Source organism: Eubalaena glacialis, chromosome 14 (genome assembly GCF_028564815.1).
Source record: "Eubalaena glacialis isolate mEubGla1 chromosome 14, mEubGla1.1.hap2.+ XY, whole genome shotgun sequence".
NCBI classification, from domain to species: Eukaryota; Metazoa; Chordata; class Mammalia; order Artiodactyla; family Balaenidae; genus Eubalaena; species Eubalaena glacialis.
In genome coordinates, this window is record NC_083729.1 from 8,296,484 (window position 1) to 8,362,503 (window position 66,020).

At 43.8% G+C, this 66,020-nt stretch overlaps 1 protein-coding gene across 1 annotated transcript; it reads right to left on the bottom strand.

Annotated features, from left to right (window-relative positions):
- Positions 1–3,401: 3,401 nt before the first annotated feature.
- On the bottom strand, positions 3,402–24,225 carry E2F6 (E2F transcription factor 6). Its single transcript, XM_061211341.1, has 7 exons — positions 24,034–24,225; positions 14,452–14,506; positions 11,402–11,615; positions 9,693–9,848; positions 8,501–8,615; positions 5,999–6,152; positions 3,402–5,537 (listed from the first exon to the last, which is right to left on the bottom strand). The coding sequence occupies exons 1-7, from the start codon at positions 24,139–24,141 to the stop codon at positions 5,488–5,490; spliced, it is 852 nt and encodes a 283-aa protein (XP_061067324.1). The 5' UTR covers positions 24,142–24,225; the 3' UTR covers positions 3,402–5,487.
- Between the last annotated feature and the right edge of the window lie 41,795 nt (positions 24,226–66,020).

Consider the following 66,020-nt stretch of genomic DNA (forward strand, 5'->3'; position numbering starts at 1 on the left):
CTCCCAGGTTTTAAAAAGACTAAGGTTTTACCTCCTCTCACCAGAGTTTCAGGCTATACATAGAGAACTAGGTACCTGCTTTCCCCACAGCTCGTGCACTGGCAAAAGGCCAAAGAGAATGTACGGTAACCTTGGAATAAGAGCCTTGAATTACTGCAGCAAATCCTCGTCCTCATCACAGTAAAGGAGAGTGGAGATGAAGGAGGAAGGGAGATGACAGCTCCCAATGAGGTTGGTTTGCATTTATGCAGTTCAAACTGTATTACAACACGTACCATCAGAAGGCAAATCTCCAAGAAATAACCCATATCACAGCCATCCACTTGGACTGAAGGTCATCTTGGACCCAGGAATCAACTTAGAATCAGAGACGATAGAACTACAGTTACCCCTTGAACAACGTGGGACTTAGGGGTGCCCACCTGGCGCAGCTGAAAATCCACATTTAATTTTACAGTCCGTCCTCCTATTCGCGGTTCCTCTGTACCCGCGGGTTCCGCATCTGCGGGTTCCACCAACCTGGGATTGTGTGATCCTACAGCATTTTTTGAAAAAAAAGTCCACATATAACTGGACTTGTGCAGTTCGAACCCGTGTTATTCAAGGGTCAACCGTACAATGGAATTTTACAATTAGCCTACAGGTGGGAAAACAGGGTGATTTCTCTAATGTCATACTTAGCGAAGGGCAGAGTTGGGCTGCCTACACCATGCCGCCGTTATGGGTAGGAAAGACATGCTGGGTGTTTCCTTTCTCTCAGATCCATCCCACCCTTCTATGCTCTGTTCTGTCACGCTGGGACCGGGCCCTGCAAACCCCGTGGCCTATCCTCCCCTGCTGGCCAGTTGGGTGCTGACAAGCAGGCAGTGGTGGGAGAATGGAATGCAGGAAGAGGACAGAAGTGACTTTCTTCCTTTTTCTAGCTCCTGTCAGTGTCCTGGCAGCCACAGAGGACTGCGTGGCTCCACTTTCCAGACCCCTTTGGTAGCCCCAGCACCGGCCATGGTGTCCCCTCAGAAGTGCCAGCACTAGCGGCTGTAACCCCCTTAGTGGTGTGCACGCCTGTGTCCCACCCCAATCAGAGGTTTGAGTACTAACCATTAGGTGGGTGTCTCCTTCCCCAGCAGAGCACTGGTGTGGCATCTCCTCCAGAGATGTGAGGACCTCGCCTCTCGGCTCCCGGGTTATGGGAACGCTACTTTATCCTAGGGGTGGTAGCTGCTTCCTGAATTATTAATATCTGCTACCTCAAGGTCCTTTTTTGCTACTTCAGCCTTCTTGTATTAACTCACCTCTGATGTGATACCCACCATGGTTTTCTTACCGGACCCTGCCTGATACAGTACTTGGTATTAAGAGTGTTTGTCATACTGTCTTTGGAACACGTGTGTCTTACTGAAAACATCTAAGGTATTTACTACTTCCTGCTCAACAGATCCAATGTCATGGGCCAATGTAATGTTCTGAGGGGAGTGAAGACACTCAAGATCTCTGCAGACTAGATCATGGCAAGAACAGGAAAATGGACTCAGCTAGAATATAATGCTGATCTCTGAACAGTTGTGACTTCTTTCCTCCCCAGTTATTCCGTTTAGATTTTAATATGTGAGAATTAGTGTGAATTCACTTTATCACCAAGAACGGGATCTGGAAATTTAAAGTCAATGCTATTCTCTAGCAGCATCTGCTTCATTGGATGTAAGTGAAGAAATCTGGAAACTCTGAACTCTCCACTAGATGGCAATCATTACACAAATTTGTGTTAGACTCCCATGACGCTAGTGGCCAACAAATGTATTAACAGTCAGATTTTATTGATCATAAGCAACTGACAAGTTGGGAGTGTGCCGAAGGTACGACACTGGTTCGGCGTGAGGCTGTTTCTGAGTCTTTCACTCACCGACTTGTGGCAGAGATTGCTACTTGTCCCCAAACATACTAGTTAGCACAGGCTGGGTTATGTTGCAGTAACAAATTAGTTCCAAACAAATCCCAATGATTTGACACATTTCACATTGCATGCAGACAGGCAGGGCAATTCCACACAGTCTCTCGGGGATCCAGGCGGATGGAGGCTCCAGGATCTTACAGCTGCATCACCTGCAACGTGCGGCTTTCTTGGTTATTGGGGCAGGAAGAGCTACTGCAGAACTGCACGTAGTCTTTTCACGTGTCACTTCCTTTCATAGCCAACTGGCTAGAACTAGTCATGTGGTCTCACTAGAGGTCATCTTCCTGCCCAGAGGGGAGGAGAATAGGATCTAGTAATGTCTGACACCACCCTGTATCTACTCTTCTTCAACAGCACTAGAGCTCCAGGTGTTAGCTGGGCACGTGGCTGTCCCCCTACCCAAGATTACATTTCTAAAGCTAAGTGGCTAAATTGTGGCCAATGGATGTAAAGTGAAGTGAACTGCAGGAAGTGTCCTCAAGGGGAAGTGTACCTTTCTTCTCTTTCTTCATCCTGCCTGCTGGCTAGTATGTAGACACAACGGCTAGGGCTCCAGCAGCTCTCCTGGACTTTGAAGTGAACTCGGAAATGCAAGCCAAGCCTGAAGGAAGAACTACCTGGAAGGAAACTTGGTCCCTGACCCCTTGGAGAGCCATACCAACTCTGGACTATCTGCAGATTTCCTGTATGTGACAGATGAACCTGTATCTTTTTTAAGCTTCTGTTATTTTGGGGTTTTTCTGCTACTTGCAGCTGAATTTAATTCTTGCTAATATGGGTGCCCCAGTGCAAAGTCTGTTATAGTTTCTTTTCCCAGTAAGTAACATCCCTCTTCCCCTTCCACGTTCAGAATTAACTGATAGACACAGAGGTATGAGAGACGGACATCAGATATTAATAAAGTATCTCTACCATTATGAATAAAGCTGACTGGAGACACGGCTTTAGATTAGCAGACAAAGGCTGTGGCAATTTCCTAAAATCAGACAACAATGAAGTAGACTGCTCCTTTCACGGATGTTTCTTCTGTAGCCTGCAACGCTGTTTGCTAGCATTTTACCCACAGCAGAACGTCTTTCAAAATTGGCATCAAGCCTCTGAAACCCTGCTGCTGCTTTATCAACTACGTCTGTCATATTCTCAATCCTTTGTTGCCATTTCAACAATCTTCACAGCATCTTCACTGGGATTAGATTCCAACTCAAGACACCACTTTCTTGGTTCATCAATAAGAAGCAACTCCTCATCTGTTCAAGTTTTATATTTATAACAAACATAATAACGAAAACATTTGAAATATTACAAGAATTACCAAAATGCGACACAGAGACATGAAATGAGCAAACGCTACTGGGAAAATAGCGCCTACAGACTTGCTGGACACAGGGTGGCCACAAACCTTCAATTTTTAAAAATCACAGCATCTGCGAAGCACAATAAAATGAGGTACGCCTGTACGCACAGAGAGATGGGTAGTGATGTTCAGGGCAGAGTGGGGGAGGAAGGACCCTGGACGCTAGTTCTGGGGATGCGCACCTTAGCAGCTGTAAAAAGAAGAAACCAACACCAGAAGTTGGAGTGACAGGAGAGAGATTCATTTATGTAACACGTCTACAGTTACAAAGGACTTTCGTTTACATGATCTCATTTTACTCTCAGAGCAATTTGCAAAGTAGAACGTTTATCACATTTCACAAGTAAGGAACTGCTGCTTAGAAACGATGCTATCACCTGTGGCCATGCTTTCTTTGTTGATTTTGGGGGCACTGCCTTCTTTAGTTGTTTATTTTCCCTTCCTCTCATGATTCCTTCTCAGGAAAAGCCTTTTCTTCCGTATTTCCCCTTAAAATAAATGTTAATGGGCCTCTCCCTCTTCTGCTGTACCCTCTCATTAGGTGACCTCATCCACTCTCATGTTTAGCCATCACATATGACCGACAGCTGCCAAATCTACAAGGCAGAGCCTGGAACTCTCCACGGAGCACCTGATCTCTACACACACCTTCTGCCTGGACTCTCAGGTTCACCACACGTGCCCAAGAGGAGGAGCACGGCAAGCAGTCCCGGGCCGACAGAGGCAGCCGGCGCGGACTGAGGAGGGAAGAGGCTGGTGCTCGGCAGCGGGACAGGACTGGCAAAAGCCGCTGGAGCCCAGAGGTGTGCCAATCCTACATACTCAGCATTATTTTTCAGTATTTTGATTTTTGATTCCTATGCTAACTCTATATACATGGTCTTAATTTCACGTTGCTTCAATTCTTTCTTTGAAAGCAAGAGAAGTTTAAAATATGAATTTGAATGACACAAGAACCTTGAATGTTATATAAGCCAAGTATTATTAGTCTAATTTTACCATTCACTCACTCACTCACTCACTCACTGATTTGTTCAAACATTTACTGAGCACTTTTTATGTGCTAGGCGTGGTGCAAGTCGTTGGGTTTAACAATGATTAAGACAAAGTCCCTCAAGGAGCTCACAGTCTAATGGTAAACTACTGAGTAAACTGAGGCACAGAGTGGTAAATGACTTACCCAATGAGGTAGAAATAGCTAGGTACTTGGAAACGTGGGACTAGAGCTGGAGAGAGGGCAGGGTACCACTAACTCATCATAAGTAAACCCCTTTGATTGAAGAGCAAGGCTGCATACAGAAACATATTACAAAACCTGATTGCAAAAAAGGTTAAAATAGTTTCCAATTTTCATCATGATTGAATTCATGTCTTGCAAGGAATTAGGCCATGACCTGATGGCATTTGTACACTTGCCCCTAAGGCTTGGGGCATGCCACCAGTCTGCTCAGACACAATGACTCTGTGGGGAGCTTGAAGTCCAAGTTTAGCGCTGGGAACCGTACTGAAACACCTTCATTAAATCTACGAACTTTAAATGTATAGCATATTTATGATACTTCTACATGTAGAAGTTTGGAAAAAACTCTCCTCTAACCCTCATTCAGAGGATTCTAATAAGTTATAGATACCACAGAAATTAGAGAATATGTCTGTTACTTTCCATATATACATTATTTTGGCTGTACAAAGGTGAAAAGTTTCACTTAGACTTATTTCATAAGTGATCTAAACATTATACAAATATATACAAAGACATCACGTCCAGATGCGTGCGTACACCCATCCATTGCAGACATGAACCCGTGTAAGGCAATTTCTTTTGTGATAATGACACATGATCCATGCAGCAAAGGGCAGGGTCCACTAAGAACTGTCCATCCAGCCTGCCTGTCTGTTTCAGTGATACTCTGGGTGATTTAGTAATTTCAGTAGGCAAGATGTCTATTTCACTGACAAAAAGCAGTGAATAATTATAAAAAGAGTTGTTTTCAAACGCAGAAAGCATAATTATCCAGTAATCTAAGTAGTGAACTACTCGAAGGTACTCCTGGCCTTACTGCTGCTACTGAGAATGAGAAAATGTCTGGGATGATTTATTGCTCTGAGAATCACATCTAATGCATAATTCATCCACACAGGATGTCCCCAAGAGACTCAATGCACGAATCCTCAAATGCCATCAATTGCTCACTTCAAGCAGTTCTTCACTTTGCTGTGGAGGATTTTCTTCTGAAAAGTAACAAGCACAAGAGAAACCCTCCTAAGTGAAGGTATGAAAGGCAGACAGGTAATAGAACATACAATTCAAGTGCTTAAAAAAAAATAGGAAGACCTCGGTCAAGAACCATATTCTTACGTTAATGGCATAAGGCTAATGTTTTGAGTCTCACAAGAATAAACTACAACTCAAGCATGTGCCTGAGAGGCCAGGTCAGAGGATGCAAACAGCCTTCTCTACAGAGACCACACTCTAGGACCAGCTACAATTCTAAGTTTTCACGGCTATCAAAACTACACAGAAACAGTCTAAACTACAGTTAAGAATTACCTTGTAATTTTTTAACTCATGTTTTTGTAGCTAGGAAGAGTAAAAATACCTATAAGGCCATGATATTCATTTATAAAACTACATATATTTTAAAAATCATTAAAGTCTTACATTTTCCTAACCACAGAACTGGCGCACTTACCTTTCTCAGCGGGAGGGCGCTCTGGATGTCTGCTTTCAGACGAAGAGGCCCCTACACCGTCCGACACTTTATGACCTGAGTGATCCTGCTCCACCTCACATAGATAAACATCAATAGGCCCTTTAGTGCTCCTGATATGTACTGTGATAGAATCCTAGCAAGAGACACGGAAAACATCAAGATGAATGAGAGGATTCATTAATTATATTTTTTCACTTACTAGAACTGTAAAAGTTTCAAGGGACACTTTTCAAAATTCTCATTCAGGTAGTTTCCTTTCTATCATATATTTGAGAAAATCACGTATTTATTAGTTAGCTTGAGTCACAGGAAACCACTGGCCAATTCACACAGTTAACACAGCTACTTGATGGTGCAGCAATGGTTTCAGAGCCAGGAGGGGACCACCTCAGTACTCAGGAGCCCATCTTTCTCTACTCAAGACTTGACCCCTTTAAGGAGTCTGTACTTGAGACTCAAAGATCAGTATTTTGACGACAAAGAAATCTAAAACACCCCGCAGACTCAAATGATAAGGCTGTGTTAAGATTTCAGACCACTGAAGAGGTAACTGAGCTAAAGGAAAGGACCATTCTTCCATCCACTTGAAAAAGAGGATGAGATCAAGACAAAATACACCTCTTGTAATTTAAAACATTAAAACCCAAAAGATATCAGGAAATTGGGTACTCCTACTGAGAATTATGCTACATTCGTAAGGAACAGTTCCGGTTACAGATGATTCTTTGTTGTTTTGATGCGAGTGGGTTCAACTGTAAAGTCAAGGCTATTTTCTCCCCTCTCCTGCGGTTAGGCCTGGGCTTGGTACCAGATGCCTCTGCTCTACACCACCCTGCGATCTCACAGCAGAGGGGCTCCCAACCTCAAGCGCCACCTTCCACAGCTTCCCGGTAGCAGGCAGGCAAGGCAGGTACGCTGAAGAACATCTGCTCAGCTCCTAGACGGGCAGGCCGGGTCTGGCTTGAACGGTACACGCTGTGCAATTCGATAGATACTTCTGAGCAATAAAGGAAACCACTGAGCTGCCCAGAAGCGGCAGCTGGGGACCTCGCAGTCCACTCAGTCAGGGCCCACCCGCGTCTCGTGCAGGGCAAGGTGACACTGTGGACTTTGTGGGCCATGCCATCCTTCTCACAACCACACAACTGCCATTCTAGAGTGAAAGCAGTCAGAGACACAATCTAAACGAATGGGCACGTGGCTGTGTCCCAAAACAATTATTTACAAAAACCCAGCAGGCTGGATGTGACCCAAAGGCCAGTCCATCTCCACCGGGACAAGATCCCCAGATCTCCCTGGAATCGGACTCTGTATCGGTCCCACTGTCTTTCCTTATTGCTGAGAATGGCTGCCAAGAGGGCCCACGTTCCTCAGCTTTTAAATGGGATCCAAGAGACATCTTGGGCATGATCGAAGGCTCGGCAAGATTTGGCAATTACAGCCTGAAGCAGCTCACAGCACAGGGAAACAACCAAAAACGCGTCAGCCACTGCAGAATGGATTATCATGCCCCAAAGGAAGGATGTATTGAAAGATTAGTGATTATGTGTGAATGTGAATATGTGAAATGATTCACATTAAATATAAATGTTACTTAGGAGACTCGGAATATATCTAAATCTAAATAAAACAACTAGGAAGCATCACCAAGAAGTCACAATTTGAGTGTGACTGGAATACACGAAAGCTGTTCCTTAATCCATCTGTAATACACTGTCAAGTGGCAACTGGGGTCTCACACGGACAGTGGTCTTCTGGGGACAAAAGGAAAGGTGGGTGGTGAGAATTTCTTCACGAGGAGGGAGGCAAGTCCCTATCGCAATGAAGTGATGACTTCAGCACTGACAGTTCTATCAGGCTGTCAGCACGTCGTGATCTGTCCTAAGAACGGTCACGCCCCTTCGTTCTGATTCCACCCTTACCACGCAACCTTCTGATGACACGTATCTTTCAATACAAACTTGCCTGCAAGCAGCTGACAGCTGACAGTCTTTTCATTTACAAAGCAATTTTACTTTTCATTTTAAATGTATAATTTAGTGTTCTCTTTTATTCATAGTCTTTTATGAATTTGGTTAGTGAGTTAATTCCCTAGAGCCCTCGCTGACACTGGATCTTAACACTGAGGCAGTCCTCGGTGATTCCTCTAAGAGGCATGAGAGTACAACGGTTAAGAACAAACTCTGAACCCAAACTATCTGGGTTTGAATTGTGGTTCTGTCACTTTACTGTGCGATGGTGAGGAAGTTAGCTAAACTTTCTGTGCTTCAGATTCCTCATCTTTAAAAGGATAATAATCATGACGACCGCGTTTGTTGTGTTATGCGAAACAACTCAGAATGTGTAAAGTGCCTCAAGCTGTATCAGGTATGCAGCTGCCACGCACACACTGGTGATAAGGCGCTGGGGCTGCAATAAAGCGCAGCCTAAGCAGCTGACCCGCCTCCCTTTAAGCCTTCTTAAAAATGCAGGGCTACCTACTTCTCTGGGCGCTGGGACATCCAATCTGGTTTCTGCCGGAGCCTTAACTGCAATTACAATCTGTTCATGGAAGGCTTGAATGCTATGAATATCTTGATACGTCACATATGCTAGTGTGAAAATCAGTCAAGGGTCTCTAAGCAGAGTGGGGAGACAATTTATCTCTTATAATACATGAATCCAAGTGTCATCTTAGAATATCTTTAGTTTTTATGGGATACAAACTCACAATTAAGGAAAGCAGTCAGGAAAAAATTATTTCATATATAATTCTTATTATTTCATAAACAATTCTTAAGATTTTATAAAGTGTTTTACAATATTTATAACTTGAAGAATCCCTTTAAACTATACTATTGTGATGACGACACTCTCTGGAGAAAAATATTAATGAAGTCTGGACCTCTAAAACAAATACAACCCATGAAGCTATCAAACCTCCCCCGGCCCTTCCCTATGCATTGCGAGATATTACTATGAGAACCTTTGGGAAAAAATATTCAGAGTTTTGATGAGAATCTCCTAAAATGTAAGGTGGAAAGAATCTTAAGAAGTAGACACAACTTAGAGAACCAGTTTTTCAGGACTATCATGTACTCATGGGATTTCCCTCATCCAAAATTATTTTCTATCTCCCTACCTGAATTTTTCTTATCTTCTTTTATTGTGTTGCCTGAAATTTTTACCAGTTACATGATTTACTGGGTTTCCCCAGCATTCTTTTTTTTTTTTCTCACTCCACACATCTTTCGATTGAGTGTAGTAACAGCATTTACCTTCTTTCTAATCACTGTATTGTGGAAACGGAAGTTTTGACTGGGGAAGAGTCTAAGTAAACTTGAAGCACGGAACAGCTCAGAATCAGCGACACCTCAGAAATGTGTTCACCCATTCCGCGTGGGGAACAGGGCAGCAAAAAAGTCTAGGAGACCCGGGAGGAGATCAGTACCAAAGACAAATCTCCCCCTCTGGTCCCAGAGACACTGAACTTAGGAACAATACGACATTCAGCTGCGTGTTATGCTTTGTGGACTAGAATGGCAGTTTAAGTACCATTTCTACGGCAATTCACTCACTTCTAAAGGTCTTATTTTGTATCTTAAATATATTAATTAATCCCCAAGCTGACCCTACCATCTAAAGTAATCTGCTTTGGAAGGAGAATTTTTTTAAAGGCAGAGTTAAAGGATATCTTTCATTTTCTTTGTCGTCTGTTAACTTGAACAACTGCTGAGCACAATCCTTAATTAACTCATCCAGAGCATCTTCCATCGCCGATAAATCAGAAAGTTCCTCCTGCAGCTTCTTCTGTTGGGGCACTGCTCCAAAATTGCTAAGATCAGATCCTCTTTAAAAGAAAAAGATCACCATCAATAACATCTAGGAGATTACAAAAAAATACAAGTTAGGTTACTGGAACTTCTCCAAACGTTTACACCAGGTGTTTCCCACAATGACAGAAACCAGGTACTGAACTCCAGTCCTTCCCGCCCATTATTCTAGACAACCATTATTTCTCCTGGTTTTTGTCCCCATTTCTATTCCCTTACAGAGACTTTAAAAACAAAACCAACATCATAATCCTGTGGAAATTAGTAGTAGTAGGAAAAGCTTAATGAAGTTTAATGAGCAGTGAACTGAGTCAGTAACACCCAGTTTCAGCCCAGCTCTACTTCTCACGTGACTTTTGACAAGTTATGATCTTTTAATCCTTTAGTTCTTACATATGAAAAACAAGATGTATTGGCCAAATGATAGTTCCCCTGCTAAAATTCTGTAAGTCTTTATTTTTTCCCCACTGTGCATATCCAGTTCTATCTGAACATAATGATCATTTTTTAAAGATATATTTTCTTTATTATTGTTTACCCCAATATGACATGACCTGAGCAACAACCAATATTCATTCTTTTGTTCAATTTTTATAGAAAATAAAAAGTGAAAAAAGGCTGTTACCACTTTACCTTTCTTTCACTTGCTAGTTCTCAAATCTAATTCTAATGAGTGGTTCGGAACACAATCTGATATTAACCCCTAAAATGTTAATGTCATTTAGCAAACATGTTCAAATTAGAATCCAATTTGCATTTCCGTAATATTGAAAAAATAACGTCCTTTATGAATCCCTTTCCTCTAATAGCTAAGTTAATTACTTAGAATCATTTAATGAGCTTTGTTGGTAGATTTTTCATTTGCCTGAAAGGTCTTTATGTACTTATATGCTGGAACTGTTTCTTACTGATCCAAAATACTTGCCTATTGTGAGTATTAACAGCCTTCTTCCTGTGTGGGTTCCCCGCACATGTGCATGTGTGGACACACACACACACACACACACACCTACATTTATACCATAAAGTCTTCTTTCCATGAGATCCCTCCTAATCATATGTTAAGTCTTTAGCTATTGACTTTTAGATATTAAGTCTCCTGATTTTTTTTTTTACATTCAGGGCATTGTGTTTCGAAGTATGATATACACCATAATCACTTGGGGTAGTTGTTAAGAAGGTAGGTATCCATCTTCTCCCAGAACTGAATTACAACCCCTGGGGAGGGAGGCATCTAAGTGTTTGTTACACTACAGTGCAAGAACCACTGTTTTACAGCCTTAACTGATTTCCCCCTGATGTTAATAATCAATTAGAACTGAAGAAATATTTTTTAAAAATTCCTAGACAAATCAGATGTCCCCTTATCTTGAAAAGTGAAATTCTTAAAACTAATCATGACTCCATTTAACTTTTCCATAATATTGGAATGATATTCTATGTCTATGGCTTTTAACTGGTACCAAGTAGTAAAAAAACATTGCTAGTAACTAGTTTGTTTTAAGCACAGTATTGTCACTTAATAAGAAGGGGGGGGAAAAAAAAGAAGAAAAGCTTGAAAACAACTCACATCCATCGAATATGGTTCTTAGACTTTTTTTCAACAAGATCAATTCCATCCAAAACATTGGTGATGTCATACACTCTTCGTTTTCGTACTCCTAGTTTTGTTGCAACCTTGTTTAAGTCAAGAATACCCCCAGGAGCAGATCTGACAAGATCCATAAATTTTCGAGTTAAATAAACCAGTGATACATCAAAACGAGGTCTCTTCACTTTCAGAGCTTCTGGGAAACAAAACAAACACAATTCATAAAATTTAAAACCGCATTTCTTTCTCAACTCATTAAAAAAACCATTTATTTATTCTTGATCAGTAAGCAGAGACACCTACAGATATTCTACACACTGACCAAATCACAGCTAATTTTTACGAAATCGATTTCTCAAACTGGATAAAAATTTATTAGCCTATTGCAGGTAAACAAAGGCTTTAGACTTAAAGGAGTGTTTGAAATATGCAACCAGTTTCCACTGAGTATGTGAATTTAAAAGGCATCATGGCACCATATCAGACACGAAATGGTGAGTCTGCACTTGTATCCACACCACTATCTGGAATACGATTAGAAATGATTTTTAAAATTAAGTTTCTCATTTGGTCTTCAAGTTAAGAAATTCTTTATAAAGCAAAGTTAGAGACTTGGCTTTAAAATAAAAAATGTTTAAAATGTTCCTATACACGTCATAGTGTTACCCTGTCTGATGAAGTTCAGAAAGAGCTCAAATTAGTCTTCTAATTAGGATGATTATGATATTATACCTTGAGGAAAAGTGGCATAACTATTTTTTAAAATATTCACTACCCTGTATGAACTTAACATAAGTAAATGAAGGGGGAAAACTGAATATTATCATTCTTTTCATCTTTCCCAATCTGATACTAGGAAAAAAAGTTCTTATGGTTTAGTGTGCAGAGGAAATACTTTTATGAATAATTTAGTTGTCCTTCTGGTGTGGAGTATATGATTACTCTTTATTTCTACTTCATGGCACACCACAGTATGCTTCAAAAGAAACAGTCATCCTATCTTCAATCAAAAATGCCCTTATCCAGAACCTCTACAATGTCATATTCAGTTTAGAGACCACTGGTCGTTACTGCAAGAAACAAAAGTACATATTTTATAATGTAAATGTCTTCCATGTGGAGACTACTCCTGTACTTAAGATTAAACAGGATTAAAGAGGAATTAAACTTTTTTTAAAAATGGAAGCAGAAGATAGTCACAATTCTACAACATATCTTGGAAGATTACAAATGAGAAACTCTGACTTTAAAAACATTTACATTTGACCCTTGAACAACGCAGGAGTTAACCTGCGTATAATTTATTGTGGCCCTCCGTATCTACGGATTCAATCAACCAGACCATTCAGTACTGCAGCCTTTACTTCTGAAAAATATCCTCATCTAAGTGGACCTGCACAGTTCAAACCCTGTTATTCAACGGTCAACTGTAATGATACTAAATTACTAACAAGACATGGTCTTATAAGTTCAGGGTAAGTATATTCCTATCATGTTATTCATTTTATAAAGAACAGATATTAATTGAACACCTATAACGTGACAGTTGCTGAAGGGATATAAACATGATTAAAATGGTCTCCAAAACAAAGGCGTTCCATGTTCCACAGTCTAGCAGGAACTCTACCCAAAACCCTGAGATGAGTGTGCCAGAGGGATTCAAAGTTACATAAGATGAAATAAAACCTTAACTGGAGTGGGAAACAGGGGAGGCCTCCTCACGGGCTGGGAACAGAGCACAGAAAGATGGACAGGAAGGTGGAGGGCGGGGGGCGAGTGAGGCAGAGGAAACAGCAGAGCCCCGCGTGAGAACATGGCGTCTGCAGGGAATCCACAGCTGTACAGCACTCGCGATGGGGGGAGGGTGCAGAGTACTGGGAGGTGAGGCTGCAAAGTGGAGCAGGGAATGGCCATCAAGGGCCTTGTCCATCTGTCTGTCCGTTCTCTGCCTTGTTTCTTAGTAGAATTTAATAGAAATAAATAAATGAGGAGTCAGGGTTTTCTCCATGTGTAACAGAGCATCACTGAAGAATTTTAGGTTGAGTGATACCATCATCTAATTTCTGTATTAGAAAGATCACACGGGCAGTAGAATGGAAGAGGTGAGGGGGTGGAAGAGGCTGGAGCCGATGACCGACTTAGATGGTTAGACCACTGCTTCCTGCACGAGAAAGAGCAGCCTGACCCGCGGGTAAGACTGTGGGCTCAAGTCTGAGCATGGGGTTGAATCCTGACTGAGCAAGTTACTTAATCTCTGGGCATCAGTTTACTCATCTATCAAATGGGAATAATCATCCAAACCTGAATTTTGAAAGGTTGCTGTGATAATCCATGCAAAGAGCTTAATACAGGCCAGGCACTGTACGAGCTCAGTAAATTGAGACATGAGTGTAAGTTGGTGGTATGCGGCAGACGAAGGAAACGCTTCCAGAGTAAAACTGGCCAAACCCGGGGGCCAGATACGGGTGGGACTGTGGCAGGGCCGGGGAGAAATGAAGGCTGAGGTTATGGTTCCTCGTGGGCACCTATGCACCACCTACCCACCGAGATTAGCACCAAACTAAGAAGAAACGGGGGTGGGGCCATTTGTCGTAACAATTTTCAGAAAGACAGGGAACTACCTGACTGACTCTGAACACTGATCCACGGCAGAAGTAGATGGGAAGGGCACAGGGAATCAAAGGAAACCAGGAGGGCCAAAGACTGTCCGCACGCTTGCTGCCAAACTGCCTTCAGTTCTGCTTGCGGTGACAACTGCTCTCACAGAACTCTGGGAAAATACCCCAACAGAGACCATTCTGTTTTAAAAATGACATTTCCAAAGCAATGGAGAATAAACTGGCATTTGTGCACATTAACAGCCCACAACCTCAGGAGTTTTTGCTGAAATTCCAAGCTTTACAGTTCAGTGTACAAATAATGCATTTTAAGTTACTCATCAACTCGTGTACATTTAAAATAAATCACTTAAATCATATGAAGTTCAAACTACAAAACCTAAAACTGATTCAGGAATCGAATCAACTTACTTCTCATGGACACATATTGTACATTATCTTCTAAATTAATCCTTATTTTTGATGGCTGGAAAAAAGAAGATACAGAAATTTAAACTTAGTAATTTAAATACAAGCAAATGAATAGCAAAAAATAAAAGCAGAATTGTTAATAATTATTGCCCATCTCTTACTTATAGCGGCACAGTGGTTAATCTTCTTTATATGAACTAACGTGCGTGCATAAGGGGCCTTTTTTACAGATTAAAGGGGCCAAAAAGGGTAGAAAAAAAAAAAAGCAGAAACAATGCAAATGAACAACATTTTTCTGGATAATATAAAAGTTTGTCTTTTTTTTCACCCTGGGGTAATAATTTTGGTGTGAGAAAACCAGTCTTCCTTCTAAACTATATCTACTCTAACTGTAATCACATCTGACAATGTTCATCGATTTGAATTTCTGAAACTGCATAGGCCTCCATAAGTATGGAAATAGTAGTTAAAGAGATGGCGGCGGGGGGGGGGGGGGAGGAATGGTGCAGAGGGGAGGGGGGGAATATGAGACTTTATTACTAAATAGACATTCACCTATCAACTGTATCAGGTACTGAGGATAAAAAGCAATACAGAGATGATCAGGACACTGTCCCTGACTCTGGAAAGCGCAGCAGAGATCTAAGAGACGTCCAAACTGACAAATGCTCACTCCTTGCTAATTAAGTGAGAGTGGCTCCAAGAAATGTGCTCACAAACTTTCACAGGCAGCCACGCATTCCCATAATTAATGTAAAAACAGCATTTCTAATCATGGAAAATAATGCATGCTACATAACTAGAGACTATGGTATTAAGATTCATAAAAAAATTCTTTTAAATTCCTGAGATGACCAGGAAATTAGCAGTAGCTCCCCTATCAATGCTCACCATTTTACCAGTTATTTGGAGGCTATGAAAGTCTATATAAACTTGTAGTAATGTTTGCAATATATTTAAAAATTGTTTTTGCAAAAAAATAAATAAAACCTAAGCTAAGGCTAATAAACAGAAATCCATATTGGCCTCTTGCTTAGAACAAAGTACGTATAATGATGCCATGTGTCTCCAGACAAGCTGTGAGCAGGTTTAGCTCCTGTGTAAGTGAAGAAAACTGGCCCCCAAATGGGCCGTAGCAAAACTGGGATAAGTGAATTTCATAAGGTGCTCTAAGAAGGGAAACAACAGTGCTCTGGATGCACACAGCGAGGGAAATCACAAGGATTCACAGGCAAGGGGACCCCTAGTTGAGCCTTGGAAGACAAGCCAGAATTTGCCGCAACCTGTGGGAGGTTGAGGAGGGAGGAAAAAGACAGAATTCCTGGGGCAGGAAGTGAAATAAACAAAGGTATGGAAATATAAATCACCTGGCACCTTTTGAGAAGCCACCTGGGTGGCCAGTGCAAAGCCAGCTTGATACTAAGGCTGGACGGGAATGCTAGCACCACGCTCGACACGGAGGACCGTGAAAGTCATGCTACAGAGTTTGGACTTGCTGCTGTAACCAGTGCTGAATCACCACAGATTTCCGAACAAGATACGACGTCGTCCAGCTCATGGTTTAGAAATCTAAGTGTGGTGGCAATGCGGCAAAAAGACTGAGGTGAGCAGCTAAGAAGCTCTTTGCTGGCAGTGTTACGATCCTCGGCACAATGATTCCCTTACCACCTATGACAAGGTGACAGCACCTGTCAGCAAGCTAACTTGATATGGAATAATTCCCCTGAAACAGGATTCCACTGTAACATTAACTTAGCTGTTACACGTAAGCCTGCTGGGTGCAAAACCAGTCGGGAGGGCCCGTCTTGGGCAGGGACTCTGCCCCGCTAGCTCTCAGCACAGTGCTAAGACTTGTGAAGACAGCGTCCAACAGTGCCACGCTGAAGGGCAGTCCTATTCAAGGCAAACATCAGACCAACAGGACCAACTGTCACTGCTATTTTTACTTTCAACCCTTCTGCTAACAGTATGAGATGGAGTTGAACTACTGATGCAAGATTCTTAAGTGAAAAAAAATCCATCCTCATCACACTAATTTGAAACACACATCAACAAATATCCTAAGTTGTTGTAAATATTATGGTCTATGCGGCTGTTTGCATATACCCTATACACACGTATATATGCCTATGTATATAAACAAGGCAGTGAACTCTGTGTAAACAGACCATTGAGAAAATAGGATCTTTTTGAAAGATGGGCTTCTGAATACAAGTAGTCTTCTAGATCATGAACTAACAGATATGCAGAGACTACTGACTTATATAAAGCTTTTGGACTCTCATTAAGCTTTAAGATTAAAAAAATATTCAATGTTGAAATTTCTATGGGGCTCTATTTTTGCTTTGATTGTATCATGTGAGAACAAGGGAAAGCATACTGTCCTCCACTGCAGTTTTGGATTTTAAGAGACTTAAGATAACATACAGAGTAGAGATTTTAATCATCCAGCAGAAAATGAGACTCTATAAGATTCTGTTTAGCCCTGTTTTTCAAAATAGAAAAGAAACAGAAAAGGTAAAACAACCGTTTCTTCTGGAAAGAGCAAGTACTGTTCACCCAGGAAGGATTTTTGTGACTGAATCAGCAGTGCCTGCTCTAGTCATAGATGGGCTTCAAAAATCTTAGCATGATTGGCGCTGCAGGGGAACAGGATGCAGAACAAATACTGTCTGTGAAATAGTATCTGTTGCTCGAACTGTTGTGTAATAATTAAACTTTGATATTGAGAAGTTACAACTTTATTACACACCTCAGATTCATGATTCTAAAATGAGATTTGAATTTCTGTGGAGTGCCTTTAAAAAGTAACATCAAAATCATAAAATTAAGATTGATGTGTGTTGTCAGTCATATCTAAAACTAGGTATAAATACAAATTTTGTTTCCTGTTTTAATTTCAGGGGAACTACTGTTTGGGAAAGCTGTTCGGTAACTGTTTTATAAATCACTGTCTCTCTTTTTCAGTCATACCCTAATGATCCCAGCAGGCTAATGCCCTGTGTTCTAAGGTACTCATGGTACATACTAAAAATCCTGTAAGGTCCTGGAGAGTTTTCATTTAATTATTCATTAAAGAAGCATTTATTTTCATATTGTAAGTGTGAAGCTTTTTGATTATTAATAAAAGAATCTGTTAACCATCAAAAAAAAAAATATTATGGTCTATGAGTTTTCTATTCAGTCCACGATCTGTTACTTATGTATCTGCAGCATACTACTTCAATTACTATAATGTCTGAATAAATCCTGAGAATGCACACAGACAGGGTTAACAGAGCAGCATTCATAGGTGCCTTGCTGCAAACAGGCTTCTGTTCTTAGCTTAAAGCAGCAGGGCGAGTCCTGCACACAGTACTTAACGGTTTCCAAACAGGCTGGCTCCCTATCTGCTCTCTACACATTCTACAAGGGCACCTTTCCTGCTCTATACCCCCTCCCTCTGGTCTCCTTATCTAGACTGCTGCTATTCACAGCTTGGCACAGGGATAATACCTCAGTTAGTAACACGAGAAAGTATGACTTCCTTTCCCCTACAGTCTTTGCTCTAAACCACATATTGGCTCTACTGAGATCTGTGGGAAAACAGACACTAACAGCACCCATTCGTTTTTTTCCCTTTCAATATAAGAGCACTATCTCTTTATTTTGGAGGAATCACAATAGCATCATGGCCCCTCAGGGGCAGACATCCCAAATAAAGATCGTATAAATCCTACAGACCTACAATTCTGGAGATTTCCAAAGTGCCCATAGTGATGACAGATTCATCTCATTTATACTCAAAATAGTTCTTGGCTTAAGATCGGTTTCAGGACTACCAGAACTTCCTAGATGCTGGGAGATCCCACCCTTATCTGTAACACAGTGTAGGGATGTAACTCTACCGCCCACTTTCCAAGCTATTGTTAAGATTAAATGACAAATTTTGTAAACTGTAAAAATCCTATGAAAGCATAAGAGACTATTGTTATTGTTTTCCTTTTTGAACCAGAACAGTGCCTGGCACATTCAGGCACTTGGTAAATATTTGTTAAACTAATGAGCGGAAGAGTGAAATAGGACCTTGTCTGGATGACTTCAACTGACAAACAACGAGTATTTACAGACACAGGGACACAGGGTGAAGACTCCCTCTTTGGTACACCATCAATAAGGACCACTGCGAGACTATGAAGCCTCAGTTTCTGTTTTCTAATACAAATTTATCATCTGGAGAGACTCAATCTGACAATCCTGGCAAGCCTTCCCAACTACTCTTAACTTTAGGGAACCACACCCAACAGGTAAGCTAGGAGCTTTTCTGGGAGGAAAGGGGACTAGATAGGAGTTCTTCTTTTTAAATGGCTTTAAAATCAGAATACAGGTTTTCTCACACAAAAGTTAGTGAGCTATCAAAAAAAAAAAAAAAAAAAAAAGTAAATGAAATGCCACCGCTGCACTTGGTCCCTCAGAGCAGAGCAGGGCACCCTGCCCTGGAGGAGAATGCTGAGGCTCGACATCCCCGCGGGGACGAGGACACCCCGCGGGGACGAGGACACCCCCGCGGGGACGAGGACACTGGAGAGAAGGCGGGCAGAGGGCTCCCGGTCAAGGTGAGGAACGACCGAGGCCCTTCCCAACAGGAGACGGATCGTGTGAGCACCTTTCAGGGATACCCATTTTCCTTTTATTTTGAAATAATCTCAGCCTTCAGAAAAGGTACAGAAATAGTACCAAGAATTGCCATATACCCTTCACCCAAATCCTTCAAATGCTAACGTTTTACTACATTCGCTTTATCTTTTTTTTTCTATACGCACACATAATTTATTTTTTCTGAATCATCTGAGGGTAAATTGCAGACCCCTAAATAATTCAGTGTGTATCTCAAGGACATTCTCTTAGACAACCAGAGTATAACTACCAAGAAGTCTGTTCAAGACTAAGCAGTCTTGAAGAAGTTTGTCAGTAGAAATCTGGACTTTGCCAGTAAGGGTTCAAAAGGAAGGGGGACTTGTTAGAAACTTCAAGAAGGGGGATCCCCGTTATGCTAAGATAGAGCACTTAGCAACTCTGTCAACTGCAGATCCATGGAAAGCAGATGGTAATGAACCGGGCAACCTCACCGAGATTTCCACACAGTGTTAACGGGGATTGGGTAGGGGGGGAGGGAGAGAGGGAGGGAGGGAGAGAGAGACAGACGGAGACGGAGACAGAGACAGAGAGAGACAGAGAGAGGAAAGGACTGTTAAAAGAAAAAGAAGCTACGACTTGGTAGCTTTAAAAAATTCTCAGCCTCTCAAGAAGCTAAACATTAAGCGAAGACTTCTGAGAAAGACCAAATCAAAGGCACCGCCAGAAAAACCGAATCTAAAGGGGAAGGTGAGACTGAACAATTCTTGGTGAAGTCCTCAGAGATCAAAGATGGTATTTCAGAGTGCCATTCGGTCACACAAAAGGCCCCTGAAGGAGACTAAGGATGAGCCTCACAGATCCTCGCAGCCTAAGGACAGGGCCTCTGGGAGCTGCAGGGCACTGTCCTCGGCCACCCCAGCAGGAGCCCAAGGCACAGAAGAGTTTATTTCGAAGAAATCTGTGGGGGGGACGCCTGTCTACTGAGTGAACCACAAGATTCACAGGACATCCACATAGATTTCGAGAGAATTACATTGGCAAGATCACTGCCAGCTTGGTCTAAAAGGGATAAAGACAGTTCAAAGTGAAAAGAGGCCACTGGACACCCCCAAATTATGCTGACAGGAAGCAGGCTGAAAAAAGGACTCAGCTACAAATACTGAAGAGATATGACCTTTCATGAAAAAGACAGACAGGCTCAGATGGTGGAACCAAGAGCCCAGAGGGAGAGGTGGGAACATGAAGAATTGTTCCCAGACCTTGAGACCTAATCAAAAAACTTCCCACATTTACCAGGTGGCATTTCAGAACTGCTCCAGACCAGATACTCCTCTGTGACCCCCCTTTTTCTCCTTTATGGACAGGACTGTCTACAGCAGTTATCCCCTGTCTGTCCCACTAGTGTACGATGTATGCTGGGGGTGTGGGGGGGGGCAGGGGTCAGATAACTTGTCTTTTCAGTTTCACAGGCCTAAAGATCTGGAGGAACTGTACTTGAGGAACTGTACTTAAAGAACTACACCCAAGGAGCCTGAATTCTTACCTCATTCTGTGAGTACAAAATCTGTTACTTTGAGGCTCACACTGTCCCAGGTCAGGCCAATGGGAGACTTTCCAAAGTGGTTCCTGCACAGGACACTTATTTTTGACCTTCTCAGCATCTTTAGGACGGCAGTCCTCAGAGGAATGCTCCCTCAAACTTCTACGGCACTAACCGCCCAGGCGCCAGCAGAGATGCTGCTGCTTTTAGTTCTGAGAACCCACCCCTGTGGAGGCATGCCAACACTTCTGGTCCTTTAAGGAAGTCACACTGAGGGGCTACGCTCAGGTATTTCCCCAAGACATGCCAAGGGACAGCCCAGTAACAGCCAAGCCTCAAGGCTGGACGTCCTAGGAAACCTTCCCGTTCAATCCGCAAACTGCTTCTCTCTCTCTCACTTGCTCAAGTCTCTTGGCCTGCCTGCACCTTAGCCGGGAAGAGGCAGAGGCCGCAAACTGAAACCACTAAGGCTGCTCTCAGCGCACACAGCTGTCTAGGCACCAGCAGCTCCTGATGGGCAAGGCGGCACGTTCCAAGTTATTTCACTAGCGCTCCAAGTCCCACATCTAAAAACCCACACTTTTCAACTTGTGATCTCAAAGGAGAAAGAATAGAACAAAAGGTGAGTTTTAGGGACTAAAATCTTAAACACTGCCTCTAAATTGGTTAAAAATTTCTCTACACAGATGCTTCTTTGTACCAATTGCCTGTTTGGGGGAGTAATATCCCTTTAAGAGCTCTCTGGACATATACCTTTTCCCATGGTGACTGCATTCTTGTCACACACTCAAATTTTCCTGTTTTTCAATGTGCACACTAAGTTCCATCTTTAATCAGTACCATGTTCTGCCTTCACAGAACTCCAGTTTTCAAGCCATTTGCCCAGGGAACATCAAACACTCAGCCGTACACATAACTATTTTTTGCACAGTGTTTAATAATCCACAGTTTCCTAAATACTGCCAGTCATTAGCCAATTAAAAAATGCTGAGATAGGTGTTTAAATCAGCATTTTACAGCCAGGAAAATAAACACTCATACATTCAAACATTTACAGAGTATCTATTTCATTCATCCAAAAACTATCCACCAAATATTTCTGCAAGAAGCACCAAACGTGCTGGGGATGTAACAATGAAATGAACAGAGTCGCTGCACTCGGACCGAAGAGCCACACGGTGCGAAGAGAGGAGTAGGCACAGGGCGCTCCGGGAGCGCAAAAGGGGCGCTTGACCGAGTCCTGGGAAGTCAGGAAGGCTTCCGACAAGTGACCTATAAATCTAGGCCTGAAGAACCACGCGACGTGACAAGGAAAAGTGTGCTTTAAAGGTTTTTTTAAAAGGGGAGTGCAGATATACAGGGGTCCAAGAGAATATGGAGATATGGAAAATTTAGCAACTATAAGCAGTTCAGGAAAGATAAATCCAGGGGTCTGATTACATAAAGAAGTTTCTCCTCTCTCCTGAGAGCACTAGGGAACCATGACAGATTCTCTAAGTCAAATGACATGATCGGAAATATGTTTTAAAAGGACCATTATGGTTACTTACTATGTGGAGAATATATAGAAAAATCAAGGGCAAGACGAGAAGCAGGAAAACTGGTTAAAAAGATTACAATCCAAAAGGTAGATGATGGCTAGAAGTGGCAAGTATTGGTGATTAATTTTAATTAGATAGAATGGAGGGGATCCGTTTGGAAAAGGCAAGGATGAGTGATGCCTAGGATACTAGCTTGGGCAATATGGTGGGTGTGGTACCATTTACTGCAATAGGAGACAGCGAGTTGCTGCTTGCTTAGGCAAGAAGATAATGAATTCCACTTTAGATACGTGAGTTTGAAATCTAAGTAGAAATGTCTAGTAGACAGTCGCAAAGCTCTGAGCCAGATTTATAGATTTGGCAGTCACGACATGGTAACTGAAACTACCAGAGTGAATAAGACTATCTACAACTTCAAGGGATATGTGCATCTTCTGACATTTAAATGCAAAATAAAGTGGTTTTTCCATAGTAAGAGTTTGGAGCTTTTATCAAATTCTCAAAGATTAAGACCGCCAATACCAATAGTAACAGAAGTCACGAGAGTGGTGAATGACACCCCGCATGAAGAAACCGTGAAGAAAGTAGAAGATCTGAATAAGACCGACATGGTAGGAATGGGAAAAGGAAGAGGAGTTTACAAAAGCGCACAGGAGAGGCCAGATAAGCAGATGGAGCGCTGAGAGTACGCGTCCAGGGGGCCGTTCAAGGGCGAGTGTCCAACAAGAGTGAGCGGTCGATCGTGTGGAAACTACAGAAGGTACGGAGTGAGACATCTGCTGGACGTGACTGGCGACCTGGGTTAGAACGTCTCAGAGCTGTGCTTAGGGCAGAGGTCCCCCAGCAGGTGGTAATGACAGGTGAGCAAGCAGACCCAGGAGTGCTGACAACTTTTTCAGAAAGCGTGGCTGTGAAGGGGAAGAGATACAGTAGGTGGAAGGGCATACGGAATTTAAGGGAGGGATCTTTCACAATGGAAATGGATTTAGGATGCGTTTTAAGTAGTCGAGAATTTACCATCTGGAGTCAGACACTGCGAGGCTAAACCCAGGCCTGTCTACTCACTAACGACAGGCAAACCGCTTAACAGCTCCATGTCTATTCTGGCAACTGCAAAACAAGAAAAATAATCCCTGAGGACTGCTAGGCGGAATTAAATGAGATGATGCTCATCAACTATTTTTGAGCACTGAGTCCTCCTGGCGTCTGGGCAAACGGACCTCAGGAAATGTTTATTTACTAGGAATGGGAAGAAACCAGCAGAAAAGTCGAAAATATGGGGAGAAATGGAAAACGATGGGTTCATCGAGGGTCCTGAGACTCGAGAATATATCGCATCTAGTCCAGAACAACAGAGGAAACTGACCTCCGGCAGGGAGGCCAATCTCCCACTTGCTCTGTCAAAGAGGACCGAAGATAACTTGCTGAACGGGAGGCTGTGGAGTGGGAAGTGTGGGGTGTGGACACGGTTTTAAGTGGCTGCCCTGAAGGAGGAGAATGGGAGAAGAGGCTGCAGAGAAGAACACACGAGAGAGAGCTTGCAGAGATCCACTGAGTCCAGTGGAGACGGAAAAGCATGACTGTCTCTGGCAAAGCTGGCAATTTTCTCCAACACTACTCTGGAGCCGACGTAAAAGCCCAGGAGGCTGACAACACATTTGCGAGCAGACGCAAACAAGAAGGCGAGAGCTTAAGCGAACGACCTGTCTGCTTCACTGGACGCGATGGGCAGTGCGAGAGCCGGGGAGACCGAGGAGCAGCCCCGGGCCACCTCGAGGAGCGCACGACCGAGACGACGGCCAGTCCGGCCTCCCCGCGGGCCTGGGAACCCCCACCCCGCGCCCCGGCCCCGCCGCTGGGACACAGGCCGTCCCCGGGGCTTACCAGCAGGCCCTCCACGTTGATGGGGTCTCGGCAGCGGCGGCGCACCGTCTCCTCCGCCGGGTCCACGAGCAGGCTGGGCAGCTTCCGCGCCGGCCGCTGCTGACTCATGCTGCCCAGCCGGCCGCCCCTCGCCTCGCACCCCGCGAGCTCTCCCGCCTTCTCCCGCTCGGGTCGGGCGCCGCCCCCGACCCGCCGGCTCCCGGGGGCCAAGCACGAACTGGACTCCTGGCCTGCCCGGAGGCGCCGCCTGGCTAGGCTGGCCCGCGGACGGGGGCGCCGCTGCCCCACGACCCCGGGAGCTGGAAAGCGGGCGGGAGGAGAGCAGGGCGACCCACGGCTCTCAGGACGCCAGGCCCGCCATCTTCCCGCATGCGCAGTGCGCCGCCCCAGTGCGCATGCCCGGCGCGGCCGGAGCGCTCTCAAACACAGACCCGCTCCCGAAGGCCGGAGCCCGGGAAATCCCGGAGAGCGGAGTCCACGGAAAGGATGGCGAAGGAAAAGGAAGACGTGGAGCAGGAATTACAGACGAAGGGAGCGGGGCGAGAGGAAGGAGGCAGCCGGGACAACGCAGTGGTCGCCTCGGAATTCTAGACACTAAAGGTACTAATAACTGAAAGTTCTGAGCTCGCAGGGATGTTAATTTACGCTTGAGGCCCTCCGCATGTCTCAGGCACTTGCCCAGTGTTGATGCTTAGTAAATGTTGGTAACCAAACCGTCGTGGAATTGTTTACTTACATGCATCTTTCCTCCTTTCCCTTTTCTTCCTTCTTTTCATTTGAGGAATAAACTATTGATTCCCTAGGTGTCAGAAATCGTGGTGCGCACAGGAGATATTCGTTTGAATTTGGCACAATCTCAGATTCCGGTGGAGGGGACAGGTAAGTAAAGGAACATTTAAAGCTGGAGCCACTTTGCTGTACAGCAGTAATTAACACAACATCGTAAATCAACTAAAGTTAGAAAAAGAAAAGAAAGGAGAGTGTTTCAATAACAAAGGTTACGTGTGCCAAAAATCCACTAAGCAGGTAATAAAAGGGGGAGTTTAAATGCCAAATAAATAAAATAAAATAAGATAAAATAAAATAAAATAAAAAATAAAGCTGGAGCCAGACGGTCTGTTTTCAGATCCTGGCTACCCCTACTTAGAAGTTTACAAGACCTGAAGCAAGCTGCTTAATCGCTCCGTGCCTCAGTTTTCTCATCTGTTAAATGGGACTAATGACTACTTACCTCATAAGATTGTTGTGAGGATTAAATGAATTAATGAATGTAGCCTACTTAGAACTGGGAATAGCACGTGTTTGATATAAAAAGGTAATACCATGTGATAAGTGCAGGGTGGAGGGCAGCTACTGAGCTGTAGACCAAGAGCTTCTACCCAGCATAAGGTGGAAGGTGGGTTCCCACTAGACTAGAAATTTCTTGAGGTCAGAGGCATTCTTTAATCTGTGATCTCCAGCATCTAGCACAGTTCCTGACAAATAGTAAGTGCCCCAGAAGTGTTTGCTAAACAAATAACTTGAAATAAAGGATAATCTAGGAGAAGTCTCTAAAAGATTGGATTATGTTGCAGAATGGAGAATTTCCCAGAGTGGTTAAGTGACACCTTTACCAACCAGAGTCCCCTGAGAAGGCAAGCTCTGGAGACCAGAAATGGCTGGGTTTTTTTTTTTAAAAAAAGACATAACTCAGCATTTGAGGTCTGTTTAACATTCTGCTAAATGTTCTGTACACATTTTCTTACGTAAATCTTATATCAAAACTGAAAGATAGGTATTTTTCTGCCCAATTTACAGATCAGGAAAATAAATATTAGCAAGATTTACAAAAATTACCCGAGGTCCTGGCTAGGCACTGGCAGAGGCAGGATTTGACCTCATAGCTGATTGATTTCGTATGTGGATCCTTGGGAAGATTCTTGAAGGGTGACTAGATTTTCTAGAGCCAGAGGTGGGGTTGGGGGAGTGAAGGTGGGTGAGTCCGGGGGCAGGGGTGGTGTTGGCGGGCGCTGCAGGCTGAAGACCCAGCATGAGCACAGCTGTAGAGAGTCAGGCCCGTGACCCTGCCCTCCAGACACTTACAATACCTGTGACTTGGCTTTACCCTGAGACTTAATCATTTGCGCGTTTTTTGAGCCTGTGCCTGGCAGGAGTATGTGCTGAGGAGAGAACTAAGTCTGAGGGGTCCTTACCTTGTGCTCCAGCGGCCCCCACGTAACCAGAATGCGTAAGTACTAACTTAGAATGTGTATAACATGCTATGGAAGCGCAGAGAAGGAAGAAAAAAAAATAACTGGACTTAATGTAAATCACAGGTGCTTTTTCACACATCTTCCTGTGAGGTAGATATTTCTAGAATACTTTACAGATGAGGATACAGAGGCTCAGGGAAGTTAAGTGACTTGCTCAAGGCCACCTCCTCAGGGGGCTCAAATGCAGGACTTCAGCCACCAGATCCTCAGCTTTGTCCATCAAGTCCCACCGCGGTGCCCAGACACAGTTCCCAGCACAGAAATTCTAGTATTTCCATTTCCAGCCCTGTTTTTGTGTGTTTTTCTTGGGGCAAAATGGTGCTAGGGCAAAATAGGGTGTGGGCTTTGAGACTTTAAAATTAGGCCTGAGATATAGGCCGAGGGCCCAGGTGCGCTGGAGGCATGCTGAGAGGCCTTATTTGTCAAGGGATATTTTACCTTCCTTCTACGGTAAAATTTCTTCCCCAGAAATCTGTGAGGAAATGGCCACATCCAATAGGGAAAAATGGAAATGTTTTACACTGTTCAGTATGGTAGCCACTAGCCACGTGTAGCTGTTGAGCACTTGAAGTGTGGCTAGCAAGGAACTGAATTTTCATTTATTTTAATTTAACTTGAATTTTAATAGCCAGGTAACTAGTGGCTACCATATTGGATAGCACGGGTGAAGATACAAAAATGTGGGATCACCTAGTCTGGTGAGATTCTACATGTGGTCTGTGGACCTCAGCATTGCCATCACCAGCGAGCTTGTTAGGAATGCAAACTTTCTGGGTCTACCCCAGACCCTACAGAATCAGAAACTCCGAGGATTTGGGTGTACTCTGCCAGGCACTGGTCTAGCCCAGCCCCTTCTTTTCTAGGTGAGGAAACTGATCCTCATCCCCTCTCCAAGGGATGATAAACCAGCTAAATTGAAGCCACGTTAACTTTTCTAATGCGGTGTTTTGGGATTGAGGGCTTGGAGCAAATCCAATGGTCGCCACTCTAACCTACTATTTGCTAGGTGTTACAGCTTTCTGCATATACCTGTCACGCCGGCATAGGCATTCTCAGATCTTCAGCAACAGGAGAGGTCAAATGGGAGGCAAGGAGAATGGTTAGGAGGCTGTCAGTCACCAAAAGGACAGCTGATGATGGCCAGAACTGGGCAGTGCCAGTGAAAGTGGAGAGCAAAGGACAGATTCAAGAGCTAGAAGATAGATGTAGAAGGAACAGAGCTTGGGGGTTGATGAAGTTTAAGGGAAGACTTGGACCCAAGGTGGCGCTTTGGGTACTTGAAGTCCAGGCACAGGTGAGATTTGACAAGGGCAGGAGTAAGGGCAAGATGGGGCAGGGCCAGAGGGCAGAGCAAGAAGGCAGCCAGTGTGAAAGGGCTGGCAGATACTGTCACATTGTTTACAATAAGCAGTTTTGCTTTTGTTTTTAAACTAAGCAACAACAAAGGTAATTAAGAGGGAGTAGCTAGGGGAATAGAAGGTGAATCTAGGCTATGGGTGCCTTAGAGGTTAAAAGAAAGGATGTTTTCTGTCTTTCTTCCCTCCTTCCCTTCTTCCTCCCTCCCTCCCTTCCTTCTTTCCTTCCTTCCTTCCTTCCTCCCTTCCTTCCTTCTTTCCTCCCTCCCTCCCTTCCTTCCTGCTTCCTCCCTCCCTCCCTTCTTTCCTCCCTTCCTTCCTTCCTTCTTTCCTTCCTTCCTTCCTCCCTTCTTTCCTCCCTTCCTTCCTTCCTCCCTTCCTTTTTTCCTCCCTCCCTCCCTTCCTTCCTTCTTCCTCCCTCCCTTCATTTCTTCTCTTTTCTCTTTTATTCTTTCTTTCCTACTTTGTTTCCTTCCTCTCCACCACCCCCCCTTTTACTTTTTTAAGATAGCAGAGACCTAAGTTTTTTTAATGTTGATGAGAAGGAGCTAGTAGAAAGGGAAAGCTTGAAGATGTAACAGAGAAAGGGGATAACCCTGAGAATGCTGGTCAGGGATTCGATACAGAGCTCCAGGGGAGGAGGAAATTGGAAACGAGAGGAGGGCTCCACCTCCACGGCGACAGGAGGAAAGTGCAAGGACAGAGGCAGACAACCTTATAAGGTATTTTTAGCAGGAAGTTGAAGGAGTTCATGCTCTGTTGAAGCCAAGGTCATCTGCTGAGGGTCAGGGGAGATGGTAGAAGTGGAGATTTGGTAGACATACCAGGCACTCAGTAAATATGACCCAGCGATTCCACTCCTGGGTATATATCTAAAAAAAATGACAACACTAATTCAAAAAGGTACAAGCACCCAAATATTCAGAGCAGTTTTATTTACAGTTGCTAAGGTATGGAAGCAACCTAAGTGTCCATCAACAGATGAATAGATAAAGAAGATGCCGTGGATATGTACATGCATATATATACACACACACACACACGCACAATGGAATACTACTCAGCCATAAAAATAATGAGATATTGCCATTTGCAGCAACATAGACGGACCTCGAGATTATCATACTAAGTGAAGTAAGTCAGAAAGAGAAAGACAAATACTGTATGATATCAGTTATATGTGGAATCTAAAAAATACAGCAAACTAGTGAATATAACAAACAAGAAGCAGACTCAGATACGGAGAACAAACTAGTGGCTACCAGTGGGGAGAGGGGAGAGGCAGTATAGGGGTAGAGGATTAAAAAAAGGGTTATTATGGGACTATAGGAAATCATGTGTGTGAAACTTCTGAAAATTGTAAAGCACTATAGAATTTAAACAGTCTTCATTAATAATAATAATAAAAAGATGGTTTCTAGCAGAGCTGCAATCCAAATTCTGGTCTTTTACTCTCTAGGTCAGTACCCTTTTTAGGAAGCTGATGAGGCGCAAGGACAAACACTTGGCGGGAAAGGAGTGTCGTAGAGATGGAAGGATGCAGAAAGAGGAGAGGTGGCATGCAGGAAGGAACAGACAAACCTGGACTGGAGCGAGTCCTGCATCCACCCTTATTAGCCTCACTGGCAAGCATCTTAACCCTTAGGATCCTCAGTTTCTCTGTTTGTAAACTGAGGGTAAACATACCTGCAATTCTGCTGTATTAGAGACAATGGACGTCAAGTCCCTGGTGCATTGAATCCATCTTCAGTGGTAACACAAACTTCCTAGCTTCACAGGGGCTGTTTCTAACCAAGTCTCAAAGCTCCCTACCCCAGTGACTAAAAATGGTTCTAAAATGACATCAAATGGAACAAAGAGCCGGGCGGCTGACTCTTTGTTCTGAGGTTTTGTTCAGAACTTGACAAGCTTTCCAGAGAGCTCCCAAGAAGATGCTAGCCCACGAAAGTTGTCATTGGTCCAGATGCACGGATTCAGTCTCTCCACTTAGCAACAGTATTTGCCTCCTGCTTCAGAAAAGGAAACAAAAAAGTAAGCCTGCAGTTAAATACACCCACAAGGGCAAATCCCCATGAAAGCCTGTCAAAAAAGAGCTGTGGGAAAGATGAGCTATTGCTATACGCCTGGGTGAACTCCAATGAGGACGCCACAAAGGGGAGGGAGGATGGGCACAGGGGCTTGTCAGTTCCAGCCCCCCAAAGGGTTTCAGCCCTTCCCTCCTCCTGATTCCCACTGCCCCACGACTGCCCTCATTGTCATTGTTCCTGGACTATTTTAACTGCTTCCTAATTCATTCGCCTGTCCTGCCATTTACAAGGGACTCTATACTATCACTGTCAAATTAAACAACTGCCTTTTGGGGGGTGGCTGTTGACCTTTCATTGCAGGAGAAATCTTTCTAAAGCGTGGGTCTGATCTCATCACTCCTCTGCTTAAAAGCTGTCAGTGTACTTTGTCTGTATCATGCTCGAGGTTAGTAGTTTCCCCTGGGCACTGGTCACTTGCCTGCCTGGCTGTCTGCCGTATCACACTTTTGGAGGGAGGGCAGGGGCTGGGTCCCGGGCACTCAGGGGCCCCTACCACCTTATCAGAGCCATTGGATGCATCACTTTCTCTCAGTCACATTAATCTTCATTCAATTCCTCAAAAGCTTTCCCTCACTGCTGAGTCTTCTCACATCTTGTTTTCTTTGCTAGGACGTTAACCCTTTGACGCCTCCCCTAGCAGATGCCTCATCCTTATTTTGCACATTCCACCCCCCCCCCCAGAAAGGCTTCTCTGAACTCCCAGATGAGGCTAGCGCCCCAGCCTCCTTCCCACGTGTTGTCTGATGAGCCCCACAACCTGGACTGATGCCCCCAGTAACCTTTCACCATCCATAGACACATTACATTATAAATAAATAGCATTTGAAAAAAAATAAACTCTTTACTATGTTGACTTCGAAATGTAAATTCTAAAGCAAAACATGACAACCCAAATTATAGAGGTAATAGTTGGTCTTAAATCTTTGAAGCACACCTTACGCTGGATTTTGTTTTAATTCAGCATTATCAGATTATGGATACGTTTACCAACTTTTATTTTTCCTTCGACTGAATTTTATGATGTATGATACTAATGTTCTTAGTATTTCTTAAATATTGTAGGTTTACGTTAGTTTCATTTTGGGAAAAGAAAATCCATTTTATTAATTGTGTTATTAATTGTGCTATTATACAATCCATTTGTATTAATTGTGTGGAAAGAAGACTTACAATCAGCAAACTTGAAACCTTTTGTTTTCTTTGTTAGGTAGTTACACATCACTTTTATAATGAAAAAGATAAATTATAATACCTTCCCCTAAAAGAAAAGAAAGTTGCCAAATATTGGTGGATAACCACGTTGGTCTCAGACTTCTGATACCAACAGTACAAAAATATCATTAGACCTCTGAGAAATTTTGGACAATGAAAATTAAGCAAGAAAACTGTTAATTTTTTGAAGAGGTTCATTTATATGGCTCAAAATTCAAAAGGTACCAGAGTAAACAGTGAAAAATGTCCCTCCCACGCCTGTCTCTCAGCAGTGAAGTCTAAAGTCCTCTCTTTGAAGCTCACATTGCACTGGTTTTGTATGGATTCTTGCAGAGATATTTTATGCACAAATAGTCCTCTGTGTTATTTCCCCAACCCTTGTTTGCACACTAATAATCATACTATTTCTTGATTTTTTTTTAACCTAGCAAAATATCTTGCAGATTGTTCCCTAACAGTGCAATAAAAGTTTTTCTCACTCTTTTTTATGTCTACACAGTATTGCATTGTGTGTATGTACCATAAATCACCCATGCCCTCTCCAAGTCTGGACACTTGGGTTATTTCCAATATTTTGCAACCATAAACAACACCAAACATAGAACAATCTCATTCAGCCTACCTTTCACCCAGGTATGCATATATCTAAAAAATAAGTGGCTAGCAGTGAATTACGAGGCCAGAGGTGACTTTAATAGATATTGTCAAATTATCCTTTAAAGAAGTTGAATCAATTTACCTCCCCTTTAGCAAGGTGGGAAAAATATGATAAATCAATTTTCACTTGGCCTTTAAAGTTGAACTGCTACATTTTATTCCACTTGAATTCTATACAAGCACAATTTAGTTTGTTTGCTAATGTGTTACTGATTGTTAAATGTGTCCTACTTAAATGTTCACCTCCCACGCACTACCCCCAGGAAATACATCAGTTGCACCAAATTTGTTTTGCCCCTCTCACTCTTTCCTTTGTTTATCTAATATTTGATACCAGACAATACGGTGCTGGCAGCCGGGTTACAAGCCGACTTACCGTTTGCTGAAGTGTAGCATCTTGACTCTCCACCAGGTGGAGCAGTTTCACCTTAGGGAGCGCATTGAGTAGGGCCGCTGAATTTGGGGTGGTCAATATTCCTGGTGATAGGAGGTGGAGTGAAGTAGAGTGGAATGCAATTGGAGTTGAATTTAAGGTTTCAAACGAGGATGTGGCACATCTAGGCCTCAGATGTATTAGTGATCCAGGTGAAGTTTAGTATCTCTGGTCTGAACCACCTGTAGAAACAAGTCAAGTCCTACAGTTAGGGGTTGATTTGTGTTCCCCATCCCTGCCTCCTTCCACATTCATACATTGAAGTTCCAACCCCCAGCACCTCAGAATGTGACCTTATTCGGGGAGAGGGTCTTTACAGAGGCAATCAAACTAAAATGAGGTCGCTGCGGTGGGCCCTAATCCAATATGACTGGTGTCTATATAAGAAAGGAAATTTTGAACACTGACACACAGAGAGGGAAGAGGATGTGAAGAGACAGGGAGAAGACAGGCACGCAAGTTGAAGAGAAAGGCCTGGGACAGACAGATCCTTCCCTCGCAGCCTTCAGAAGGAACCAACCCACTGACGCCTTGATCTGGGGCTTCTAGCCTCCAGAACTATGGACGATACATTTCTGTTGTTTAAGCCCACCAGCCTGTGGTGCTTTGTTATGGCAGCCTGAGCAAACCAATATACCTACCCACTCACATTCTGGGAGAATTTAAGTAAGCTGGGTTTAAGCATTTACTAGGCTAGAGAAACATTTCCTCCACAGAAAGTGATAGCTAATAACAGAAACTGGGTTATAGTTTAGAGATATTTATTATAAGCGAATAAACGAAGTACCCTTAAGCCATTCAGAAACCGTCTCACATAGAAACAAGTGGTACGCTGATAACAAATGACTCTACACTGCTTGACACGCGCAAATGGGAGCTTTTAAAGGCTTCAGCCGATTCCACTCTACCGCATTTTAATTGGGCGCTGTGATGGATGTGAAAAGAGTAAGCTGTTTTGCTCAGGCACAAAGGAAGGAGATGGCGTATCTACTGGTATGTGTGACGAGATAAACAAGTATACATAAAAATGAAAGTGCGTGAGAGGATGAGTTTGTGTCTGGGTGTAGTCGTGAAAACGTGTATGTTAGAAAGAAAAAGGTATGAGAAGAGTTGGATTTGCAAGAAACAGAAATATGGGTGTAAGCAGAATGTATGTACCAAGGGGAGAAATGTTTGCGTGACAAGGTGTGTGTGTGAGTGTGTGTGTGTGAGAGAGAGAGAGACATTCGGTGTTTCTCTGTCGGTGGAGAGGAACGTGTGAGAAGGAAACATGTATGTGAAGAAGAGTCACATGTATGTTTGAAGTGTGTGTGCATTTAAGGAGGCAGATATATGTGTAAGGAATACGTGTGTGCAGCACATGACTAGACATGTAAGGGGGGACATATGTGTGAGGATGTGTGTGTGAGAAGGAGAGAAGAATGTGTGTGTGTAAGCGTGTGAGAAGTACATGCGTGTGATTCTTTAGGATAATGCTGGTCAAAGAAACAAATGTGCCCAGAAGCCGTGTCTAATTGCCTTCCTGACCCCATGGCCTCTGTGAACCCTGCTTACTGAATGAACTTAGAGATTGACAGCTCCTTTGTAGGTCTGAGGTTGGCCACCACAGTTTTTTAGTTCAGTCCCATGTTTGTCAACAACATTTTAAACTAGCTTGATTCCCCTCATTTAAGAAAATATCTTGAAATCACTTTTTCAAGTTTTGGTTCAAGTTCAGTAAAGACATAAAATGGGTGGGTCAGGTTCAGTTCAGGAAGAAAAAAGCTAATCATTCGTATTTGCGTGCTGGTATTTAAATCAATGAACTAGGAGCAGAGAGATGATTCATCAAGCAGGAAAATACTATACAACTTTTTCACTGAATTTCATTTCTTGTCTTATTAATTCTTAATTGATAGGAGTCTGTGCATTTCTAAAATTTATTATAGATTAAAAAATGGGATTAAATGGTTTCCCCAAAGTCACTGTATCAATTAGCTAAGGCATGGGACAGCTTCCTAAGAATTTTTCCCTAGCAGGAACCACATATTCACTTTGATTCGTCTGGTGAATCAAATTATATTTTTGCCTTTATTAAAAGTGACTTCCTTTTTAATGTTGGGTTTCAAGGAAAGGAATTAATTTTTGGAATGTCTTTCATATAATGGGGGTTAGGCAGGCTAACTATGGCCCATGGGCCAAATCTGTTAAGTTATCTAGTTTTTTTTTTTTTTTTTTTGGAGGGGGGGAGTATCCTTTTTTATGGCCCATGAGGTAAGAATGGTTTTCATATTTTAAAAAATATTTATACTTTAATATAAATGGTTATACATTTATACTTTAAATGGTTATATAAGTACTTTTATAATCGAATAGTGTGGTTTTGCCTCTTGGCTGGCAAAGCCTAAAATATTTCTTTTAAACCTTTAAGAAAAAGTTTGCTGACCCTGTTCTGTAGGATTTTATTTGCTTGATAAAGTGTAAGCTGTCAAAATGTAAGGGAAAAAAAAGTAAGTACAGTGATTATTGGTTTAGCAATTGCAGTAACTAATCTAAACCATAGAACCAACGTATTGGTAAATGTGAATTCAACACAGCTATTCTGTACATGTGTTTACTGGAGTGGTTGAAAAACTGTGTATTCCCTAGAAACACAAATGCAGTCAAGAATGTTCACTACGGTCTTGTTTCTAATCATGAAAAACAGATCAACTCAAAGGTCCATCAACAGAAGGATGTCTGTACAAGTTGTGCCATTCATACAATGGAATACTATTTAGCAGTTAAAATGAATAACCTAGGGCTCTATGTATGATGAGATGGCTCTTACAAACATCATATTGAGCAAAACAACATAAAACAAATGACTGGGTTACAGAACAAAACACAGAATATGATAACACACAGAAAGTGGTAACATTGGAAAACATGCTGTAGTTCAACTCAGGCATATGTAGTAACATGAACACATGCATATGTAGTAATAGTATGAAAACATTGATGGGATGTTTTAGGAAAGTACTGGGGGTTGGGAAGGCGGTGGTGGGGGAAGAATTGGGATCAGGGAGGGCTGTCTGGGGGCTTTAACTGTATGGTGATATTTATTTCTTACGTGAATATCCGAAGTAAGTATGGCAAGAGGTTAGGATTGGCTGGTTCTTGGGCACACGAGAGGGGCTCGTGACGTTACTGTCTCTTGTGTGTGTTTGAAATATTTCATTATAAGAAAAGGAAAATGATGGTACTGCCAATCAGAGTACAGGAAATCTACGGAGATTGATTCAGGCAACATTTTTACCCAGGACCTGTTGTGTGGTGGCACTTGCTGGGGGCCAGGTCCTCATTCCCTCATTTCCTCATTTAACCGCCCAGCTCACTCAACTGTGACTGTCTCCCCCATCCTCAAGGACACTGTCAGACTGGCCCAAGGCCACAATGCGAGTCATGGGGGTGAGTGGCGGTGAGGGTGCCGGGCTGGTCGCCTGATTCCAGCTCTGCGCCTCGCAGGTTCCTGAAATCACAGGGGCTCCTCTCTTGCTTAAAAAAAAAGAAAGAAATACTCCTGCCCGTGCTCACTGCTTGCTCGGTCTAGCTCTGCACCAGCCTCCTGCGAGGTCTGCAAAGATTTATCGGAGATTCTTTGGTTCGTTCCGTTCCTCACGGATTCTTCCCGACACCGGGGCCAGGGAGAGTTGGCTGGGTTCCCCCCGCAGGTGCCCACCGTTCCAGAATCTTTCTCCTCTGTTGGCCTCAGACAGGCTCCCTGGTGGGCCACTGGCCGACCCCGGCTGCTAGGAACCCGGGTCCCCCTATCCCCCCTTGCTTGAGCCGGTCTCTGGGGGCCGGAGAAGAGCGCCCCGCCGACGCGGCCCTCCACAGGGCTCAGCCCGTGCGTCCAGGGGTGGGCGTTCCGGCGCCCTTGGCGTGGAGCCTTTGGGAAGCCTGGGCTGCGCTCCTGCTGCCTCGCAGACCTGCCTTGTCCCCTCTGGGCGTCTGCGTCCCAAGCGACAAAATGACCTCTGTTCTCCGAGGGTTCTTCCAACGTCTGTCCAGACTCCCTCCCCCGCTGAGTCTCCGTTGGCTGGAGGGGCTCCCCGCTTGGCCCTGCGGGAAGGTGGGGAGGTGTGCCGGGGGGCGGGACGGGGAAGCTGGGGGAGGAATCCCTCGGGGAGATCAGAGAAGAGAGCGACGTTTCCCGAGAGCAGGCGGCGCCCCGAGCCCGGTGCCGCGCCCTTCGGGTGAGGAGGTCGGACTTTAGCGAGGGGGGCGCAGGGGCAGGGCGAGGGGACCGGACACGCGGCGCGAAAACCCAAGCCGGCGGGCGGGCGCGGGGCTCGGCTCCGGCCCTCGAGCCTCCTCCCCTCGCCCGACGCCGCCCGGTCCGGCCCCGGCGCCGCCCTCGCCGCGACCCTTTCCCAGCGGGGTCCCGGGTCGGCCGAGCCCACCGCCGGCCCTTCTCCGCGGTCGGCCGGAAGACCCGGAGAAGCGGACTCCAGGGGGCGGCCGGGGTCAGGGGTCAGTCCCGGGCGCGGGCCGCGCTCCGCGCTCCGCAGATCCGGGCTTTGCCGCGCGCCCCCCGGCCGGCCGAGCTCGGGAGCTGGGGGAGTGAGCGCGCAGGCGGCTGGGCCGGCCCTCCGACGGCGGCGGGCGCACCGGAGCGGGGCCGCGGCGGCGTGAGGACAAAGGGCCGAGGTAGGAGCGGCCGCCGGGCGCGCCGGGGGAACGTCTCGCAGCGCAGCGCGCGGGGAAGGGCGGCCCGGGGAGCGCGCGGGCGGACGTGGGTACCTTTTCGGTTGGGGCCCGCCGGGAGGCTACGGAAGTGTCGGGGTTCAGCCTCGAGGGCGCCTGGGGGTGTGGGTGCCGCTGCCTCGTGTGCGTGCGCGCGTGGGAGTGTGTGAGTGTGAAAGAGAGAGAAAAAGAGGGTCCGGCAGAGTTGGACTTAGATGGACTTGGAACGCGCGCTGAGCGCTAGGCACATGGTGAGCGCTCCGTAGGTGAGAGCTAATAAAAATGACAATGATGGTAATAATCACTGTTTTGAGGGTGTGCACGCGTGCGTGCATGCGTGTCCATGTCTGTGTGTTTAGAGAAGCTGGAGCCGGCGGTGGCGGCCCCAACTCCCCAGCACTTGGAACACGGGAGAAAATGGGGCTTCTTTCCAGAACCGCCCTGGGACTGTCTCTGAGGGGCTCCGACCCTTGGGAAGGCTGGTTCGGGGGAGGAGGAGGCTTAGTAGCTGGATCCCAGTTTTGGGTCTTGGGAACAAAGGCTGCTTCCCTGAAGTCCAAGAAGGTGTGTGTGTGTGTGTGTGTGTGTGTGTGTGTCCGCCAGGGCGCCAGGCGGGGTGGAGGCGATGATGGCCATTCATGGAGAAGGCTGTTGGGCCATTTTGCTGTCAAGCCTCTTTTGATCCCTGGTCATGAAGACCAGCAAAAAAAAAAAGAGGAACTACTTAATTTGTATACTGAAGCTTTTCTTTAAGAAACTTTTATTATAGAGTTAAGTGTTACTCAGGACTTGGAAGATTTTTTTGGTATCTCTTTTAAACAATATGTGCATTTTAACCTTTTAAAAACTTTTATTCCTAGCGAGAGCATTTTAATTTCTCCGATTAACACTGCGTGTTAGACATGGGGAAAGGTGGAGGTCTGGGACGGTTCTGAGCTTCATCTTACCTAAAGCGTTGTTTTAATGTCACCTGGTTTGCAGCACTTTGTAGGAAAACATTACTGGAAGTTTTAAAGGCCAATTAGACTCTACCCCTGTCTTAGAATGTCTTAAATCTCTGGGCAGATTTGAAGAATTCCTTATATGCAATCCATTGCTTCGAGAGTACTGTTTTTGGGTTTGCTCAGGAAAGTTTGTTTCTAGGAAACAAAAATCAGATTAAAAATGTGAAACAATTAAATGAAACACAGGTGAGGAGATGTTTCTACAAGTCTTTTCATACTGAAATCTGGTTCATTTAAAGTTTGCATTGTGATCTGTGACTTTTCCATCCCCACAGCAGTGGATGAGGTGGTCTGCTGTTCATTCTGGAGCAATTTTTTTTTTTTTAATTTAAGTATAGTTGATGTACAATATTATATAAGTTACAGGTGTACAATGTGGTGATTCATAATTTTTAAAGGTTATACTCCATTTATAGTTATTATAAAATATGGAGTATATTCCCTGAGTTGTACAATATATCCTTGTAGCTTATTTTATACCTAATAGTTTGTATCTCTTAATCCCCTACCCCTATTGTGCCCCTCCCCCCACGACTCTCCCCACTGGTAACCACTAGTTTGTTCTCTATATCTGTGAGTCTGCTTCTTGTTTGTTATATTCACTAGTTTGTTGTATTTTTTTAGAGTCCACATATAAGTGATATCATACAGTATTTGTCTTTCTCTGACTTATTTCACTTAGCATAATACCCTCCAAGTCCATCCATGTTACTGCAAATGGCAAAATTTCATTCTTTTTTATGGGTGAGTAGTACTCCATTGTGTGTGTGTGTGTGTGTGTGTGTGTGTGTGTGTGTGTGTGTGTATACCACATCTTCTTTATCTATTCATCTGTTGATGGACACTTAGGTTGCTTCCATGTCTTGGCTATTGTAAATAATGCTGCTATGAACATTGGGTGCATATATCTTTTAGAATTAGTGTTTTTTGGAACAAGTATTCTTCAAAGAATAAGAAGTAAGTTCAGGTTGAAGTTGAAATTCCATCCTAGCCTTTCTTGTTATTGATTAACAAATGGCTTATTTGTGGTTTAAGATGTTTTTAATCAGTGAAAATAGCCACTTGCACCAATACATGTAATCTTTCAGTGGGTGGGTAATTTGAAGCTACACTTTCATATCTGTATTTTTGTCTTGTCATTTTTAATAGGAGAGTTTATAATGTAGAGCCTGTCTAAAGGTTTCTATGCTTAGTATAAAGTTGGTTCATTTAGTAAGCAAGTGAGTGAACTCCTATGGCATTACAGATGTTCATTCTACTACTACCATTTTATTTGACATCAGAAACCCCCATTTTAAGAAAATCGTGTCTAGTTTGTGGATTCAACATTTGAATTATTTAGTGATTCCAGAGTGTTCAGAGGCAATCTCAAAGTAGAGCTAATAAAAGGTTCATTCATTCAGAATGAAAAGAAGATAGACTGTAACTTAAAGAGAGAGACAGACCCCCTGCACCCCGTGCCATGCCCAAGCACAGTCCTCATAAATGGGCGGGACCAGGACATTTAAACAAAGGCTGTGATGTGGATGCTTCATGCATTAAGTGGGTAAAGGGAGCTTGCTTTTAATAATCCACATTTCCCTGTCCAGCATGCTTCAGTGGTTCTGTTCTGTTTCCCCTAGGAAGCCTGTAGGGCTTTTGTGGGAGTAACTGACCATTGGGGCTGGCTGAGGGCAGCTCATGGAGCCCTGATCTGGCCATTCCAGGGGTCCATAGCCCTCTAATCCCTTCAAAAGATTCCAGTTAATCTCTGCAGTTTGTACACTGCTTAATGGGCACGCTTGTCTTTTTGGTTCAGTTTCTGAATATATAGATAAATTATAGTACTTTAAAGCTAATTGCCCTTAAAAACAAAAACAACAGAATGAGGAAGACTGTTGTAGAAGTTGTATCTGTGACCTAAAATTTAAAAACCTGCAGAAGAGTTAAAAAAAAAAAAAGGAAAACTGGAAATCTATGATCCAGATATAATTACTGTTAATACTTTGGCATGTTTTTTCTGGTCTTAAAATTAAGTTCTATATGCTTCTAAACACTGGCCAAAATTATATATTTATAAAATATATGTCATTTTGTATCTTTTAAATATAAAAGTTGTATTATGAATATACTTATTATTTCATTGATATTGTTTTTTTTTTTGAAGGCAGAAAGAAAACTTTTATTTTGGCATTAATCACATCAATTTGTTTACATTTATGACATGTTACATATATTATTATTCAAACAACTAACAAAGTCATCAATCTGGCTTTTATTTTCAAGTTCCTATTTGTTCAAAAGACACCTGTGACTTGAAGATTCTTTTTTTTTTTTTAAATTATTAGCACCTTTAATTATTATTAATTAATTAATTTATTTATTTGGCTGTGTTGGGTCTTCGTTTCTGTGCGAGGGCTTCCTCTAGTTGCGGCAAGAGGGGGCCACTCTTCATCGCGGTGCGCGGGCCTCTCACCATCGTGGCCTCTCTTGTTGCGGAGCACAGGCTCCAGACGCGCAGGCTCAGTAGTTGTGGCTCACGGGCCTAGTTGCTCCGCGGCATGTGGGATCTTCCCAGACCAGGGCTCGAACCCGTGTCCCCTGCATTAGCAGGCAGATTCTCAACCACTGCGCCACCAGGGAAGCCCTGAAGATTCTTTTAAAATGAATATTCTCTTCACCGAAATAAAAAGTTGACATTTAACAAGTATTACATTTTACACTTGTAAGTTTTTAAAGTACTGCAGAACTGTACAACTACATACAACATGTATATGGTTTGCTGTCTTCCTAGATATGAACTACTGTAAAATGACATAAAATTCAAATTATTTACCTTCTCCACACTTAACTTGTAAGTCTGTCAAATAGCAGTTATTGAGTATCCAGTAATTAGAGGAGAAAGTAAAAGGAGGACATGAAGATGCTCTTCCCCTTCGGAACTCACTTGTTATAAAGCTAACATACACCCATAAAGTAACAAAGCAACACTGGGTCATGTTACCTGGTAACAGAAGCAGATGTTCAGGTAACTATCACTATATGGAATAGATGTATCCTAAGTTAACAGCAACATCTTATTTGTTAAGTCCAAATCCTCAATTAATTAAAATTTTATACTATATCAGCAATCTACTTCCACAATAAATTAATTTTGGTTGAAAGAGGTTAAAATGTAAGTTTCTTCTATTGTGTGCTTGAGAGAACAGTTCCCAATGAAGAATAAATAAGTGGGGAGGGGACTAAATAAGGGAACAATGGCAACAATAAGCCGATCAATACAGCAGACACTATTAGAGGATTTTCAAACCTCCTTGCCCAATAACCCTAAATTTAAAAGCAGCAGCAACTGAACAGGTAAAAAGAAAAAAACAGAGGAGTAGGACAGGGAATTCACATGATGTATGTCTTCTCTGAGCAGCCCTAGCAGCAGCATATAAAAGCAACCTTCATGTTAGCACAGTGAAGCTCAAGCAGCAACTCCATCCTTGACGCTGCAACAAGATTCCTAGGAACCTGAATAAAATCCTCCACAAATTCCAAAAAACCTCTAGCCCTTTTTACAGCATCAGCACTCTCTCCGTAGATTTTAAATGTTCCTGTATCTTCATCTAGCTCAATAGCTGTAACTCCAGGAACCTTTCTAGCTTGCTGTATGTTACTGCCATGTGTTCCTATTGCCAGGCCCATCAAATCTTCTCTCACAACAAATTCCTCATGAAAAGCTGCTGCAAGTTGTTTTGTGCATTCTAAATGCTTAGTGGCCTCTGCATTTCTGGACATAAGCATCAACTTCGTACGAATACTTCGCAAATGCATGTCATTCAAAATATTTACCCTCTTCACAGTTGCTTCACTGGCAGACAGTATCATTAGCTGTGTGGTTTCTGGATGGTAAAAAATTCTGCCTGCTCCTACTGCTTTCTTAAAATCTTTATGTGCATTTTCACTAGCACACGCCTCTCTCAAATCCTCAGGAACATCCACTGTGCATTTAAAGAAGGTATTTTTTTTGACAGTTTTATTTTGATTGACAGGCCGAAGTCATTCAAGTGGGACCATTTCATTGTAAGTGGCATCACAAGCAGCACATTCAATGACATAAAATTCTCCTTTCATCATTCGAACTTGAGCCAACCACCATCCGCATGGTTCTTGATCATTTGCTCTTGAATACACCTCTACTTCATCTCCTTCACTAATTTCATTTTTTTATATCAGGTGGTGGTGGTAATCTAATTTCATTAAATGGAACCTGGCGTTCCGGTTGCCAGTTGTTCTCAAAAACAACTGTGAGGGAGTCTTCATGAACATCTTTGATAAATCCCTTGTCGAAAGCCCCGTTGGAGCCGAGAATCTCCACCGTCACCTCCGCCATGTTGGAACCGCAAAGCGATATTGTCATTTTAAATTACAATTTTGTATTCTCTTGTGTGGATAAACTATAATTTAACTATTACCCTACCAGACTCTTGGGCTTTTCCTTTTATTTGTGCTTTTGATGTTCTTTCCACTTGGATAAAACATCACTGATTGATGGTAATACACATTTCTGAAACTTGACCACCCTTAGAAAACGGCACAAAAAGTTTTACTTCAAGGATATGCAGTGGGAAAAGATGCAGCCTTGCCTTAGTCCTCTCAGTCTCTTAGCCCCTTCTTCATTATCTTTTATGCCATTTATTTGTCTCTGTAACACAATAATTTGCATTTTCTTTACACCACCAAATTATGGGCTTCTTGAGGATAGCAATTTGTGCCTTAATTTTGTTTGACTCCCTCTAGTGGCCAGCCAAGACTTGGCATGTCACAGATGTTCAAAATATTCCTTTGGTGCGGGGGGGAGTATATTTCAGGGGCTGTGTGGGAACCCAGGTCCTCTCAGAGATGTGCAATGACAAATCTTGATCCAACTGACTCCCATTACCCTTCTATAGTGGAAAACTTCAAACGTCTACAAAAGTGGAAAGATCATATACTGAGCTTCTGTGTGATCTCATCCAATTCAACAATTGTGAACACTTTATCAATTTTGCCTCTTCTTCCTCCTCCCTCCCCACACTGCAACCCTCCTGGATTACCCTGAAGTAAATCCAAGACATTATAGCATTTCATACCCTTGGATTTTTGATGATGAGTTTACCTCCGAATCCACCGAAAAGGGCATGTTTTCAGGAAGGTGGGCTTGCTGGGAAGCTGTGTAACAGACATGCCAGTGACCTGCCTGCCTTGTTCTGCTTTGACCTTGAGCAGGTTGGCTCTCTGGCTCACCTATCTATCACCTGAGGAGCTTGGCCTAGGTAATCCATGAGCTTCCTTCCAACTTTTACTTTGTTCAAGCTCAGGTCTGCCTTTTAGTCTAATGCGGTAGTTCTCAAACTGTAGTTGCTGGACCAGCAGCTTTGGCATCACCAGGGAACTTGCACAAAATGCAGATTCTCAGGCCCCATACCCAGCCCTACTCAGAAGCTCTGGGAAGGGGGAGATTTGCCAATAATTTGTGGTTTAATAAGCCCTCCAGGTGATTCTGATGAACAGCCAAGCTTGAGAACCACTAATCTGTGAAAGTAGACAAGAGGTCTATAAGCTCTTTAAAAAAACAAACAAACAGGGGACTTCCCTGGTAGTCCAGTGGTAAAGAATCCGCCTTACAATTCAGGGGACAAGGGTTCGATCCCTGGTCAGGGGACTAAGATCCTCTGTGTGGCAGGGCAACTCAGCCCGCATGCCACAACTACCTGAGCTCACGCGCTGCAAACTGTAGAGCCCGTGCGCCCTGGAGCCTGCGCGCCACAACTAAAGAGAGAAAACCCACACACCACAGCTAGAGAGAAGCCCTCACGCTGCAACGAAGATCCCACGTACAGCAAATAAGACCCGACACAGCCAAAAAATAAACCAAAAAAAAAAAAAAAAAGAAGGAAACCCTACTGGAAATTGTGCGTTTACCCATCATCGAGTTCGGTAAGTCAGTACAATGTCAGCTTCTTCCCTTTGTGCAGAATGAGACCAATGGTGGAGTGACTGTGAGATCTTTTGTTGATCAGGAACTCTGATTGATAGTTACAGTTCTTGACTCAAAAAGATTTGGGAAAGAAATGATTAGATAAAATGTTTCTGAACTGAAGTATATGTAGGCAATTTTCATTAAAAAAAAAAAAAAGAAAAGGTCGAGAACCACTTCATGGGACACACCACATTTGTAATTACATATTTATTTGTTTGATGTCTTATCTCCCCCGTGACACATGGTAAGTGCTGTGAAGGGTCAAGTCTGCTTTGCTCACCGTCCTGCCCCAGCACCCAGGACAATGGCTGGTCCATAGTATGTGTTTAGTAAATATTTGAGGAACGAATGAGCTTTGTTCTTTAGGGAACTTACAGAACTCTGGACAGAGCCAAGCCTAATACTGGTAGAAACAATTAGAGAACAGTTAAGCGTTCTATTTTGAGGTCTTGACTACAGTGTAGGAGAATTTGAGCCAAAAGTTCAGTTAGTTTTATATTTGTCACATAAAAGTATCTATTATGTGCTTAGTAATATCTTGGCCTCTGGGGAGAAGTATGGAAGGCAATACAAGAAAAGAGTAAAACAAGGAGCTCGTGCTAATACGACTGTTTCATTGGTTGGTAACTACCTTGCATTCCAGTGCTTTCAGGCACAAGAGTTAGCCAAATAATAATAATTATTAGAGCCACCGCAATCCTTGGGCATCTACCATGTAAAAAGTATTTTATGAGAATCGCCTAAATGTCTGTTCCCTGACGTGAGCTTATTGGTAAGTTTTGAAATTTTGTATTTTAACAAAATAGAAACTCATTGATACCTTCATTTGTAAAAATTAAAAATGAGGTTAGAAAGTTGTTTCCAAAATTTAAAAATCTGCAGACCTCATGGTCTGTAAAGGTAACACGAGTTTTAGCATCATTTATTTAATACATACCTATTTATTGAGTATGTACCATGTGCCAAGTACTTGTCTAAGTGCTGGAGATACAGCAGTGAGCAAACCAGGCAATTCCTGCCCTCCTGGAACTTACATTCTAGTGGTAAGATTGGCAGTGAACCTCTGTGCTGTAAGTGATTTTCATTTTCGTAGAAAATATGGTAAAGATTCTATTATCTAAGATCACAATCTGGCCATATATAAGCTGTAATATGTTGCAATCCATGGAGACCAAACAGACAGGTGTGGGCATTCCTGCCAACCCCTCTGAGCTGTGAGATGCCCACTCTTTCCTCATGATACCTTTCCTACCCTATGTGACACATGCATTGGAGGTGGGGAGTGCCAGGGTCGATCCATTACCAAGGCTTAAAGTATTTATGATTTTTAAAGTAAGCGATACATAATAAGAAAGATCCAATATTGCCTTCTTGCACTGCCCTGTATTAGCTTGGGCTGTCATAACAAAATACCATAGACCAAGCAGCTTAAGCAGCAGAAATTTATTTCTCACAATTCTGGAGGCTAGAAATTCAAGATCAAAATTCTGGTTGATTTGGTTTCTGGTGAAAAGCTCTCTTCCTGGCTTGCAGGTGGCCACATTCTTGCTGTGTTGTCACATGGCCATTCCTCACCTCCTCCCACAGGACCGTGGGGGTGGGGGGAGAGAGAGAGAGAGAGAGAGAGAGAGACACGGAGCCCTCTGCTGTCTCTTCTAATAAGGACACTAACTCTGTTGATCAGGGCCCCACCCTTATGACCTTACTTAATCTAATTACCTCCTTTTAGACTCTGTCTTCAAATTCAACACACTGGGAGTTAGGGCTTCAACATATGAATTTTGGGGGGACACAAGTCTTCAGTCTATGGCACACTCCAAAGATTGCCCCCTCAGGTGAGCATGCTCAGTTTTGGAGCCTGCAGTTTTAGGGTTGGTTTGCAAGAGCACACAGGGGCTCCCAGCACTGGTTTGGGGGGTTTAGAGGAGGAGCGAGACTCTTCTTCTGAAGTGTGTGAGGCTGGAGCACACACAGGTGACACCGTTATTGTCGGTGATCTTTTTTGTACCTGGCAGGGAGACTGAGTGTGTATACCCCTGTGCAGCCCGGGGCAACACACGACAGGGTACTTACCTGTAGGTGTCTGTGGGTTGTTGGTAGACAGTTCTGGACTGGAAACAGCACACAAAAATTGCTAAGTCCTTCAGAGAGCAAGTACTTCTGGATTTGAGCCATCAGATGAATTCCCTGCCATGCTAATAAGATCTACCACCATTATTCACACATTTCTTAAATGTCCTGGTTTATTTTGATGTTGAAGGCACATGTACAGACCACCCTTTACAAAGGATTCCGTTTGGCCCTCTCTGCTTCTGGCTTGACAAACGATTCTGTTCATTTCCTGTGCCTCTGCTTCCTGATGACATTCTTGTCTTCTGCTAGACTTGAATGTGACTCAATGTAGGAGTAATTAATCACGAGACCCATCTGGACCTTGGGTTTACTAGGGCTTCCTTGCTCTTTGGAATCCATCATTCCCATGTTTTAGATTGAGAAGCTATCACAAAACTGGTCAATCGCAGAAGTGGGACCTGATCCTCAAACTCTATCTCCTAGGTAGTGAAGGATGATCTTTGTGCATTTCTGTGCCTTTCTTTTCACCCACATTCACTCTGAAGGTGATTCTGCAGGTGGCCATCCTATTGCATTGCTTTTTCAGTTTTGCCACCCAAGGGTGAGCCTGTGAGTCAGGGGTTGGAAATAAGAAAATGGAAGCCCAAAGAGGAAACCTGGGAACTGATTTGAGTTGCGCTGATTCTGGCGCATCTAGTAAGATTTAAAAATTAAATACCATTTAACTACTCGAAGGCATTTAAATAACAGGGTCCTGCAAAGTTTGTTACCTTCATTATGGGCTCCACTGAGTTTGGTTGTATTTTCACATTGTAAGAGTTTCACAAAGTTTTCATTTTAGTAGTGTAAATTTTTTCAGTTGTGATAGGAATATAACTTTGCAGTTATTTAGTTAGATACATGGAAGTAAAACCCAGTTCCTCCTCTCTTATGATTTTAAGTGGAGTAAAGGCAATGGGAACAAACATTACATGGCTATTCTGGCCAGGTTCTGAGTTGGACTGATAGCACCTATGAGGTGTAGGTATTATCATTCCCATTTTATATGTGGGAAAACCAAAGTCCAGAGAAGTTCAGGAACTTGATCCAGGTCATGTAGAAGTGAGATGCTGTACCAGGATTTGAATGCACATCTGTCTGACCACAAAGCTATACAACTGTGAAGCCAAATCTTAGCCCCACCCAAAAAGTCTCTGTCCATTCTGTCACCTGTCCAAACTGTCATCTGTTTCAAGTTAATTTCTACTTGTACTTTTCATTTGTCTGTCATTCAGTCTCCCTTCTCTTGGCCCTGGCCCCAGGACTGGTCAGAGTAACAGCCATATCTTAGGATAAACATTCTGCCTTTATCCTTTCTATCATCTTCCCTGTTTCTTTCTGAGAACCTGCATTTTTTCACAGGCTTTTATGGGGTGTTAGCCTAAAAAAAAAATCTTCATTTGGCCCTCTCTTTTACTAAGATATTTGTTGGTTTTGTCTAGAGAATTAGGCATTATGATTTCTGTAGCTCTAAGAGAGATACCTTTGCCTGACTGTATCCAGGATGCTGGCTTGATTTTACTTTCATCTTCTAATTACAATCTTTCTTCTGTTCATTCATGGCTGTTCACAGCATCTCTTAGAAGCGAGTGGAGGAGAGAGATTCTTGGTTGAACAGAAAACCAGAACTGCTATGAGCTCACATCTCTGAAGTTTAAATTGTCTTCTCAAAATGTTAGTTTGAGAGCAAATTCAGTCAGTGTGCTTGATCAATAAATCCGTATTAAATGCTCACTCTGTGTCATTGTACATCGTATTGCATTAGGTGTGGCAAGGGACACACAGGGGCAGCGTGGACCTTGCCTTCAAGGGGCAGTTTGTAAACTAGAGACATATGAAGTATTGCTGCTATCCTTACTAATGGCTACAGACATGATACAAGTTTAGAAAAAGTAGTATTTGGGCTGGTGTGTTTGTGGACAGAGAGGAAGTGAATCTGATTGACAGCAGGTGAGAGGAGAAAGGAGCAGGTAGACTTTGACCTAAGCTCGGTTACCTTACATGGGCCATATCACTAATCCTTACTCAGTGTGGTGGAGGATTGGACCCATTGTAGACATGAGGACATGGAGGTGTGGAAAAGCCAATGGACTTGCTCAAGGTTACATGGGCAACAAGTGGTGAAACACCCATTTTTATCTGACTCCAAAGTGGGAGTGAGGCCTGGGTAGAGCCAGGCTGATGAGATGGGCTTGTGGGGGGGGTGTGTGTGGTCTGAGGGCACCCCAACACCAAGCCATTTCCCCGACTTCTCACCACACAGACTGCGAAGACTTTAGCGTTGTAAGATATCTTCAGGATTCTTGGGTCCCACCCAGACCTTATGAATTAGAATCTTTGATGAATCTGTATTTCAGAAGCCCTCCAAGTGAGTCTTATGCATGCTGAAGGGTAAGAAACACTGCTCTATGAAGCTGCTCTAGCGCTGCTCTGGCAAGAGGTCATTGGAAGGGCTCTTTGGTCTAGAAAGCTGGAGCCCATCCTGACACAGCTTCCTCAGTCAGACTTGCCTTTAGATGCTGCTGCTGCTGCATCTGTTCACATGGCGGTGATCTGAGTGGTTACGCTAATGAGAGTGTAGTTAAGAGCTGGTATCTGGAGTCATGCAGACCCAGGGTCAAATGTGAACTCGGCTACACTTGGGCAAGTGACCTAATCTTCCCTAGGTCTGTTTCTTCATCTGTAAAATGGGGTCAGTGATAACAAACACCTTGTAGAGCAGTGGCAAGAATTCAGCGTGTTACATGTCAGGTGTTAGAACATTGCCTTCTACATAGAAAGAGCCCAAACGCCTTTCCCCTCCCCCTCCCCCTCCTCCGCCTCCTGCTACTACTATTACAACTCCTCCTCCCCTTCTTCCACCACTTCTTCCTCTTCCTCTTCATTGTGATGATGATGATGGTGATGATGTTATCACCCACATCCTGCCTCTGGGTCTGAACACAATGGTGCTCACTTTCCACTGCCGTCCACACCCCTTGCTCAGTTCCTATGGTGATGATGCCAGGTCATCCTGTGACCTCTAGGCTCCCCCCATGTGACACGGACCCATTTGCATGGGGAACTGGGCCTGTACCATCATCTGCTTATCTCACCTATTTTCCTTTAGCGCTGTTGCCTGTGAGTGGTGTTCTTTGAGCGTCGTAACTGGGAAGCAGTTGGTAGTTTTGCACAACTGGCTGCTGTGGTTTGTGAACCTCCTATGTCGTGCCAGCATTTTACATTGTCCCTGAGCCTCAGCACAGCCTCAGAAGGTAGGGTCTGCGATACACATTCTACAGCTGTGTAAACTGAGGCCCAGAGCTTTACCTGCTGGGCAGAACCATAGGAAATTGCTATTTTTGTAGATCGAAATAGTATAATGGCAATTTCGAATGGTTTAACCTAATACTTTCATCATACCGCATAATTGTTTTTCACACACTTAAAAAAATGGTCCTGGGAACTCCCTGGCGGTCCAGTGGTTAGGACTTGGTGCTTTCATTGCCGAGGGCCTGGGTTCAATTCCTGACGGGGAGCTAAGATCCTACAAGCCATGCGGCTCGGCCAAAAAGGATATTTTCTTATTTCTTCTAACCAGAATATTACCTGAAAGGACACATTAAAAAAATTGTGGTCATGCACTTTTCCAAGCACTTCACAATGTAACTCCGTCCTCACAACAGCCTTATGAGGTGGGTGCTATTATCGGCACCCTCATTTTACAGATGGGGAGCCGAGGCACAGAGACATTAAGGAGCTTGTCCAAGGCCACACGCCAAGAGGTGACAGAAACACAATGTGGACACAAGCAGTCTGGGCCCCGGAGCCTGAGCCCTAAGCCTCCTGAATCTTGGGGTCAGGGGCATTTTCTCGAGTAAGCAGCATTTTTGCCGCTGTGGACTTTGGACAAGTCGGGGAAGGAAGGGCACGGGCCTCCCTGAGCACCTCCGTGAACCTGTGTTAGGTGCTCTGTGTACCCTCTCATCTAATTTTAGCAGGAGATTCGTGATGTTTTCCTCACCTCCCATCTTACAGGTGAGGAAAACTAGCTGGATTTCAAGCCTCCTGGTGTCTGACTGCAGAGCTCTGTCTGTCCTTGTGCTGGGTGCTGCTTCCCTCTCCTTTCACTCCTCCTGTGGTGGAATTACCGCCGCGACCGTTGTCAGGAATCCGGTTTCTCAACCTCCTGCTCTTGCTCTGTTGAGAGCCAGCCCTGGCCACTGCACTGCTCTCAACTCTCAGACTGGGATTCGGGTCGCCAATGGGGTCTTCTTTAAATGACTGGATCATCATGGTAGGGCACAAAAGTGCCTTGTTGGGATTTTATACATATTTGGGTGCATTTACATGGGTGAAAATGAATAGAATCAGACGGGGCCCTTGGACGTGCCCTTCTAATCCCCATTAACATTGGATAAAGCCTGCAAATTCCCAGAGAGATTTCTCACGTGGAGACAATGGTAAGGAGCAGCAATGTGTCTTCTCCAGCCTGTGGCCACACTCCAATGTCTTACTAACAAAGCAAGCAGTCTGGACAAGAGCTTTCTCTCCTGCTCAGGTAGCAGTGTTATGGCAACTCGCTAGCAAGACTATCTTTTTAAAAATGCTGAGAGATATTATTTATTTTTAATTAACATTTTAATTTTGAGGTATTTATAGATTCACAGGCAGTTGTAAGAAATAATACAGAGCTCTCATGTACCTTCTACTCAGTTTCTCCCAAGGGTAACATCTTGAAACTCTATAGTACGATATCACAACACTGATACAGTCAAGATACAGAATTGTTCCATCACCACAACCATCCCTCATGCTGCTCTTTCGGAGACATGGCTGCTTCCCTTTCACTCCTGCCATCCCCTATCCCTGCCCCCTGGCAATCACTGATCTGTTCTCTAGTTCTATAATTTTGTTGATTCAAGGATGTTATATAAAGAGAATTATATAGAATGTGATCTCTTGAGATTGTCCCTCCGCCCCGCCCCCCCGCCCCAGCATAATTCCCTGGAGATTCATCTAAGTTCTTTTGAGTATTAATAATTCATTTCTTTTAAATTGGTGCAATCACTATGGAAAACAGTATGGAGGGTCCTCAAAAAAGCTAAAAATAGAGTTGCCATGTGATCCAGCAATCCCACTTCTGGGCATATACCTGGACAAAGCTACAATTCAAAAAGATACGTGCACCCCTATGTTCATAGCAGCACTAGCCACAATAGCCAAGACATGGAAACAACCTAAATGCCCATCAACAGATGAATGGACAAAGAAGATGTGGTATATATATATATATATATATATATATATATATATATATATATATATATACCATGGAATACTACTCAGCCATAAAAAAGCATGAAATAATGCCATTTGCATCAACATGCATGGATGGACCTAGAGATTATCATACAAAGTGAAGTAAGTCAGAAAGAGAAAGACAGATACCATGTGATGTTACTTATATGTGGAATCTAAAATATGACACAAATGAACCTATCTATGAAACAGACTCACAGACACAGAGAACAGAATTGTGATTGCCAAGGGGAAGGGGGGGTGGGGGAGGGATGGAGTGGGAGTTTGGGATTAGTTGATGCAAATTATTATATATAGAATGGATAAACAACAAAGTGTCCTACTATATAACACAGGGAACTATATTCAATATCCTGTGATAAACCATAATGGAAAAGAATATGAAAAAGAATGTATATATATGTATAACTAAATCACTTTGCTGTACAGCAGAAATTAACATTGTAAATTAACCATTCTTGAATACAATAAATTCAAAAAAATAATTTATTCCTTTTTATTGTTGAGCTGTATTCCAAGCTATGGCTGTGCCACAGTGTAACCATTAACCTGTTGAAGAATACCCAAATTGTTTCCGGTTTTTGGCTATTATGAATAAAGCTGGTATTGACATTTGTGTACAGGGTTTTGTGTAAACATAAGTTTTAATTTCTATGGTATAAATATCCAAGAGTGCAATGGCTGGGTCTTATGGTAGTTGAATGTCTAATTTTATAAGAACCTGCAAAACAGTTTTCCAGAGTATCTGTACCATTTTACATTCCCACCAGCAATGCATGAAGATCCAGTTTCTCTGCATTCTTGACAACGTTTGGTATTGTCACTATTTTCTATTTTAGACATTCTGATGGGTGTATAGTGATATCTTATGGTGGGTTTAATTTGTATTTTCCTATTGGGCTAATGAAGCTGAACATCTTTTCATGACTTATGTGCTTTCTGTTTATCCTCTGGCAAAATGTCTCTTTTAAGTCTCTTGCCCATTTTCTAATTGGATTTTTTTTTAATTAATTAATTAAGTTTATTTATTTTTGGCTGTGTTGGGTCTTCGTTTCTGTGCGAGGGCTTTCTTTAGTTGCGGCAAGCGGGGGCCACTCTTCATCGCGGTGCGCCAGCCTCTTACTATCGCGGCCTCTCTTGTTGCGGAGCACAGGCTCCAGATGCGCAGGCTCAGTAGTTGTGGCTCACGGGCCTAGTTGCTCCGCGGAATGTGGGATCTTCCCAGACCAGGGCTCGAACCTGTGTCCCCTGCATTGGCAGGCAGACTCTCAACCACTGCGCCACCAGGGAAGCCCTCTAATTGGATTTTTTTTAACTGTTGAGTTTAAGAGTTAAAAAAATATTACAGGTGCTAGTCTTTTGTTGGATATGTGGTTCGCAAATATCTTCTTCCATTCTGTAGTTTGTCTTTTCTTTTCTTAACAGAGTCTTTTGCAGAGCAAAACTTTTAAATTTTGATGAAATCCAGTGTGTCAACTTATCAATTTAAGGATTGTGCTTTTGGTGTCAAATCTAAAAACTTTTTGCCTAGCCCTAGATCATGAAGATTTTTGACTGTTCTTGGTGTTTTGTTTTTTTTCCTAGAAGTTTTATAGTTTTGTTTTACATTAAGTCTGTGATCCATTTTGAGTTGATTTTTGTGTAAGGTGCAAAGGTTTAGGTTAAGATTCATTTCTTTGCCTATGGGTATCCAATTGTTCCAGCACCGTCTGTTGAAAAAGCTCTTTCTCCTCCATCGAGTTGCATTTGCATTGATTTCTTTTAAGATTTTAAGAATTGATGCTTTTTCTTATCAAGGCAAATATACTGGGCCACATAAGCACCTGCGGTTTGTACAGTAAATTTGAGTTGCTCGTGTAGCTAATTATAGTCAGGACATCCACAAGGACAGTTCAGCTGAGGGACCCTGAGGGTCAGGACTTGATGGCAGCTGTGGGGGGAGTGAGAGTCAGGGCCCGGGGACTCTGGATGGGAGGCTGAGCTTCTCTGGAGTTTTGCTGCTGCTGGGCAGCTGGGCCGCTTCCTCTTCCAGGCAGGGGTGGTGACACCGGGTGTTCTGGATCGGCCTGGGGCACGCTGACCTACTGGTGGACTTGACCTTATGGAAGGCATGGGCATGACCAGGTTAGGTTCCCACTTTGTCTCACCCGTCATCTGTAGCCCCGCCTGATCCCTGGTGATCTCAGCTGTCAGCTCCTGTGAGATTTCCCCCACCCCGACCCCCAGTGCAGCCTCCAGCAGCTGGCGGTTTCAAAACTTGTATCTAGAACACTCAGGACTCCAGTGCCGTCTTGGGAGTGTGGGTTTGCACTGAAAAATTTGTGATTATTTTTAAATGTTTTCTATTACACACAGGTGTTCACTGGAGAAAAAACTAGATAGTACAGTTCAGCAAAATTTATCTGTAATCCCCATACCCTGAGATAATCTCTGTGAACACAAAATTATTAATTTTGGAAGGAAGATTTTTTTTTTTTCTCATTTCTTTCACCAGCTGGAACATCGAGACCCAAAGCTGGTTTGGAAAAAAAAGAAAAGAAAAAAAGAAATTGTTCTCTCATTGGCTGCATCTGGAGAGAGGTTTTGACACTGCGGATCATGCCGCAGATGAGGCCTGTGTGTGTGAGGGCCCAGGTCAGCGCTGGCAAATGCAGCCGCACCCAAAGGTGGGGTACCAAGGCCGGTGGGACCAGAGCTGCCAGAATGATCTTTTGTTTCCACTGCTCAGCTGTCCAGGATCATGGCTGCGGACATCAAAGACATGTCTAAACACTGTTGTCTGACCCTATCCTTTGCCCTGACTGTGGAAGGGGTCTCCCCACAGGGAGCCCTGGAGAGCAGAGCCCCTGCCTTCCGTCCCACTATTAATTCCACGTAAGAGCGGATCAGTAGTATTTGCATTAGCCATGTACATCCGTCTCTCTGTTTTGTTCTGAGAAAAAATTTGTTTACTTACCTAATTAAAAGATTAAAAAGCATTTTCTTTACATTTCTTTATGTTATGTGTGTTAATTGCAGAAAAGTTATAAAACACAGAAAAATACAAAACCCAAAAATATAATTCCTCCACCTAGACATAACCATTGTTTGCCTTTTGGGAAGTTCTTCTTGTCTTTTTCATGTTCACATACAATAGAAATTTTACAAAAAAATGCTATCCTCCTGTATATACAGTTTCCCTGTAGGTGTGCTAGGACTCGTCAACCATGTCATTGCTGTAAACATTCTACTGCACAAATTTTGATATCTGCAGAGTATTCTACCATATGTCATTTTTACATAATTTCTTTACATTTTAGAATTGTTGCTTAAAAATATTAAGATGGTATTGTTACCTTTTCTGCTTAGCAAACAATTCTTATTGTAGCAACTAAAACATTGTGTATAAAATTACCTGCTTTTGTTTATTGTAGGAACTTTGTAAAGGTATGTTCAAGTAATAGATGGTTACTTTGCTAGTTCAAATGGTTCTGGCCGCTTGGAATAAGGGAATCGCTGAGACTGACTCAGTTTTGCTGAACAAATAGTGGATGCTTGACATCTTTACAGCAGGGAATGGATCCTGGTCGGGCTTCTGAACACATGGTCACCTCTGTGGCGGAAAGGCTCACGAGGGGGACAGCAGATCAGTCCCTGGTGCATTTTCCTAGGCCAACTTTTGGCTAAGAAACATTAAGAGAGAAAGTGTAGAGAGTCCTGGCAAACTAGTTTGATTTCGGTGTTAGCCTGCGATGTAAATGTAACAGATCATGAGATACCATTTTACTCCACATTTTCATCTATGATGTGACTTGGCCGTGATGCCGGGCTCAGGTTTTTGGTCCCATCTTAGAGTCCTCAGTCAAGCGCTGTGCCAGGCTCTTTGTCCTGACCACACTGAATGTCATCGCCTGTTCACCTGCACCTTCCCTGCATGGATTGCCCAGATTTTGAAGGCAGGAAACCAGGCTCCATCACTCGGGCACCCATGGGACCCCAGCTGAGTGCTGCAGCCTCCTGGCCAATGAACACGTTCAACCCCTTTAATTCAGTGGTGTGCCCAAAGACTTTGCAGTTATTCACATAGGTCCCAAGCTCTTTTGAGTAAATTGCCGCGGTGGTGGTGGGATCTGAGAGGCAAAAGGATGTGACTGAGAGGAGGGCGTCTTGTTTCCACTATGGGAGTCTTTCCATGATGGGATGTGAAGAATTTTAGACAGGTTTCCTGAATTACCGTAACCCAGTTCATTACTAAGGGAAGGTGCTTTTAGATACTATTTTATATTATACTTTTACCAAAGGAAAAGATAATTTTGAGATGCTTCCTGTTAGGTTTGCTTTATTTTGTTTTCAGGAATCATAATTTTTTTTTTTTTTTTTTGGCCATGCTGTGTGGCTTGTGGGATCTTAGTTCCCCGACCAGGGATCAAACCCGGGCCCTCGGCAGTGAGAGTACAGAGTCCTAACCCTTGGACTGCCAGGGAATTCCCAGGAATCATACTCTTAGGGTTCCCTTTCTATTTATGTTTGGGTGGAACTGATTTTTTTTTTTTTTTACTCATTAGAGCCTGGATTTCCTTGTACGTTTACAGAACCAGTACAACTTGGCGCCTCCCTCAGTTCAGCTGTTTGCTCCTTTATTAGTGAATCTGAATAAAGGCAATAATAACAAAGAGGATGAAAATATTTACTGGCCACAAACATTGTATCAGGTACTTCATTTGTATCTCCATCTACTTTATGCATCATTTCATCTGTAGCACTTCATATAGTGAAGGCTTATAGGGGGTTCTATAGGGCTTATAGAAAGGATGCATGATTTAATGCTCCTAACAAGCCCGCAGAGGTAAGTTTTATTGTCTCCACTTCAGAGTTGAGGACCAGAGGCTGAGAAAGCCGCAAGGACAGGATCATGCAGCTTGAAGGGGTCAACTGGGAATCAAACTGAAGTCTATGCAGCCTCAAGGCTGTGTTGATGCCACTGGGTTGTCCAGTTTCTGGGGCGGGGGGCGTGCAGGCTTCATAGACAGAGCTGGAAAAGGAGGGGCAGTGGCGCCGACTGATACAAGAGCTTTCCAGAGGGTTAAGGGACCACGTTGTGGTTGTAGGGGCCTCATCTCAGCCCCCAGCTTGGATAGAGGTTTCACACATGCCCGAGGTCAGAGATGACCTCCCAGCACGGACACCCTTGTAGTCCTAAAGCTGTTGGACGATGTCATTTACTGTTTTATTGGTTTCCTCGGAAATTCTCGTGAGGTACTTCTGTGGGGAAAAAATAATTAAAAAAAAAAAAAAAAGGGCTACTTCCTAACCTTAGTAATTCCTGATGTGGTAGAAACAGAGACTCATCAGACAGCCAGAACATGTTAGTGTAGCAGCAGCTGCTACTTATTATCTTAAAATTCTCTTTAGATCTTTTTTTTTTAAATTAATTAATTAATTAATTAATTAATTAATTAATGGCTGTGTTGGGTCTTCGTTTCTGTGCGAGGGCTTTCTCTAGTTGTGGCAAGTGGGGGCCACTCTTCATCGCAGTGCGCGGGCCTCTCACTATCGCGGCCTCTCTTGTTGCGGAGCACAGGCTCCAGACGCGCAGGCTCAGTAGTTGTGGCTCACGGGCCTAGTTGCTCCGCGGCATGTAGGATCTTCCCAGACCAGGGCTCGAACCCGTGTCCCCTGCATTGGCGGGCAGATTCTCAACCACTGCGCCTCCAGGGAAGCCCTCTTTAGATCCTGATATACTTTAGTGGAATGACAATATTTCTTTCCAACTTTTAATTTTGATACGATATTCTTTTTGCAGTGATATAACAAAAACATTTCCAAATCTCTGTATTATATATAATGAGTTTAGAGAAAGGCACACATTCACCAAGATCACAATCAATAATAGACACGGCACCAGAATATTGATTTTGTCCTTGAGGAAATCCAATAATAACAAACCGATGAATTATAACACATGATGAAAGTGGTCGAACTCACCTGTAAACAGACATTGGGAGGAAAGCAGTAGTAAAGTATGCTACTAATAACTATTAAATTGGGGGAGATGATAATGTTTAGTGTTGGCAGACATTCAGGGGTGGTGCAAGGGGGCAGAGAGACAGAGCAATTTACTTGTAGTTCTGTGATGAAGAAGTGACAGGCTGGCATCAAAGCTGCCACGTTTGCTTTTTGCTGCAACAATTATTTATCGAACGCCCGCCGTGTGTCAGGCACCGGGGACAGACTGGTGGGCCAACCCCGCGGTGGCTCCTGTGTGTGTGTCTGTTCAGCTGAGCTGGGGGAGACAGACTTTATCACACGATCCATGAATGAATGAGGAGGGATGCACTCAGATAGGAAGAAAGTTCCAGAGAGCAGAGAGCAAAGAAACGTGACCTAGATTGGAACTTGATCTGAAGAGGACTTGGCAATAACTGCAGGACTAGGGGGTGTGGTGGTGGGTGTGGAGGAGGTTTGTCCTGACCCAGGAAGCAATGTGAGCATTGCAGGGCTCAGCCCTGCGGCCCGTGCCTGCGATGGAGGCGGTGGGGTGGATGTCTGGAGGGCAGAGGTGTGCAGCCTGGTGGGCAGGCGGGGACCTGCCCAGACAACCTTTTGGGGTTTGTTAAAGATGAGAGAGCTTAACCACAGAGCGATGGAAAGCTGCTGCCAGGGCTTCAGGGGCTGGGGCGGGCGTGGGGAGCCGTGGCCAGGTCAGTGGGCTGTCCCCCGACTCTGTGTCCTTTGCAAGCTGCCTCTGAAAACTTGATGTTCTCCATGAAGCTTTCTTCCAGGCCTTTGAATGTGACAGCAGATGGAGCTGAAGGGGGCTGGGGGGGTGTCTAGCCTTCAGTTTTCTGAGCTGGCCTCCAGGTGGTCTTCCGGGGGACCTCCAGTGGAGATTTAGCCACAGGGATTGGGAGTCAGCGGTGAGCTTTTTCAGACAGTAGCCATGATTGGTATTTCCACCATGTCTTTCCTCTATTGCAAGACCTGTAACATCGCGAGAATTTGAGGCACAGAGGGCCGTTAATGGGGTGATGCCCTCTTGCTTGTCCACGGCCTCCCCGTGTGAAAGTCCAGCAGAGTCCCAGTCTTCCAAGAAACTTCCCCTATGTTTGCAGATATTCACTGGTCTCTCTTTTCTACTCTGTTTGAAGCTTATTGTCGACCCGATGATTTGGGGGAAAGGTAGTATTAAGTGTAACCACATCAACCCAAGTGAGCCCTAGGTCTTTGATGGCAGGGGAGGAAGGATTTACTCTGCACTTCCCAGCTCAGCACACCTGGGACCCAAAGCACCTGGCAAGCATCTGTTGTGTTACACACACAGCTGGAGAGAAGCCAGCACCTGCTTCTTCCTTTGCTTTCCTCAACTCCAGGTCTCCTGACTTCAGCTTCTTTGATGAGTCAAGGGACCAAATCAGAGGGTCTGACATTCATAGATGCTGCAACTAGATTCAGATTTTCTGATTTTCCATCCAGTTCGACAAGAGAGGGAGCCTCTTTCCTCCCTGTCTTCTTCCTTCCCTCTGTTGTGTGTGTGTCTGTGTGTGTGTGTGTGTGTGTGTGTATGTGTGTGTGTGTGTGTGTGTGATGGGTAGGGGGAGGTGGGGGGACATCTGTAGAGTCCCTGAAAGAGGGCAGTCTGGCTCTCCCTCCCATGAGCAGAGGTAAATGGAACAGGGGTTCACATCATTCACTTCCTGAATCCTGTTCCCAGGTGAGTTTCAGGGCCTTGATCTCTGGGCACAGACATCTCAAGGTGGATGGATAATTAGAAGATATACATCTGTGCCCTCACCTTTGGGGTCACATGGTAGATTAAATTTATTTAATCCTGAAAAGGTCAAGTAGGAGAGGCGTATATGCCCACACATAAGGGCCCTCCTTTCTCCACAAGCCTGGGATGGCTGTGGTGTGTTTAAAAAGAAATTTAGAAATGTCCTTGTATATATGAACATGTGTCATGTACATCATATACATGGAAGAAAATATTTTCTGAAAGTATAACATGAACATGTGTACTGTGGATGTTCTTATATGTTTGTTTCTTTAAAGTGGCAGGGATGGGAATCAGGCCTTAGGCAAGATTTAGTCACTGACTTCCTTGGGCTTCCCAGGGAAGCTCTTTGGACGGGATTTCCTCACCTGGAAAGCGAGGAGATGGGACGAGGTAATGTCGGTCCCGTTCAGCGATACCATCCCTCGTGGCCTGGGAGGGTTGTTTCTAACCATGATGCATTCTTCCCTCAGTCTTTGCTTGAGTGAAGATGCTGGGATTTCCTATCCTTCGGAAGGGAGCCGGCCGTGTAAGCAGGTGGTGAACAAGCGGCTGAGCCAGGGGGGGAACTGCTGGGCTGTGTGCAGATGGCTTCTCTGGGGACTGAGCCTGTGTTAATGGCCTAAGGGGAACCAGCCACACTTTCTCATCAGTAAGGCCAGTGATGACGGCCCCTCCGGCCCATGAATCTAAGCTTCTCTTCCCACGATTGATGGCAGGCCTTTCTGCACATCCTCCCCAGATCCGTGGTATTTTGTTAATTAGGTTATGAGAAACCTACTGTGGCCAATGGAGGACATTAGGGCGTCGTGTGGTGTATTTATTATTTTTCCAGTAGACCAGATGCCTTTCAATTAGCTAGGAATGGGTGGTGGCTTTCCCCAAAGTGTACAAATAGAAATAATCTTATAGTTCTCCCTCTCTTTCCTTTATTCATTTATTAAAAGTTCGTTATGCTTAGATGCTGTGACGTGTGCTGGGAGGAAAGAAAAAATGTGGCCTGGGGCTTGCAGCTTGGCTGGTAGGAGAAGGGGGCAAAGTACCATAAGGGGTAACGTGCAGATGCGGGGGTAAGAAGGGGCCCTTTTGGGTGGAAATGTCTCAAAGAGCTTCGTGGAGAAAGGTCATCTGAGTTAATACTTTAAAGAGACGTACTCTTGGGTTATGTGAAGGGGAAAGGACATTCCTGGTGGAGGTCCAATTTTTTAAAAAAAATTACGTGTTAACTGAATATCTTCAGTTTAGTTTACAGCCAGTGTTAACAGTGAAGAAGTCCTCTGGGGTCTCATTTTCCATACAAATGAGGCGGTTGGACTTGGAGATGATGAAGGTGTCATCTCAGGGCAGGTGTCCGTCCTGAGACAGAGCAGGTAGAACGAGGAGGAGAAGACCAGCCCTGCTGCTGCTGCTGCTGCCACGCCCAGCTCCTGGTGTTTGGTTCCTGATGTGAGCCAGGCATGGCTCTGAGCACCTCCTGATCGCTGGTTCTACTCCTAACAAAAAACTTGCGACAGGCCTCTATCAGCCCTATTTTCCAGGAGAGGTAAGGGAAACCTGGAGAGGTTAAGTAACTGGCTCGAGGACACAGAGTATGTGCAGCAGGTCTGAATCCAGGGCTCCTGACTCTGCATCCTTTGCTTTGGTGTGGACGGTTCCAATATTCCAGACACACGGCCGTGCGCTGTGGCGGAATGTGCTGGGGATATAACACTTTGGTTTTCAGAACTTTAAGGATCAGAGAGTCACCCACAGTAGCCATTGTCTTTTTATTTTTATTTATTTTTGTTATTTATTTATTTATTTATTATTTTTGGCTGCGTTGGGTCTTCGTTGCTGTGCGTGAGCTTTCTCTAGTTGTGGCGAGCGGGGGCTACTCTTCATTGTGATGTGCGGGCTTCTCATTGCGGTGGCTTCTCTTGTTGCAGAGCACGGGCTCTAGGCGCGCGGGCTTCAGTAGTTGCAGCACGTGGGCTCAGGAGTTGTGACTTGCAGGCTTAGTTGCTCCGCGGCACATGGGATCTTCCTGGACCAGGGATCGAACCTGTGTCCCCTGCACTGGCAGGCGGATTCTTAACCACTGCGCCACCAGGGAAGTCCCTATTTTTTATTTTTGAAGTATAGTTGATTAACAATGTTTCAGGTGTACAGCAAAGTGGTTCTGTTATATATATATATATGTGTATATATATATATATACACACACACACACACACATATACACACACACACATATATGTATATATCTATTCTTTTTCAGATTCTTTTCCATTATAGGTTATTACAAGGTATTGAATATAGTTCCCTGTGCTCTACAGTAGATCCTTGTCATTTATCTATTTTACATATAGTAGTGTGTATCTGTTAATCCCAAATTCCCAATTTATCCTCCCCAGCCATTGTCTTAAATGCAAAGTATTTATGTCACTTTATATGTCTTGTGTGAATTAAATATACTGATTTTGATACAAAATTACACAATAATTAATAACTCATTGAATCAAGAAATTAAAAATATACTATACCAGTTGTGCTGAGTAGGTGATATAACAAGCATTGACATTTCCTCTTGATGAGTCCATAGTAACAACAAAACCATAGTAATAGCGGCAAAAGTGACTGTCTACTCTGTTCTAGGTGCTAGATCAGGTGCCTTATATTTGATATTAAGAAACAATGATAGTGAGTATACATACCGTGTTTTACTATTTTAAAGAAGTTGCGCAGAACTTGCTGTTCTGTGAAATGGGTATCATGATTTCTGATCCAGGAGTCCCCGGGCATGGAGCTCCCAGCTATACAGGCAGAGGCCCTGCTTCTCAAAGCCCCTCCCGCCTCTGAGGGCCGGGTCGAGCCCCACATCAGCAGTGGTCCACGCCGAGCCTGTCCTTTGGCTGCCTCCACTTGAGGCTGGGGTCCTGAGACCACGGAACTGTTGACTTGTTGCCGCTGTCATCATGCTGGCCTTGGAGTGAGCAGGAAAAAGTCTATTTTCTCTTTTCTGAAATTCTTCTAAGTGGGGATTCTGGCCCTTTAATTCTTTTCATTAACTCATCTAAACCAGGGCTGTATTGCTTTCCAATAACGTATTGAAGAAATTATCCCAGGAGGGCATTGTAGTCTGGAAAACACAAAACCACGTATGAGATATGTTTTCAGAGACTCCTAGACGGTTTCTAGGCCATTTCTCCAGTGGTGAAGGTTTGCCCTCTTCTCCAGCAAGTGGAGGGGGGAGGAGAGAGAGGGATAGAGAGAGAGAATGACCACAAGCAGGCTCCCCAGGCTGCCCCACTGTCCCCACTGTCCCAAGTCCCAGGCCTGCTCTCCTAGGCCACTTTCCACCCCTAGATCTTCCTTCTCCAGAGATTCTTGGCAGTCGGAATTTCTATTTCCTTTGGGAGGGAAAACCCCACCCCTTACAACCAGGGCTGGCCTTGCCCTCAGCTGCCCCTCCCCACTCCCTGCATGGGAATGTTTCCCAGAGTCTTTGTTTTCCAACAAACAACAGCACCTCACGGGCTCTTCAAAAGAAGAGGCTTTCTGAGCGTGGTCTCCCCTCTGTCCTTCACCTTGCCTGGGGAAGACTTGTTTTCCCATCCTTCCTAACTTCTTTGATGGCCACTCCCACTTTTATGTGCCTGAACAAGAACACACAATCCTTCCAGGAACAAACAGTCATTTTCCAGGACAGTGTAGACTAAACCCGTATTTAGAATGGAAGAAAACAAAACAAAATAACAAAACATCCTTTCAAAGCCAACATAAACTATAGAGATTTGGCTTCAACGTGTTGAAGACCATTTCTTTTCTAGATCTACACCATTTTACATCATCATTTGCCAGGTTAATCTTTCTGCTAACTATTGCCCACCCAAAATGTCCTTTGAGGTTGTCTTCTGTACCCAGAGACTCTCTGCCTGAAAGGTAAATCCAGACTTTTTCCCTTTCCCTTTGATTTGCCAGAAATTACCATTTCCCTTAAGTCCAAAGTTTCAGGGCCAAATCTGCTTTTTCGCCTTTTCCATCTTTTATTATGGAAAATTTTAAACATACACAAAAGAAACAAGAATATTATAATGAACCCCTACATACAGTCTGTCCTCCATATCCTCAGTTTCCACATTCCTAGGATTCAACCAAGCGTGGACTGAAAATATTTGGGAAGAGAATTCCAGAAAGCTCCAAAAAGCAAAGCTAGATTTTGCTGCTCTGGCAACTATTTCCATAGTACTTACATTGTATTAGGATTATAAGTAATCTAGAGATGACTTAAAGTATTCGGGAGGATGTGCGTAGGTTACGTGCAAATATTATGCCATTTTATAAGAGGGACTTGAGCATCTGTGGATTTTGGTATCTGACAGGGGTCCTGGAACCAATCCCCTCTGCATACCAAGGGACAATTGTATGCATTTCCCACCTTAAAAAATTAGCAACACATGGACAATTTTGTTTTGTCTATCCTACCAACAGTTTTCTTTTCCCTGCTGGATTATTTTTAAGCAAATCCCAGATAAACTGTTTCACCCAAAAATATTTTCGTGTGTTATCTCGAAAGGTATTCTCTTTTCAAGAAACCGTTATCACACTGAAATAAAAAATTAACAGTAGTTCCTTATTATCCCAAATATCCAGTTAGTATTCAATTTCCCCTGATGTTTCATTGACATGCTTTTGCAGTTGATTTGTTTGTTGGAATCAGGATCCAAATGAGGTCCATGTGTTTTATTGATAAGTCTCTTAGGACTCTTTTGATTGATAACAGTTTTTCCTTTTTCCTTGCCATTTATTTGTTGAAACCAGCAGGTCACTGACCTTTTGCATTTCCCTTCTTCCTGGATTTTGCTGATTGCATCACTGGGCTGTTGTTTAGTATGTAACTTTGTCCCTGTATAATCAGTAAATTGGTGGTTTGATATAGACGCTTGATCAGATTCAGGTTCAGTGTTTGGCCAGAGGTGTCCGAGTGATGGTGTGTACCTTACGTTGCATCTCACTGGGAGGCACATCGCGTCTTGAGTGTCCCCCTTTCTGACGTTAGGATTGGCCAGTGGGTTCAGGGATTGTCAGCCTGATCTACCCATTTATAAATTCCCCATCAGCCTTTCAGCATTGGATTTAGCCACAAGTGACAGTCACTGCCAAATCGTGAGTGATTGCAAAATGATGATACGCTAATTTGGAATTCCTTCTTCACTTATTTGTTGGAATTCTTTTATAAAGGACTCTTCATCATCAGCTACTTGGCTACCCTGAAACACAGATCACACAGGAAAGGCAGCAGAAGTGCTTGGCTCTGCAACTACCGGTTTTCTGGATAATGAGTTGGTTCCCTAGCATCCTCCAAAGCCAACCAATGAGTATTTTTTTAGTATTGTTATGAAGGTATGGCTTTTTAGCATATTCAGTGGGCTCAGTTCTGAGAAGTGATTATTCTTTTTGGTGCTCAAATTGCCCTCCTCTGGCCAATGGCCCAGGTATGGGGCTCACCTCCCCACAGCAGTCTCTCTGAGGGCAGAGCTTCTCCCTGGTGGATGGCCTTGGGAGCGAGATTTCAACGAAGGGGCAGCAGAAGATCACCCTCTCCGCTTCCCATCAAACATTTTTCCAGGGATCAGAGCTTTCTTAACGTTACACCATCACCCCCATCTGAGCTGAGGCTCACGGAAGTGAAGTTTTCCCCAAGATGACGTAGCCAGTAAAGACGGAACCCTGAAAATCAAGGAGGGCATGAGAACAGGTTGGAGGATGGCGTTCCAGGTGCAGGGGCAAGGCAGGGAAAGACAGGAGGGTGAATTCAGGGCGAGGCCAGTTCGAAGAGGGGCACATTGAGTGTGGAGTGGAAATGGCAAGAGGAGCTAGGTCTCAGGAGAAGCTGGATGCCTTTCTGAGGAGGGATCAGACAAAATCTGAAGGCCACTTGGGTGCGGGAGGGGCGGCTGGGGGTTCACACAGGTGAGCAGCTCCTAGTCTCACCTGTACTCCTAATACTCTCCCCCGTGGGGCTTCCTCCCCCGCGTCCATTGTCTCCTCTGCTTCCTGAGCTTCTTGGGAACAGGACCCATTCCTAATTAAACAGTGAGCCCACACCTGTCCTAAAGCAGACGCTCCTCGTAGATGCCCCAAGTCTCTTAGATAAGTATTCTCAGCTCCAAGCTGGGGTAATAACCATAGTCCCTTCTCTTAGGATTGTTGTGGGGATTAAATGAGATAATACACCTCAGGTAGTGGCCCAGCACTGGTCTGCAGTGAGGACCTCCATAGATGTGGCCTCTGTTACCGTCAGTGAGACTTTTCTCCCTGCCCGTCACTTTGGCACCTGTGTTCCTAGAAGGAAAATCTTGCTTCAGTCTCACTCGCTCTCCGTCACCAGGGAATTTCTAGCCTGCGGCTGGTGGAATTTCCATGGCACAAGGCGATGGAGTTGTACGTGAAAACAATGTTGGAAATGTAAAGGCTTTTTTTTTTTTTTCTAAATTGAGGTGAACTTTATATAACGTAAAGTGGACCGTTTTTCAATTGAAGGGTTTAGTGGCATTCAGTACCTTCATTTGAAAAAGGGCCCTTTGCCTCTGCCATCTCTAGCAACAGCGTCTTTAAATTCTTTTATTTTCATTTTTAGAAATTTTGGGAGGGACACAAATGCTACATTTCTATGGATCAGAATGAAACTTTTGTATTTTTTTTGCCTGCGCTGGGTCTTAGCTGGGGCACGCGGGATCTTTTAGTTGTGGCACCTAGTTCCCCGACCAGGGATCGAACCCGGGCCCCCCCTGCCTTGGGAGCGCGGAGTCTTAGCAACTGGACCACCAGGGAAGTCCCCAGACTTTCGTATTTTTTACATTTTTTCTACCCACTGTTTTTTCCACCTCGGGTGGCTGACCGCCCTTTGCTTTGCGACCACCATTTTTAATAACATTCTGTCCACGTTACAAGGCTTTTAGGCCCCGCGTCGCCCCGCCCGAGGCGCTCCGTCGACCCCTGGCTCCTGTGGAAGAGCTCGTTTCTTAGAACCATCCTTCAGGTAAGTAGAACTCGAAGAAAGAAACTATCATTTTTTATGGGGCTGAAGTGGAAAATTTTTTTTAAAAATGAAAGAAGCAACTCTCCCTATAAATACAAATTGATCTCTCA

What these genes read in the sequence shown, in the direction of transcription:
- E2F6 (XM_061211341.1), bottom strand. Translation starts at nt 24,141, where the DNA reads ATGAGTCAGCAGCGGCCGGCGCGGAAGCTGCCCAGCCTGCTCGTGGAC. An exon ending in TCAACGTGGAGGGCCTGCTG is followed by an intron (nt 14,507 to 24,033) that starts GTAAGCCCCGGG and finishes TCTTTTTTCCAG; the next exon opens with CCATCAAAAATAAGGATTAA. An exon ending in ACAATATGTGTCCATGAGAA is followed by an intron (nt 11,616 to 14,451) that starts GTAAGTTGATTC and finishes GTTTCCCAGAAG; the next exon opens with CTCTGAAAGTGAAGAGACCT.